We start from the raw sequence: 69639 nt of genomic DNA on the forward strand, positions 1-69639 counted from the left end.
TAAGGAGAAGGCCACAAAACGACGGAAAATAGGCAACGCTCTACCGTGGACCGATACGTAGGTGTTTGGCGAAACGATCCGATTCGCAGGATGAGCTCGACGATCCCGCTGAACAACCGGCGATGACGGACGAAGTGATAGGCTCGAGAGAGGGAAAACCTCCGCTTCCGTTGTCGCCGTCGATTGACACGCTGTTTCATCGAGAGCGGAAAATACGCTCTTGGAGAAGAGTGCGATTTTTTCTCTGGGAATCCGTCGGACCTCCTTCTTCCTCGGCACGGGAACACCTGCTGCCAGAGGAGGTGTGCCGATGACATTTGCCGCGAATGGGGAAAAGGTCTCTCCGACTATCCGCCCAAGTTTGAGCGAGTCTTCTTGTTGAGGATCTCGTCGGCGGCGCACTTGTCGCCGATTGCCTCCACTGCCGTTCAATTTCGTTGATCATTCGAAAGTCCTGGTCGAAGCAATTCGAACCGCTTGTGAACGATAACCTTGACCAGACACCTCTGACAAGCCAGCGGAGGTAATTGTTCGATGCTTTGAGAAGAAGGAGAGACAATGGGGAATTATCTTCGGTCCGCGGAGCTTCACGTCAATGAGATTTTTGGCAGCGATGGAGGAAGACCATAAGTCTTGAAGACGACCAGGAGTACCCCATCCCATAACGACGCTCCAAGCTAAGGCTGATGGTTTTCGAGTGGCCTTGGGGTTTTCTGAATCCGTTATTCTGCTTTCATTCCTCACTTTTCTCCTTTGCTTCGGACGGGATCCCGTTGATCTTGTGGCGTTTTTTTGGGAGTTTCTGTTTCAAGCACAGATCGAGTTGCTGTGACTTTGGGCTGGACTAGACGTCCGCTCCGGCCATGGTTTCGGTGAAGCCACTGCTTTTAGCAAGGCGAGAATATTCCGTGCGGGTTTTCTGTGGGGAACAATAAACCGAAATTTCCCGAAATCTCGAGACCCATTCGATGGGCAAACTCTCACCATGCTTTCGGGGGTGCGAGGTCCGGCATTTCCTGCACACGTGAGGAATTGTTCTGAGCAATTTCCTGGTGGCGATAACTACTACAGAAGCGCTCCGCGAAACATCGTCGGCGGCCTTCAATGGGAACAAGCAATCAATGGCGAATTTCCACATTATCGGAAACATCTCTGAGCAAAAGTGAGCAGACAATATAAGCTGACCGTCAGAAAATTTGTAACACCAGAAACACGTTATGCGGCCCGCATGACTCCATAATAGGAATTCTCACAGACGAGTAGAACAATTCCGAGTAGGCGAACAGCTTCGAAACGCTAATTATTCCGTGACGAACGAGGCTGAATGTACTAGCACTCGACTGTCGTCTAGGATTGTGCAATCGTCTCCTGGCATTTTTGACGGTCCATAAAGTTTACGATAGCTACCGAGTTCTCCAAAATATCGGATGATCGCGGTAGATCTCATCGCGGGTATCGAGGTAGAGCCTCGGAGGAGTTTTGCGCGGAAAAACTCGGGAAATCGAGCAGTTTTTCAGAACGAGAACACGATACGCGAAAGGATCAATGTCGCGGATGCCGAGATTCCCATGAAGGGAGAACAATGAAGGAGAAGAAAAAAATCAAGACGACAGAGAATGTGAACAACCGATCGAGACACGGCGGGAAAGATTCGTGATAGGAAGAATTCGATGGAGCGATGAGCAGAGATAAGTTCAAGGCACGTCGACTGCGATGGAACGGTTCACTGTTCCAAGTGAAAGACTATAAACTGGAAATATGAAGGTATTAAACAAGATGGCACTGTCATTAAGCTCGAGAATGGCAGATACGCGAGAGTAGGTAGTAATTTTTCAATGGGTCGGCAAGAATCGAGCTATGCAGAATGCTTAGCTCGCTTGATGGTGTCTGTTCTGCCCTGGTTCCGCTAATTACCATTCGGTCGGCGTGGATGAATTGTTATCTTGCTCGAGCCCCAAGGCGGCAACCTCATCCACAAAGGATTCGAATTCTATGGCTGAAGTCGGCTCGAGGAAAGCAACTCCGTTAAAATAATAAAAGAGGCAAAACTGATGCAGCGGAGCCCATGCGAGCTCTAAGAAGCGAAGATGCCTCTGATGAGTTTTTCTTGTTCCAAATCCTTCCCCTTGTACGTCACGACTCCAACGGAACGGTCGAGACAACTTCCGAGTCTCTCCCGACCGGAGCTCTGAAGTCGAGCGGACCGCGGTCGTTTTGAGGGACGAATGTCGTCGACTGCCCGAGTTTCTAGACTGATTTCTGCTCACTCTGTACAGATTTTTCCGTGTGATTACACCGTCATCTTTTTTTATGGTCGTCATTGCTTGACGGAACGAGCCGTTTATTCTTACCGGTGTCACTCGTCACGGGCTGGACTCGCCTGGTCTTCATCTTTCTCCCGGACGCGCTGACCATCTGATCGATTCTCGTGAATCCGGGAGCCGTTGGTCCTCGGAAGCTTGGCACGAGGCGATTCGAAATCCAAATACGGCTGCTCTAATTATCGGTTTGAAGATCAAAATCACAAGGAAACTTCTGAACAGCGGCATCTGTTCCTAAATTGAACAGAGTGGTCAGCCGGAATCAGAGATTTTTCCAGGGAGTGTTCTCGGGTGATCGTTGCCAACGGCTCCTCCCACAGAACGAGAAATCCCACACTCCCACGAATGACCGACTTGTCACTAAATAGTGTGGGCTGACCTGAACTCTTGGGTGACCGAAGAATAAATCCGCTCCCAGAATACTCGCCACGCTCATTCAGCAACCCTTGCTACATAACGACGGCAATTCCAACGACGGCGCCGCTACCCGACCCTCTACATGGAGCTACTTCTGCTTTGCCTTGCCATTTCCGCGGACGGGGAAAACTTCGCTGCATAATCCAGACTCTGATAATGGCCGGTCGCAAACGAGCTGCTGAGCGACTCGCTCAGTCGACGAATACACAGAGCGTCGCTTGTCAAGTCGAGCTTCCTTTCTTTTGAACCGCAAACACCTCCGGCGAGCCCGAGCCCGCTTGGTCCCCTCGAAGGCGACACTCTCTGCCCAGTCGCGGATTCCGCGTGACCGCATGGAACCCGGAAGGAGCGAAAGTAAAGTGAATCGATCCTAAAGGCGAAAAGCGTCTATTCGAAGAAACTCCTTTGTGTCTTAGCGCTTTAGCGATCCCTGCTTAGCCCAGGGCAAGCGAGATATCTGGAGCCGAGAAAGCAGAGCCTAGCAATGAAGGCACTAATAATTGATTACGCTCTCTCCCGCGGTGCAGACACGGTCAGGGACTCCGTGCTGAGGACGGCGGATCGAGGGAGGAGAACAAAGAACAAACAAAACCGCAATCACGCTGATTGGTGCTGGAAACACATTCGTCGAGAATGAAAGTTGTTCCATTCACAACGTCTTATTTCATAAGCTTCGCAATTTACCAATACGAGGACTATAATTTCCCGTCGCCACGAAACATGACACAGAACCGAGTCGGCCAAGACAAGGGCCTACACCTCGATTTTGTTTCAAGCTCGACGTGGGGTTGAGCTTGCATTCCGCTATTACGACGAAACCCGGCACTGCGTATGTCGCAACAGCGGTTATTCGAAGGTATGCTTATCCGCGTGAGATCATCATCGGCCTGTGTGCCAACCTTCCGCGTGGACAAATCGTTGTGACGAGAATGCGGGCGAGTCGCTTGAATACCAAAGCAAAGACAGGGAGCGGATTCCATCTCGATTCATGGTCTGTTTGATCGATGACTTTACTATCGATGCCAGTCAACAGCACGACTAGTCAGGAATCATCGGACTGGCCGTTTAATTGTTTGTTGCGAGATACTCAAGACGACATGTTCAGAGTAGTAGCTATATATACGACGTATGCCGTCGCGAATATCGCATCGGGATTGTAAACTTCGGCTCAATCTCAAAGCTGCGTATGAGGCTCACGGAATATTGCTTCCGAGCTTGCTAGCGAGGATATGCTCCCCACATTTCGCTCCTTCAAACATCTTCATTTCATCTGCCCCGTGAAGGCGGTCCAATGGGGAACGGGGACAAGTGGTCTGGTCCTAATTAGACGCAAATCAGAACGTATACTCGCTTTCAACTTGGATCCAGCGAAGGAAAACCATCCCGACGCTAAAGCCGACCTTGGACCATTGCCCTTTGACAGAGCCACCGAGCGAGGCCGAGAAGCAGAAAAACATTCAATCATAGGCTCTGACTGTACGCGAAGATTTTAATCCCCGCTCAGAGACGGAATTCGAATTTCCCAGGACTCGTTCTCTCCACAAATTCGCTCAGAAACGACATTCAAAATACCGCTAAGAGAGTCGTGAAACTTCCGTTTAACACCGCGCGCGCAGACAGACCGTGCTCGCACCAGAATTTGTGTTTTCACACGCTGCCTGATAAGTGTTATCAGATTTGAGTAAAGGGGTCCCCTTCAGCACTATCGTCTATGATACTCGACCAGGACGGATCCTCCCAGCATGAGGTGGTCGATCCTGGAGAGGGAAGTGTAAATGGTATCCGGGAGCGAGCGATCGCTGTGTTGCTTCCCAGACACAAAAGGCGCAACTGATCCGGTCAGAAAATCGCCGGAGCGCTGACATGAGGTATGCGCCCCCCTGGAACGGACGAACGGATCGAAAACCACCGAGGAGTTTTCCCGGAAGTCCAGGACGGATTCGCTGATCACGGTCAGATATCATCAAAGGTCAAACACGGGGCGCGTGCCACTGAATGCGGTTAAGGATGATCGATCTGTCTTCATTGACATGGAATTTTCTCCGTGAAGGCTGCAGGGGTGTCCACAGTCTCCTCGTCCCGATAAGAGAATCCATGATGAGCGTCAAGGAGGAGCAAACACCTGCTCACGTAGCTGTGGTTCTCGTCCGTTCATTAGCACCTTTCTTCGAAATCGTTCTGACCCTCGCTAATATTCATGTGCAGGGGGGAGGGGATAAATTCCCCATTGGAACCGAACAGGACCTCAAATGAATCAGCGAAACATTCCAAACCTGCAGCCGTGGTTTCTTCCGTGAGATCGGAGGACTTCAGGCACTGGAAACGATCGGATTTGAGCCTAGCGGGTCCGGCGCGCCGAACAAAGACTCACGTGAGCCCCGATGGGCTTCCATGGGGCTTTGAACTTTATCGACAAGATTTTTCAAAAAGAAGATGAACGATACCCGCTTGACGAAGTCGTCAACGACAACAATGCCTAGGGAATATAACCCAAGATTTGTGGAACCTCTCGCGGAAATATCGGCCGGTGTCTGCCCAAGGGAAAAGTGACCCGTGGCTTTTTATCGAAAGCTTCTTCATTTCTCATCTTCTCGATATAGAGTGAAAACGAAGTGAAACGTGTTTACGTTGACAACAATAAGTTCATCGCTGAGACGGTCGACGCGGAAGGAGCAGATCCGTTTGCGGCGACAGTGGAAGCGACGATTTGATTTTTCTTGGCCGCTTCGGAGCACTTCAATTCGTCTCTTCTCTATGAGTAGTAGCGGCATCCCTGCGGTTATTTCTCCATCGCACTCTTGAAAAAAGTAGAAAAGTAAAAAGAAGACTCCTCTAAACTATCATGCCGAATAGAAGGGAAGTAGAGCTCCTTGCGGAGAAGGGTGTTCATGTCATCGCGGACTTTTAGTCGGAGGAAAGAGGAAACGAAGAAGCGAAACCCAGGAAATTGATGAGGAGAAATTCCTTTCTTGGAAAATTTCCGGGAAGAAACGGGGGAATCTTGAGGGGGAATGGCGAACGCTTTGTGATACGAACACGGACGTGTGTGCATCTTACGCACCGCAATGAATTCAATTCCCAGACCTGAATCGGACAAAGATACTTGGGAGCTTCTCGAGGGCTGACGCTCGTGCTCATCACGGACCAGGGACGAGATTGTATTCATGAAACGAATGAATAAGATTTCAATATCATGTTTTCACACGGGGAGTATCACAATCACTTGGACAGTTGACCACGGTCCTCAAGAGCGAATTGGACTGCTTGACAAAACATAGACTTCACTAACTCGACCGAAAAAGCGTTCAGTGGCTCGCGTTACGAGTGGTTTGCAAAACTCGGTCGGTTCTATTCAGGAATCTGTTTTGACGTCACCCGAGCTTATCATCATCGTCCTCAGCATCATTGTCATCAGAATACCGGTCGCTTCAATTCGCTCAATGGCGTCAGCGCCAAACTATTTTCGCAAGCGGCCGGTGGTCGAGAGAATTGTCGACTCACCTCACCGACTTACTAAATCAATGAGTAGTGCACGGAAGGACGCACCAGCTCTTTCCGCCACCAACAAAGCCACCGGAACCGCTGCGGTTCCCCTTTCGTTACACTTGTTAGTACCGCCATGAAGAAGCGATTGAACAGTCATAATTGCCGTAAACGCTTAGCGCTTGCCGAGCGAAAACGGGCGCGCTCTTCCTAACGATTAGAGCGGAGCTCCTAGCGTCTTCATGGTCTTTGTTTTCGCGAGGCGAAGGAAAATAAAGAGGGCCCGGATCCGGGATTGAATGAGCGAGCGGGTCCTTCGCCTATCCGAGTTTTCCGAACGCGATTCCTTCAATTTCCACGGAAGCGAACGTGAGTCCGGCCTATTCAATGTGAGGCCTCACTCGCTGAAAGATGGACTCCTCAACCGATCCACTGGTCCTTGGGCTTTTTATCTCCGAGGATCTCCCTTAGTGTCCGGAGCGACGTCGACGACTGTGTCATCATCGACATCTTGCTGTTGTGATCTTGTCTTCTGCTCGTCGGTCTCTCAAGTCTTATCTCAAGTCTTCTTGTTCGCAAGTCGTCGTCGTCGCTACCGCCGTCTTCAACGTCGCCACCACCGCCGCCGACATTCTTGTCCAAGTCCGGCACTCGCATCAGCCGCCGTTCGTGATGGGGCAAGCTGTCTGCTCGGACGAACTATCAAAAGGACGAGGGACGGGCAAGCGGGCTTCGGCCGTTATGACGGATCAAGAACGATTCGCCAACAAAGCAGCCATTCTCCATCAGACCAGCTGATGCAGTCGCCGAATCAGTCGCAGCGACCACCGATGCGACGGCCATGCCGGCGGCCTTTCCAGATTCATCCGTCGCGTCAGAAATTGTGAGCTTCTGCGCGAGCGGATCAGAGCAGAAGGTTGTTAGATAGTTAGCAGGCATGCAGCGGATGAATGCTCAACTCGGACCATTGTCAGCCGACGGACAAATCGTGCCACCGAACTAACTACTCGGCGCTCAACCAGCTCACACATCGCAGTGAGGAGGGAAACGCGAGCGGCAATTAGTCGTCGGAAGCGTCCAAAAGACCTCCGAGGTCAAGTGCAAACAGCCCGGTGTGATGGCTCAGCCTGTCTGTTCTTAGCCGACTAAATTTAGCAGAAGAGCCCACCGGACTGGGCAACTCCGCGTCCTAATCAATATGTATGGCATTTCGAATGCCGACGGGTTGGCGTGTCGACGAATAGGCTGTCGAGAGGGTGCATCCACTTCAGCCTCGTGCAAACACACTCGTACATGCGGTCATTCATATGTATGCGCATATGCTGTCGTGTATCCTGCGGCGGCCGTCCATCGAGGGGGGATGCGTTCATACGTCTTATAATTAGACATATCTTCGGAGTTTGTTACCTGCAGGACCTAATTTCCGGACGGCATGTTTTCCGGAGAATCCGAGGCACCCGAGAAGCTCTATGGTTCCCTTCTACCCAGGCCCAGGGACCGGGCATCTGAAATAACGAGATTCGTTCGGTGTTACCGTAGGAACACGAAACCGGCCAGCCCTCCCCAGCAGAAGTTCTCCTCTTAGTTCCGCGCATCACGTCCGGTTCCACAGAAAGAAACTAGCGTGTTACAACCCTTATGAAAGACCGCTCACACGAAACGATGCACGTGGAGGAACAGGCGGAGAAAACGAGAACGTAACGTTGGAGAGACGCGTGTTCTCGGGCCTCATCTATCGTGTTCACAGTGTGCAGTTCACTGGAGCCAGTCTCGTTATCGAGGGAAGTTTATCAGACTATGCCGTTGCAACATTCTGGATCGACCGCTCGCTTAGGAGATGCGGGGGATCTGACTAAAGCTTAAGCTGGAGCCGGAGGCGAGCAGCGTCATGGACGCGGCGTAGAGAACGACTTCAAGAGTTTTATCTATGTGGGTTCTGCAGCGGGGACTGTCGACGGGAGTGCATCAAAATGCGGAGAACAGTTTCCCTTTCAATCCTTCGATCAGCCCCGCCGCGACACGTGCCGGAAACGGCAGAAACGAACCCTTCCGAAAATTGTTGTTTCAAGTTCTGCGGGTCGACTCGTTTTGCTTCCCGAAATAAGATGAGTAGGATTCGTTCCGGATAGAAAGCGCGATATTCGAAATCCCCAAAAGCGAAGGCAGGGGAGTTTGAAGTCCATTCGGTGGGGGAAAAATCCACCGCGAATCATCCGGACAGGGAGTCGTACCATTCAGACGAGGGAGGAGCCGAGGCGTGGAATCAAACATTCGCAACATTTCGTGGTTTTCGTGGAGTATTCCCGGGACATTCATTGAAGGTCGACTTTGCGACGCAATCCAGAAAATCAACTCAGATCAAGATTCGAAGCGATCGACTCGGTCAATCCTGGCATTACCCTCGAGGAACGAGAAAAATCGACTTGCCTCGCCTCCATCGTAATAGGAGCAAACGTATCTAGACCTTCGTTTTGATGACTCCCTCGGGTACCATGCGTCTGGCCGCCTTGCTCCACAAAGTAAACATAATCTCTTTAATACACACAACGACGGGCGCGAAAGGATAAGATAAGAATGCCAACACTCTGAAAACGAAAGTGTGTCTTGTCGGCGGATGAGTTTGACGAGCCCGACGCAAGTGCGTGTTTCGCCTCCAAGCGCGAATTGAGGCTTATTGAGCCGATCGATGGTGTTGACCGGCTTTCGCTTGATTTGGAGCGAGTTCAAGTGACGAAATCGCTGTCAAGTACACACGAAATTCTCAGTCTTCGAATAAACGGCGATCGGTTATCGCGAGAGGCAGGCAGCGTCTTATCCCGGATTATTATCGCTCAACTCGTCGAAAACCGATGGGACCCTTGGAGACTGGCGAGTGTCAACTGTGCGTGCAGCGGCCGAAAAACCTTTGATGGACTTCCGGTCCGATTTGTGAGATGAACGTTCCCCACGAAGCGTAGAATATCCTCCTAAGAGAAGGGGTAGCGATTCGGCTTCATTCGGTCACGAAGCCGTTGGAGGAATATTACACTTCTGAGCTGGGCCGTCCGCGACGCCGACCCCATACCCCGGAAAACTGGGCCTGTTGACAATAACGAGCAGATTCTGTCGGTGGCAGTGTCTAGCTTCAGAAGGTAATCTGTGCCGCTCGGGTAGACTGCCTCGAGCTCGTTCTCCACGTATTGGAGGCCACTTCCGTCCGGGAACTCTTCCCTCTGTTCTTTTGAATCCAGCGGAGCATATCGACCGGGCGGCCGCTGTTCCTTTCTCTCTGTCATCTCTTGCTTTTTTTTCCACACGTCAATGCTCATCCCTAGGAATTCCGCCTTGAATTCGGCACCTGGCTGCTTGGATGCGAGGCACGTTCCGAAGGGGTTTTGATGCCGGTTTTGATGCTTGCGCTAGCCTAGAAGTGGAACTGTTCCCATGCAGGATTCAAACGTGGATTTGTTTACTCACGGAGCACCGGGAACTTTCGGGCGAGGTCTTTCCCCCACCTGCTCTTCTGTGACCTTGGTAGAACGGGACAGATTCGATGTTTCGATGGGTTTCCCGAATCTCTCCCCTTCTTCCAACAGAACTCGAAAACGTGCGACATGGGAAGTGTCGGTGCGTCAGACCGGCCATAAACATTTTCGCTTTCTGATTAGGTTTACAAGCCACGGATGCGGTTACGAGCTCGCAGGTCTGCGGCCCTTTCTCGCTGCCTCAGGCCTCACGTCCTCTGTGTCGAATCGATCTTCGAAACGCGAAAGTTTCTCGTCGGGAGAGTCCGTCCGCCCGTCTGGATCGCTTGGGACCGTCGGAATCCCTGGTGTATGTACTTCCGCTCCGGTCGGGGAACACAGCATTTCAATCAGAAAACGCAAAAAGGAGATCATTTCGTCGAAACTGTTTCGTTTTACATACTCGTTTCCCCGAGAAGATGATCTGACGTGCAGTAGGGAGCGATTCCGGAGCTCGGGCTCCGCAGGAACAGAGTCGAGATTTTTTTCCAATAGGGAGAACGTTCAGAGCGAACAAAGTGTCGGAGGGTTATCCACTTCGAAAATTACACGTCCCGATTGACGAGCCCAACGCGTGATATCTCACAGCCTTTGTCAGGGATTGTCGACGAGACTCAGGGAACCCGTCAGTTTCCTATCACGGGACATCAAAAATTCCCTGGAAGGAGCAAAACATCGTCGCGTGCTACAATCTACGCCTAACGAGATCGAAGCCCCCACGGGCGCTACGATGGCGGTGGCGGAAACTCCCTCGGAAAGAACACACTCGATTTTCCGGCCGTCGGTGTCAAATGTTCTCCGTCCCAGCTGCGAATGGCGAGCTTGTTTGGCCAGCCATTGTTTCGCAGCCGGGAGCAAGGCACACCCCAGAGGCTTTACGCTGTTTGGACTCTCAAACTTTTCGGTTGACCAAGAACTCCCTCGGACCGGGTCGTCGGACCCCGATTCGACTTTTCTCCGAGTCCCGATGATGACTGTAGTTCCTCTGGAGCTCGGCAGCTGCCACAATGGCGCCCGTGGAGCCGCGTGGATCGAGCTGATAATCGTAAGAGCACAAAACCGTACCCTGGATAGTCCTTTAATCGGAAGCTGTCCTGCGTCGCGGCAAGCATCTTAGTGTTAGTCCGGGCCGGTCTCGACCGGAGCTCGCTCAGCTCGTCCCTGACTTCGCGCGTACGGATATAGTAGTTGAAGTCCATGGCGTGACTCCACCCATCATAGCCACTGACCGATCTGCGGGTATTCCAACAAGCGTCCCTCAAACTAAACGATCTTGACCAAAGCTTCCGGCGTGCGCCAATCGGCGGTTCCGTCAAGCAAGGTGCGCTCGGATAATTCCGATCGTCAAGGTCGAAGCATCAGCATGGGACGTCTCCTAGAGTATCCTATCGGTCTGCGCTCTACGCTCTACGGGAATGAGCGTCAAAAACGCGTGTTTCGCGCTACAGCCCGTGAATGGCTCTACGAATTACTATGGAATCAAGTCAATGAGCGCATGATGGGCAGCGGTTCCGACTCTGAACTCTAGAGGTCGATTCATTACAACTCATGTTTTCCCTCAGAGGCAGTCGGAGCGCCCTGGTCGCTGAACGGGCGCCGGTTCTCCCACGTGTCGATTTCCCAAAGTCACGTCGAATACCGCGGGAATAAGCGCTCGCAGGCAGCCAGGCCAGCAGGTGAATTGGCCTGGGTACATACTAGAATCGCCAATGTGGTTCGATTTTGACGAGCTTGAAATCACGAGCTTGAATCTGATCGAGAGCGGGCGATGATTTCCGCGCAGCTCCGGGAATCCAGTCGGTGGGAGACACTGCAGCGGAATTTTCTTACGGGATGAGTTTCCCCGAGCCTTCGATCCTGATGCCTTGAATCCCGCTTTTGGAGAACGGGCTGACGGAATGCGTTGTGCTGATTTGCTTTCGCTATCGGACAGTCGCAGTACGGAGACCCGAGAAGCTTTCGAACAACTCCTTGAAAGAACAGGGCGGTAACGCATCGGAATCGGCTCGATCGGTCATTGATTATTATCTTATCTTGCTTGAACCCGTGTCGTCCTAGGCTTGCCTCAGAAGTCGCCCACGGTGGGACGCAGACGCGGGTGCTGTCGCCGACCGCAGAGATGCCGCAAATAACATGTCGTCCGAACAGGAGAGAATTTTTATGTTTCCTTTCTCGAATTGGCCGCTGTTTAGAAGCTTTGGCTCGCCGAGTGCAAAGCACGTACTTCTTATATTTCGCCACCTCTCGTGCTGGGGACCTAGTTCCGACGAGCTTCGGCAGTCCGCCGACGGTCGAGGCGTTTCCCTCCTCCCTCCTGTTCTCCTTTTCCTCTTCTGCTGCTGCCGCCGCCACTTGCAGCAGCGCTTTCCCTTTCGAGGCCGTCGCCGTAGCAACGAGCGGGCCCAGTCTTCCGTAATCAGGTCAATGTCACAGGATGCCCGTATCGAGCCATGTTCTCGATCTTCCGTCCTTGGTCCGCAGCGGAAGAAGAGAGCGTCGCTCCGAAGTGCCGTTTTATCGTTCGACCCCGCGGAATCTGCCGGGAAAATGTATCTGTTCCATACGTTCTCCGTTCACTCTGATTCACGGGCTCATTCACCCAGCTACTTACGCAGATCCGACTCCACCCAAACCGGGCAAAATAAAGACCCAAATCGTTCACGTGCCCAGATGGCTTCATATATAATTTTAGTTTGTTGTTTATTTTCGGGCCAGTTCGTCGGCTTCACTCTCTGCAGGAGCTTCGGCGCATGTGGATGCCTCCCATCGTGCATCGCCCCGCTGCTGCCCCGCTCCTTCCCCGCAGGGACTCGCTGGATGCTGAGGATGGTGGGAGCACGCCAAGGTCGTTCACTGTCTGCTTATTTGGCTGTTTCCCGGAGATTCCTGGAGAGGAAGCTGATTCACCTATCTTTCGACAGTGGAAATACTGCTCTCATTCGAGGAACGAGTCGGATTCCTGCTCACGATTAATTAATTAAATGAAGTCGGATTCTCTCATGCCGAAACTGCCCACGCTCGGAGTGAAGCGAGTTCCCTCGATCCGAGTCTCGGTTATACGCGAAGCACCGGCCCTAGGTCCCGCCGATCAGCGGTGAGACAATCACGAACTACGTACGCTCGGGGGCAGCTGCAGAAGAAAGAAACCGGAGGGAACATATTCGGGCACCGGCTCAGCGTCGCGGGACCCGAGCCACTGTCCGGGAGCTTGCCGATACTTTGGCAAGACTCCAGGAGCTCAGAATCGATTGGACGAGCCCCAAGGGCTTATGACGCCAGCTTGTCACGCTAAGATCCTATCAGGCGATTGTGGTGAACGTCGAACACCACTTGCCGTGTAATCTCATCCCGATCCTGAGCCTAAGTTGTAAACGTGGCGGGAGGCTCCATCGATTCCTCCTCCTGCTCCATGTACTTCTTTCGCACGAGCGAAGAGGAAATGGAAAGGGAAACGATCGAGGAACGCAATTACGGTTCAATTCTTTCGAGAATTATCCGATTCCGGAACTTGAAGAGGGGAAGGGGAGGGGAAGGGGGAAAAGCCAAGGTTCCCATTCGACATGGGACAGACTGTGCCTCGACCTTCACTTCAACCAAAGGTTTCTTCCCTGTCGTCTCCACATCGGATTTCTGGCGATCCTCGCGCCAGGTGTCGGGTCGATGTTGTCGCTCGCGCAGAATACTCATCACTACGATGAGAACTTACCGTCTACGACATGCAAGTGACCTTAATGACTTGTATCGGGCTCAATCGCGACTATTTCCAACGATGGGCAGTGATCCCTTTGATGACAGGTCCGCCGATCGGGCGAGTTGATTCATTCCGTCATCATTAGAACGTTTTTGGCCTCGAGTCCCCAGAGATTACCACCATCCGGACTTTTCGTCCCCAGCCTCGCATTTCCGCATTGGAGCGTGCGAATGCCACTGTTCGGGAATCGTCTGGTGGAAATAAGAATGGAATAGCCTCACGCCTCTCGATAAAGCTTCACCAGGTTCGCCGACGTCCTCCTGACTGGAGAGATGGACATAAGAGGGGGGGCAGGACTGCTCGAAATATTGCAGAGAGTCGCCATTTTTTCCTCGGGGATAGAAATCTCCCGTGTCGACTCGGGCGTCGACTCTACACAGTACGTCGCGTTCGCTGATCAGCTATAGCTCTCTCATGATTGGAATCTAATCCACCGTTCTTTTCTTCCGTTGCAGGAGCGAGGGCTCAAGGGGAATCCGTGTTTGTACGGGTAAACCACAACGCATCATTGGTCTGCCCGCGCATACCGGAAGGCATATCTCCTCAGAATCCTCTGGTCTGGTGGAAAGACGACGTCCTCGTCCAGACCGCCGACCCGCAGGGAAGCCAGAGTTCAGTGGGTCAGCGAGTATGGATGAGAAACAGTCAACTGTATATCAGCCGTGCCCTGACCGACGACTCCGGTGAATATTCCTGCGGAATACAGGGCCAGAGGAAGCCCGCCGGGACCGTGAAGCTCTTCGTGCAAGACGTGCCCGACCCGCCTGGTGAGTACGACAAAATTTCTGGCGTTTCCATCGAGAATCGCTTAGATAGTCGCGGTGTTCCTACATCGGAAGGCCGAGGGAGCTCGGCGAAGAGCGAACGACCCCTACGGTCATCCGCGACGCTTCGGACTGGACTCGAAGCGTAGAAAACCCAGGCGTGTAACATGCTCAGAAGAGCGGGACTAGCCTCACAATGACTTTTTCCGGTTTGTACGGATAACGCAGAAGAAGCTTAACTGGTTTCCTGCGACCGAGATTCGCTGATAGCGGGAGATTGCAGAATAACGTCGCTCTCAAGCTGCGTGTCCTTCCTGGATTATCTTGTATGGGGCTGAGAGCTACACCGAGGCTCCGATCGTTGAGGAGAATGGAAGGAAGAGGACGATAGAGCGGAGAGGAAACGCGGGGCCGCAAGCGCGAGGAACAGCGCAGATTCCGTGTGACTCGAAAGCACAAATTGCAGCGACGTCGGTGCTTGTTTCGACGAAATTACTTCAGGCTCGAGCAGCACGGATTTCCAACGCAGAACGGACTCGAGCATCTCTGATAGGCGCCCTTTTCCGAAGCGGGAGAAGAGAGGAATAATTGAATAGGGAATGGACGGCACTCCTCGAAGAAGAAGAAGGAGAGTGAGCGGTGGAAATCCTTCGAGCGTCATCCATCGGCGGGTGAGAGGATTTTCCGGGGCGACTCCGATAGAATGCCGATGAGGGAGATACCTACTTTGATTCAGAGAGGAAGAATGGCACATGACGCGCAACTCAAAACGGAAGAGCTGGGGATCCGTTCTGTTAGGGATCCAAGCAGTGAAAGTCTAGTTGAGGCTTCACATCGACAGCCATTCCTGCTCCATTCGGGGAACGGGCCGCCAGTGACCGTCTTCACAGGACCAGAGCGGAGCCACCGAATGAATAGAAATTGCCTGTGCCTTGAGAATCGAGTTGCCTTGAGCAAAGCAGAAGCTCATTGTGTGAGGAAAATCAGACACTGAATAGATTGGTCAACATCGCTGCCAGGGAGGAGTCGGACTCGCGGATCTCGCAGCGAGATGGAGATAAGGAGGATCCTTAAAAAAATAAAAAGTGGCCACACCCGTCGGAACTCAGCTCCGAATTTCAGAGGCTTGAATGTCTCTCGGGAGCCCTCCGAAACGTAGGAGACAGGGCCAGATACCGATGCGAATCGTTCGGATCGGGCGCGAATACTACCTACAAAAAAATCGCCACTCCGAGCTCCCGGCCGTTCTTGCGGTCCACGCAAAATATCACCTAAAATGTTTCCAAGTCCGATAAATAATGCACCCTCCGCGTGCCATTGTTGCTGACCCGAAACTAACGGGCTGAAACTTTCCACGGCTCGGGAAGACGAGTCCAAGGTCGCTGAGCCGGCAGACGTGGAACGTGATAGGTTCGCCGTAAGCACAGAAGCTCAGCATCTTGAAATGAAATGCCGGAATGTCAGTCCTAGCTAAGCAGCCAGCGGATTCCAGGGGGAGGTGCGTTCGGGGACTCAGCAGGACAAAAAAAGAGCAGGGAAAAATATGCAAAAACGAGAGTCAAGACGAAGATGAGAGCACATTTTCCGAAACACTGTGTGGGAAAACCTACGGTTCTTCTCCATCTGACTCCGCTTCCAGATGCTCATTGGGAAATATCGTTCCGGATGTCTGCAGTCGGACATTTTCGACGGCCGTGTCGGGGATGTTTGAGCAGCAACTTTCCGAAGTTGATTGTGTAAAAACGTGGCTGAAGTTTGCGTCTGCGCCGAAGAATATCGAAAACTACTCGCTCGGCTCCGCGGAAGATCGAACGAGAAAAAGACCGCAGAGCTCGCGGCCGTGAGGTCGTGCTGTTGGAATAGCTTTGTCGAGTTTACGAGTACGCGGGAGCTCCGGAAGAGTCGCTCGCAGACTCTTCCGAATATCTGCTCCCAAAAAAACGGCGGAACGAATCGTTTGAGTGCGCAAAGCAAACGCAGGAGCGCTTCGTTTGGTTGTGTCTAACGGATTCGTTCCTCCGATATCCGGCGGGAAAAGCGGAGTCGCTCGTCAGTCAGGCAGCTGGCCAGTCAGGAAAAACCAGACATAGTGGGCTATACAATGTGAATAATGAATGATCTTGTTCTCCATTTCCCCGTGAGTGAGGGTGACGTGCACGAGCAGGACTGACTCCTGAATTCGAACTTGGAGTTCTGTCTTCCTAGAGGAAGCCTATTCGAAATCTCAAGATGAAGAAAAAACAGTGGCTGGCCGCAAGCGGAATCGAATGAGAGAGCCTATCCGAAGCTTGGTTTGAGTTCGCATGACACCGAATTGGAGCCTCTTCAATAGCGAGCTCGGTGGTTATGCTCGACGATTTTCATTTTCTCCCTCAGGCGAGGCCTTGTGAACTGATTCGAATTTTCCGCAAGCTGGCGAAGACTAGAAAAAGCCCAATCGCACAACTCTAACGGGAATCGATGTATTACATATGTTGTTGTGGAATTCGATAGATGAGCGATATTCCCTTCTATGCAAATGAATCGGAACTCGAGCGTAACAAGGTCAGCCTGAACACTAGACGCCGAACAAAAGCTCGCAGAGCACCATCATCAGCCCTGCCGCGGAGCCGCGAGGGAGCTCGCGGCCCGGTGTGAAGCCATGGTCATGAATCCGGTTCGATTCGAGTTTGCCGAAAATCCATGAATTTCATCGACGGGTAATAGCGTCAGAATCGAGTCGTTGCTCAGAATCCGCTTTCTCTGCGGATCAGATGGACTACGGCGGCGAGCGTTTCGATCGACGGCCGACAAACTTCGGATCGTTATCGCGGGCAGCCTATTCATCGCAAGTTTGCTCCGATGATTGCGGCAGACTTCGAATGGTGCGATTGAAAAATATTCATCGAGACAGCGAGGCAATTGTTTTTAGCTCAAGGCTGTCAAAGAATTGGATTTCTGATTCTTTCCGACACTATTTATTTATCCAAATTGAGGGACGAACAACGGCGAGAGCCATTAGTATCGTATATTATTCTGCTCCGCCGTCCACCATCACGCAATAGAACTACTTATTGGAGCTGTACACTTATCGAGCGAAGAAAGCGGATAGCGATAGAGAACCGAGAACCCCGGGCGTTTCCGGCGGGAGCCAAATGCGCGCCAGACAAATTGACAGTTGTTGCTACGGAACAATTGAAATTCATTCATTGTTGTCATAAGTGCGTCTGTGCACTCGGCGAATGACTCGTTGATTTCGGTTGACGGATTCCCTGCTCTTTTTCTCCCCCATGATTTCAATCTCTCTGCCGACGAACGTGAATTCGCATCGGGTCTTTGAATTACCGAGCCGTTATCGCTCTCTGGTCGTGTGATCGCGCTGATAAGGTTTCCTGTTAGCAGAGAATAAATTTTTTGATGCTCGTACAACAGAGCTCCGCCATAGTAGTCCTTGGTTTCGGTACGCAAGCCATCAGAGAGGCTGGGCTGCGGACAACCACGTTCGCAACGATGTACGCCGCCCCCTGAATCACCGAGCATGATGGAAGTTGATGAGACATCGCCGCTCGGGGTTAAAAATTTACCTCTCGAAGTCGCCATTATCCCTGGCTGTCCGGACCCACACTCGAGTCGGGCCACTGAGCACCGTCGGGAGACAGCGATTGGAAGACTGAACAGAAGCGTAATTCTCTTCAACCAAGCGAGATTCAAGAGAGCTTCCCGTGGGCCCCACATCCCCTTCCTGTATCCCGTATATTGCCCCACCCCCTAAACGAAACAATTCCCTCCATGCGGAATTCCGATTGAGTCCCGTTAGCTCCCCTGATCCTCACCTCCAGGTTCGCGGAGCGAAAAAGTCGGTCAGTCGCGTGCTCGGGCTCGCACCAAGCTCGGTGTCCCGGATAAATCTGTAAGCGATTCATCCCTGTCTGCCTGCGTTTCTACGGTACGACGACCTTCCAGAGGTCGCACCGAACCGAGTGATGTGGAGAACGGGGAATCTGAGCCAAATTTTTTTCCACCCGAATCTCACCCTCCATACCTGACGGGATCTTCAAGACGGCGGAATGTGATTACCTTCCGATGCCCTTCCGCTGCGCAATACTTTCGGAGACGGAGTCGAGATATGACAGTGTAAATATTGGTCACGGAAACCGCTACTCTGATCGTAGCAGTATTGGGCGGTTTCGAGTGTTCTCGAAGTTCGAAGTGGAACCCTGAGACGGTTCAACTCAGAGCGATTCCTCCGATGTCGTCCATCCTCGAACCGTTTGAAATCTCTTCCCCCATATCGACCGGACCTCCGGTTGCTTTCTCGACATCCGTTCTTCCCATTGAAGGGTGTCACGGCTATCCAAGCTCCTCCGCCGATCGTGACCAGATATCCAGAGGCGACGGCTCGGACCTCGACGTCAGAAGCCCCTGTGATCCCAAGTCAGTGAGACGACTGTTCCCGCAGCGTCCGAGCAGCCAGACAGTGCGTGCAGCGTCCGCGGAACTTATCCGCAATGTGAGATATTGATGGACAACCAATAAAAATTGTTATGAACCTCTTTATGAGCCGCTCGGATTTTCGACGATTGATTCGAGATTGATTCCATGCGATCTGGCAAAGACAAAGCGATCCCCCACAGCGATACGCATCCATAAAACCGTGATGTCTCACGGTTCCAGCGTTTTATATTATTCCCGGATGGAATCGTTTGAGGAAAACACCCCCCTGTTTCGCATCGCGAGCCGAACTCTAGCCGACCCAGGAATTTACGCCCGGGATATCGCGTCGAGAGCCGAAGGTCTCGCCAGCCGAGAGGAGCGAGTGTCATTCCGGCTCACAGGGAGTGAGACATTTTCGAAACTCTGTTCGAATGCTCTCGCGTTCTCGCATGACTACGTCCCGCATTCGAACGTCGCAGTCAACTCTCTATGAAGCTCGAGACTGCTCTAATTGCGATGAGAATTCAGTGCTATGTATGGCTGATCGATTCGACGCCCGAGTCAGATTAGCGCGTGGGACGTGGTCCCGAGAGTGCGTGACTCGGCGAGCGATCCAACCTGCATCAACAAATACCCCCAGCCCACATTGTGTGTACAATCAAAGTCGCCGTCCCGCTGTTCCGATGGCGCTATTCTGACGCTCGGCAACAGCGGTATATTTGCCGTGTAGGGAAAACTATGAGTGACGATTTTATTTCACTGTAACGGAAAATCAATCCGAGTTGAGCTCCCTCGGAAGGTTCGGAATACCTCTGTAGCTCAATGATATGCTTCAATTACAGGAACGCCCCTGGTTGGGTTTTTCTCTTCCCGTACGGTGGACCTGTCCTGGACCACTTCCCGAAACACACACCACTCTCCGATTCTACATTACATCATTGAAATTCGCGTTGGCGAACACGGAGAGTGGGACTCGCGGAATCGCGTCATGACCAAGGACAACGTGACCAGGCATCAGCTGATCGGTCTCCAACCGTTCACAGTGTATTCCTTCCGGGTTTTGGCCGTCAACACCATCGGAGCTTCCAAGCCGTCCAAGCAGAGCTTTTTCATGATCACCCTTCGTGAAAGTGAGTATGCTGCTTTATAACCAAGCCCTCATTCCCGTTCCCAGCATGCCTAAATGTTCTCTCCACCGCTCGGAGTATCCCCGAAAATCAATACTCGGTCGAGTCAGCACGATTCCGTATCGAATATTTTCTGGTCTACGAAGAGCGTCGCATCTTCGTAGTTCCGTGGCAGCGACGCAGTTTTTCCGCTTTTTCCATCTTACTCCGTCTTCGGCCGTCTGGCGCGCATGTCTCGAGAAAGGCAGGCTCCTAGAGCGGCTCAGGTGCGATCTTCTCCACTGATCTCTACCGTCTGTCGGATCTAGCAGACCTCTTTTGAGAGAGCGTGACTCGTCGCTACACGTGCAAGTCACCTGCTCCTTGCAAACGTGTTTCCCTCGTTCCCCCTCGTGGCTGGAGGATTAGAATGGTCGATTCATGACACAGACGCACAATCTGACAATTGGCCAGCCGCAACTGTAATGGATGCTTCAAGACGGCAAGGCCGACTCACTTGAAGCCCCTCTTCGCAGTTCTGTATTTATATATCATTCTCATTCAGCCGAGGTATTTCGGAACGACTCGGATTCTTATTGAGTTCTCATTTCAGTTGAAGCTATGAATGTTAGTCCTTGGGGTTTATGATTCTTCATTTGTTGAGAAAAAGAGCATGGCATTTGTTCTCCATTTCCGCATGATATCTTTTCAATGGGGCTTCCAAAAAATTCCCAGGGCATTACCGCCCTGGTCGAAGGATTCTGCCTTCTTTCTTGACTCGTGAGGCTCGTCGCAGAATATGGGAAGCCAGATGGGATTTGCGAATGTTCGAAATATTGGAACATCTGGATCCAGAACAATTTTGTCTCGGATAGGGTGCAGACATACCCTTTCGGGAGGTAACTGCCTTTGTGTTCCCTATACTCTTCGTGAACGTTGAGCGGGCGACGAGTCGAGGTGAAAGAGTCCTCTGAAGTCTCCATGGAGGGCCGCCGGCACGAATAAAAACGTGTGAATGCTTACCGCTCCCCTCCGTGCCCGTACTTATCTTCGAGCGGAGTACCTAAACGACTAACAGCCTTGGACCTCCAGAGTACCGAGTCCTGCGGGCCCGCTCTCCCGAGCTCGTTTCCCGGGAAGGTTTTTCTCTCGGAATTCATGCTCGCCCAATTCTTGGAGGGCCATGCCTATGGGTCGTCTCGCGTCGATCCCACTCACTTGTGAAATTCGACAATCAGAACACTCTCCCCTGTCTCGGAACCCTTCCACCGTATCCTTCTAATGGAGTATTTTCCCCGCAGTTCCTGAAGGCAAGCCGCACATTGTCTACGCGCAAAACACGTCGTCTACGTCGATCAGAATCCAATGGACTCCTCCGCCGAAGAACACCATTCACGGCGAATTCGAAGGATACCGCATAACATACAAGCAGCGAGAGCGAGCAGAAACTGACGAACCGCGGGAAGTCATCATCCGGAACAGTCAGACTACGGTAAGTTTCGGACAGCGTTATCCAGCCCACCTCAAAGAACCGCCAGATTCGAGCGAGAGTCCGAGGTTCCCAGGAATTTTCCCCCGGCGACTGACCTCACCGGAGCGTGCAATCAGAACGAGTCTCAAGTCTAGCACAGTGTACTCCACGGCCTATTTTAGCCCTGTCTTGCTAGGCTACCGCCGTCATCCAACACCTCTGACGACGATGTCTAATCAAGCAAAGTGCTTATCTCCGGTGGACTTGAGCCCATCTCCTAGTCCCAGCTTTTGATCAATGATAGTTGAGCGCTCAGACTTATTGCGAGCCTCTCAGAATATCGATTTGGACCGTCGCGTCGTCGAATCGAGCGAGCTGGAATTCGCACTGGGACAATATGGGACAATTGCTGACATCTGTCGCTATCGTACTGGGGTGCGAGTCTAATCAGATAGGTAGGAACTCTTCACATCTTTCTTATCTTATCGTGAAATTTTCCGTCCGCAAGTATATTGCCGTCGGCGTCGGACGAATCGCCAAGTATCGGAACACCTCTGAGGAAACTGTAAAAGGTCTCTTCAAGGAGAGGGAGAATATGACTTTTGATTGGAAACGATCAAATATTCACGGTCCCGGATTCGATCTGAAGACCTGCCGTGAAGTACGAAGTTTGTCAAAGGGCACCGCGGTATGGTGAACTCCACGGTTTTCGAGTCAGGGGACTCCGCAAGAGGGTTGCGGACAATCCCAGGGAATGGAGCTCGTCGAACTTATGCGTCACCATATGTGGCGAACCCTATACTTTCGGATTTTAACCATCGACCGGATCCCTCGGATAGGGCGAAGGCTGCGGCAGCTCTGCTCTGGTGGAGGCCTTTAGAAACCAATCAGGGAGATGACGTCCGGCAGTAAGATCCTTCTAGTGTCCGGTAAATCGAGGACCGGGAGGAGCCAGGACTCATGAAGCGCAATTTCCGTGAAATTGCACGTGCTCTGCCTTCAAGCAACGTCATAGCAACGCATAGCAACGTCAGCATTGTATGGATTCTCTGGCGGCTCCCGATATCATGGGCGGAAGCAGAGGTGATAGTGCGAGGAAAGCAGAATGTCTTTCCTTCGAATGATGCTCGCAAAAAGGACACGGCAGCGGAACAGACTCGCATCACCTGGGAATTCTCTGCTCGGAGCGGCATCCGGGCGTCTCGCCGTTAAAGAAAGTCGACCGTCCTCCCAGACCACAGACGAGCTGCCTCATGAATGAGCGGAGAGGTAGACGAGTTAGCTTTGAATTGACAATGACACTGTGACCTCGACATTCATAGATGAGCGGTCTATGTTAACGTTGCAAGCAGTTTCTGCAATCAACCGAGTAGCCGAAGGGGCAGATCAATCGTATTCAAATTAACTTCGATTGTGAAAGATCGTTCCATGCGGCACGGCTTTCATAGCTACTCAGTGCGCTCGCTCCCTCGTCCCACGTCAGAGTAGAAGAAGCTGCAGGAATCCTGCCTATCACGTTGAGCGAAGTCATCCTATTTCGATGTCTCTCTGTAAGTTTGTGCGAGCCTCACTATCGATTGGTTCATCGATCCCGCATTCGCTGACCCACTCGGAACCTGTGTTCGTGAGACCGCGGCGGGGCTGAACAAGCGGGTCTCCCCTCATTGGGGCACTAACCCGCCCCCTCCCCCCCTGGAACGAGTTTCCGTGCATTCTCAGCCCGACAGACGCCCGATTCATTTTGGGGTCTCTGAAAAAGGGTAGAGACCCTTGACCGAGAAGTAAAACGTTGCGGGATGCGGATATCCACGACCAAAATCCATCCCACTTCCCTCCATCATCCGTAAGAGGTCGAATCAGAAATTTTCTGCTTCGGAAACCCCTCTGGGAATGGGTTTACACAGCAAGAAATCCAGCTGTTCCCCAACACTCTCGAAACTAAACAAACGGCGGGAATCATACTCTCACACGAGGTAGACAGCGATCACAAATGCCCTAGCCGACGTCAGTCACGAGACATCATCTAGATACCTACGCATCACTAGCGAGGATACTAGGGAGCGTGAGCGTCGGATTCCGGACCATCGCGTAGCCGCCCACCCTGCGGACCCTGTCGCCAATGGGACTTTCAGCAGGCGGTGACGAGCAGGGCTCGCGAACGATCCATAGTTGACCACCGTTCCACGCATGGATTGAAAGCTGATTGGCAGAAGGAGGCTGGGAGTTGCAGAGGCAACTGTGCCGATGAGGGGATCGGCTATTGCGTCGCAAAGTAACTAGAAGACGACTCGAACACCGCAAAATTAGAGCTCTCGGATGGAACCTCAGATACTCGAGAGGAGGTTTTCGGTCTCTCCCCCGGAACTCCAGGAAGAGCTCCCGTCCCCTGCCACGATGCCCTGGGGGGAAAAAAGGCATCGTGGGCGCTCCGGGAAAACTTTCCGAGTCCGGATCCAAGTAGAGTGAAGCCTCAGATTCTACAGTGTGGAAGTCACTTCGAGGAAACCTTCCTCAGTCGGGAACGAAACATCCGGGAAGCGGAGGAAAGGGATCCAGACAAGCCGCGCGGAGAGACCATATCGAATCTGAGGGATCAGGACGCGATATGGGCATCAGTGCCGGCGACAAGGGCTCCCTCGCTACGAATTCGTGGCGTCAGGGCCGATATCGAGCTGACCGGCCTGACGATGACCACACCTTCGAAAAGTTTCAACTGACAATGAGAGAGAGGGTCCCGCTCGATCAACGATCGCTCGGAGTAGAACGGTTTGACTCTTCTTGAAACAGAGAGTCAGAGGGGAGGGAAAGCCAGCCGCGTGCTGTAACAACAATAATAACAGAAACGGAATAACTCGGAGAAGAGGAAGTGCCAGGCGCCACCGACGAAAACAGAGCAGTAGAGAGAGAAGCTCCCGTCAGACTTACGTCAGACGGAGCCGTTCGATATCGGTGACCAGAACGACGGAAGGATTCGGGAAGAGAGAGAAACAGCAGAAGCAGAAGCTGTCAGCCGAAGACAGGCAGGTGGGTGCATGGGGGAGAATGAAAAAGTCGTCTGCTAGCGGTACCATTTTTCGTCGAGTTCTCGTTGATGTTGTCGGTGCGCCGTGTGGCGCTGCTGAGAGCTGAGCAGCCGGTTTACCGTCGCCGCCGTGGTACTGGTATTGGTGCTGCTTCGTCTTTGTTGCGGCGGCTCGCTCCCCGCTCTTCGCGTGTCCGCTGCAGCAGCGACAAGGAGTGTAGATTCGCCGTTGCCATCAACCAGTGGCCGGTCGGTCGACCAGTCACTCGCTGCATCTGTTACCGTCGCCGTAGGCTCCCCCGGCAGCAGCAGCAGCATCAACACTCGACGGTCAGACATGCAGACGAGGGCCTCGTCTCCGATATGAGACCGAAAACTCACTGAGTCGCAGGTGCATCTCAGACGGATTTAGTGTTCGAGGAGCTCAAAGCTCAGTGTTACAACTGTTGACGTTAATGTTGATGCTGCTCTCGTTGCTCTCCTCTCGCCAGTTGGTGCCTGCCTGGAGTTCTGGTATCGACTGTGTTCCCGTGAATATTGACTCCTAGATGCGTTCTATCCCTCGCTTCGGATTTTCGCCGATCGTGCGGAAAATTGTGCTCGTGAATTCCGAAGGATAAAAGTTGAAGAGAAATATTTCACGGTCTCGTGGAATTGCCAGTTGGATTGACGAGGGAACTCTGTACTCCAGCTCGGCACTGCTGGGTGACCGTATCGACGATAGTACCATGTACAGTACGACGGCGGTATTGAGTGAGAAACGCTGCGACTGAGAGGTTAGTTCATCTCTACTCCAGAGGGAAATATCATTGGGAGGCGATTAATTCGATGACCGCATCTGAGAAAATGTTCTCGAGATCACCCCACAGCTGAGCTTGACTATTTCTTGACGGAAACACCGTGATGTGGCTCCGAAAGCGGAATTTTTTGGATATGTCGTCTACGAAGGTCTCGGAAAGCAACCGTTGGATCCGGTACGATTTGGGAGGAGGGATGATCTGGAAGACCCAGTTTCCAGCGGGGGGACATGATCGCGATATCCGCTTTCGAGAGCACCGAAACAAATTCCGCATTCGAGGGACCTCTTGTCCCCAATGGAGTCCATGTAGAGAGAGAACTATGTTCCTAAGGACTCTGATTGAGGAGTACCTCATCTGATGACTCCCTTGTGGGGGGATCTCTCACGAATTCGGAATCCCTTCTGCTTACGATGGTCACAGATTCAAATGCTTTCACTGAATCGGTCTCATCAAGACATCAGACCAGCACGTAATGTTCAGAGATGTCTGACGAGAGTGAGTCTCCCGGATGTATCACGTACTACTCAACATCCACCCCAGTTGCCGATGAATAGTGCGTTCAGACTGACTGGGAGACCCTGAGTCATCGATTTCTTCTCTGGATAGATTGGGGATGAGCTCTGACGTGAATTCTGCTAGGATTCCCCGTGAGCGATCATCTGTATGCCCTTCCTCGGAAAGGGATTGAGTCTGGAAAATGATACATCCGGAATCCGGAATGTACACATACGATTACCCGTCTCGCATGTTTGCTGTTCATTCGATGAGTTCGACAGGACCAAGGCGTGTTGAGGTTGTAAATCGTTTTCGAGTACGGAACAGTCGTGGGACAAAGCAGGATATTTTTGATCGACTAACGCAGCGAACTATGCTAGTCGACTTGCTACGCACATAGCCGTACACGGCTCCGATGAAGGGCCACAAAAGTTCAAACAGAGTCAGCGGATCCACTCGCCATTCCGCTTCTCATCCGCATGGAAGGGAAACCACTAGAAATTATTTCACGCCACACGGAACGATCTTGAGAAGCGATTCCTGATGCTCCGCAACAAATCCACTTCGAGAGTCCCAGATCGGGGGTTCATGAATTGCTTGCTAAAGCCTCCGATGTCTGAATTCATTTCCATCGTCCTTGGTCTTGGCATGCGCTTCCCGCCTGCGCTCTAGGGTCTGAGTGCAGCCGGGTATACTCTCGCTCGCCTGAGAACTCCCGGTCGGAGAATCATGTCCTCCTAAAGGTGATTATATAACATTCCGTGGCGCTCCCCTCGACATCGGAAAATGCTATGTCCATTCATGGATCGCTTATCCAAGCTCGTATTGCGCCGCAGCGACGTAGCCTGGGACTACAGGACAGATCGTACTGGTCAGTCAACGGGAGCGTACCCATACTACTATTGTTCGAGAAGGTCCAAAACGTCCGTTGACGGCGTCGGAAACGGCCGATTCTTTCAGCCGCTCCATGGTCAACGCAGGTGCTCTATTAAATGCAGCCCGTGTCGCTGAACGAGCCGGCGCGCGAACGAACCGTCTCTTCTACTCGATCCCTTTGCAGTCAGTCAGTCGGTCGGTCGCACGAACAAACACGCACGCCTAAGACAAAGCGTAGCTCGTTGATATCGGGGCGATGCTTAGCCCTTGCGAGGCCTTCGATCATTATTCCGCTGTGATCTCACGCATGAATAATTGATACATGGAAAATAATATTAGAGTCCTCCTCGATGTTCTCCAAGGTGTAATCCCAATCTCATTATTTGAGCAATCCAGAATCAAGCTGGTTCTTGGCGTGCTCCGGGGACGAGCCTCTATCATTTTACAGAGCTCCACGCTTTTCGCGATCAGGGAGAACGCTTAGGAAATTCGAGAGGCTCATTTCTTCCCTCATGTGATATCACGGAATTATGCTCTCGCCAAGCGAGGATTTTTTATGATAGAGGAGCAGTCTGACTTTGCGGTCTGCTCGGTCGTTCGATCGTGCGTGAATTTTATTGAGAACTCTCGTGTAATGGAAACCTTAATGGTTCTCGGGAGCCCGACGGAACATTTCACCGGCTAGACGCTGTTGTCATTTTTCCTGGAAGTCGGGAACATTTCCTAATTCTGAGCCGCTGAAGCTTATAGGAGGGAATGGTTCATCCCATTCAGGGTCTCGACACGTCGGCGTGACGAATTTGATTTCATTTCCCTCGATGCATTCGGGTCACGGACCTGGCTCCGGATATGTTCGGTTCGACAGTAACCGTGCGATGGTCGAACTCGAGTTTAGCTCATTCAACTATCGACAGCCCAAGCGAAGATTCCGGTTTTCTAATTTGGAAATTCTTCCCCTTTCAGCACTACACCATCAGGAACCTCGAGGTGTACACTCAGTACCTCGTCTCGCTGCAAGTTTTCAACCCAGCAGGTCGTGGACCTCCGGTTGTGGTTCCCGTGATGACAGACGAAGGCATTCCCTCAGCGCCGCAAAATCTCACAGCGGATAAGGTCACCCAGTCTAGTGTTCTGCTACATTGGGCCGAACCAGCCCAACCTAACGGTTCGTTGCGCATCGCTCGAGATCAATATTGAGTCGTAGACCATAGTGGTTTTCGCCCGAAAGCATGCGTTGCGATCATTCAACTTCTGTGAGGCTTCAGGGAGCGTTACGCGGGAGAATTACTCTACGAAGATGAGGAATATCAATCGAAATCTTATCCCCCATTATCCGGAGCTGGTTGAATCCGACATGGCCCATTCCGATCCTTGACTCGCAGGAGGCGGATTTGGCAAGAGCTCCGAGAATTCGTTTCCCCGATGTTTTCGCCCCGTAATGTCGAAAACGTCACGACATTCCCATGCCTCATTCTCGTGTGGGGAAAAAAAGAGTGATAGCTCCTGTAGACCCTCGGTTGCGAGGATTAATCATGCGCCAGATCTCGGATCCATTCGTCTTCCTTATCGCTTATCCCGAACGGCCTTATCTTGATTTTATTGGCCGTCTTTGTTTGTCAATCTTGAGAGTCTCTCGACGTCCGGGGTTCTCATCGAGGAGATATCGCTTGCGGAAACAAATCCGTCGAGCGGATATACCGGTTGTATTTCGGAACCCTAAATGTTCAGCCGGCAGCCAGAGTCGAACCCCCGTGAAGGGGGACCCTTCCCGCACACCGATTGCTCCCAAGGCGTGTCCTTCGGCGAAAATCTTCACAGACCACATATTCTAGAGTAGAAACGCCCAGCAGTGCCGTGGACTGTACTTCCACGACTGAGGTTTTGACGGGTCCCCCTCTTCGATTTCCAGGAGTGATTCGTGGTTACCTGATCCACTTTTCGCAAGCTAGTTCCAGAAATGAGACACAGGTTAAAAAAGTTATTGGGTCTCGTCCGCTTAACGAATACATCCTCTCAGATCTCAGTGAGTATCTATGTATTTCATTCGGTCCCGTGAATTGACGAACTCCGAAACTATAGCGCGAGGAATGAAAATCGCGTCTGTCTTCCGGGATTCCGCGGCATGCAACTTGACGCATCGATCATTCTTTTGCGATCGTTCCCGGCTTGAAGTTTTTTCAGCCTTACTTCTAGATTAGAAATAGAATGTTTCCTAATCGGAGTGACTGATCACCTCGGAACACAAGCCGGAACGATCGAGAAGAAACTAGAGTGTCGTCAATTCTGCAATTCCAACCTGATGAAGAGAGATCGGTTCCCCGCGGAGAACTCACCCTACCTCAATCTTGATTTTCTCGAAAGGAGATTCGATCAAAGAATGGTATTTGCGAGTTACACGCGTCAGGATGGGCGAATAAGCTGAAACCGATCAGAAAGAGGGGCAAATAATTTCCTTCCCCATATCTCCGTCTCTGAGCATTCCTTGAACTCGATCTCATTCAAAACATCAGTCTTTTTGAAACCCGATCCTTCCAAGGAGCTACTGCTCCATTTTTGAAGACCTCTCTACAGAGACAGCTCGGGCCAAAGGAAAATAGTTCCGAATCATGTCGTCGGTTTCGCCTCACGTTCGATCACTCGGAGTAGAGTGATATCTATGCGCGGAAGAAAGTTCCAAAGCTCCCAGTCATCCCTTGTAGCGGTCCTCATCCTCCACGTGTCCGCGGCGAAACTTCTGTGAAGCGGTGACTGATTCGGAGAGGGGCTCGTTCGCGGCGACCTGAAACGTCGAAGTAGATAATGATCGACGTTGTCGCGTTATCTGTGGCGCTATGGTTCACCGAAAATGAGCCTCACCCAATCCTGTGCTTTCGGGTGACGGACGTCGGTTTCGGATGTTCATCCGTTCGGCGAGCTCCAAACACAGTTTGAAATCGGAAACCCGCTATCTAGTGCCTAAGCCGCGCGTCCGTATCGATATCGGGTCGCCGAAATGAGCTAAAAATTGATTCGTCTTACAGAACCGTTTTCGTTATACCACATTTGGGTGAAGGCGTATACGCAGCGGCACACCGGGGATAATTCGAACGCTGTCGAGGTGAAGACGGATGTCGCCGGGCCTTCGGCACCTCCGATCTTCAACCTGACCTGCCACAACAGTGACAGTCTCTATATCGCCTGGGGACGGCCGTCGCGGTACTACTCTCATGTCGATATGTACTATGTGCACTACCGATCAGAATATGCTTGGAGTTTCGAAGAGATCGCTATGGACGCTAGTCAGGATCCATCGCAAGAGCATCACATGCTTATCCCTAACCTAACCGCAAACACTCTGTACGAAGTCAAAGTGCAGGGTGCTACGCGATCCGTGCTTTATCACTCCAAGGTGAGCCCATTCCTGAAAGGAGATGCTCTGGGTCAGTCTCATAAAAACTCCCTGTCGCATATCGACCGGTCGGTCAGCCCGAATCTACCCGATCCCCCTGAGGAAACTCGATGGCACGTCCTCTAACTCGATTTCGTCCTTTCATTTCATCTCGTTGCAGTTGTATAAAGGCGAGTTCTCTGAATCCAGGAGAGTGATTCTGTCTGGGACAGGTGGTAGATGCCAGTCGTGGCTGGGAGGACAATACCCTTACTCTGGAGGAGTTGGGGCCGCGTTGATTGCCGGAATCGTGTGCCTCTCGTTCGCACTTCTCCTAGCCTTGGTGTCGTTCTTCTTTTGGAAAAAACACTTCCAGGCTGCTTACTACTATCTCGACGATCCAGTTCCCGGAGACAGAGCCTCGTCGACCCTCGTCCTCCTTTCGGATACATTTGAGGATGGCGACTTTAAGCCCATCGACGTCTGTCAATGGACCAAGCACGTAGCGGATCTGCATGCTGACGGCGATATCGGTTTCAGTAGGGAATACGATTCCCTGCAACAAACGTTCGAGGCCGAGCTCACGTCAGACTTTTCGCAGCTCGACGAGAATAAGCCCAAAAACAGATACGTCAACATTGTCGCCTATGACCAAACTCGGGTCACGCTCAAGCCGCTAACCGAGAAACAGAAGAGGTCGGTATCGGGACGCTGCGTTGTGCCTCCTTCGAACTCGCTCTGAATTTTCAGCGAGCCTCCCCTCAGACCACCGTCGTCATCAATATCTCACCAGCATGCCGTCCCGATAGTTGCAGGTATCCGGATTACATTAACGCAAACTACATCGACGGATATCAAAAACCCAGAGCCTATATCGGCACTCAAGGTCCCATGCCATCGACATTCGACGATTACTGGCGAATGGTGTGGGAGCAGCGTGTCCACGTTATTGTGATGATCACTAATCTGATCGAAAGGTCTAGGGTGAGTGTTTCTTCATTGATTTCTTTCTCTGCCCGTAAGAATTCCTTGAGTTCTCCTACTTGAACTCTTCTGGTCTGCGGGAGCACTAGGTAAACGATTGTACGACGGATCGAAAAAACATTAATCATGTGTGCGTGAATCGAGGAAGAGGGGGTGTCTGAGATTTGTGGGGAGTAGCATCTTTCATTCACGGTGATGGGCTTTCTTGCACCGAGTCGCGGGCTGAAACTGACGACTATCTCTCTCTGATGGTCTGCTTCAGAACTGCACCCTATCCGCGAAACAGGATGAGTTTGAGGGAAGTGTAAGTACTCTGGATCCTGGTGTTCACTCAGTGTAGACGCTTCGAGCGTTCAATTGTAGGCTTGCTGGGATTTGTCCTACTAAAAGAAAATCGAGTACACGTCCACTTTGGTTTTTGCAACAGCCCAACCATGAGAAACAAAAAAAAAGAGGCTCAGACGTCGAGAACTTGAACTGCTGCAAATTTAGCAACTGACCGCTTGTGAGAGTGCACCCCCAGAGTTGTGTTATCATCGTTCTTGTCCATTCCTTGGCTTTTTTCCGCGGTAGAACGCCACGAGCACGGTCGAATCCCGCTTTAAAACTGAAAGTTCCTTTCGACGACGTTGCAGCGCAAGTGCGATCAATACTGGCCGAGCGAAGGATCGTGCTCATACGGCCAAATCCAAGTGAAATTCGTGTCAGAAGACGTCATGTCCACGTACACCGTGCGTCAGTTCATCGTACGTCATCTCAAGCAGAAAAAAGTCGGCGAACGAACAATCGTTCAATACCACTACACCAATTGGCCAGACCACGGTGAGTGACAGACATAGAAGTCGAAGATTGAGATCTCTGAACAGAAATAGATTTGAGCGCGAGAGACAATCGACCGAGTTCGAAGACCGAAATTCGAAGGATCACGGTCGAGGTCTCGAGCACTTGAGAATGATTTCCCCTGTTCTGACGCTTTCTCTCGTTCCTCCGAACAGGTGTACCTGATCATCCGCTGCCGGTGTTGTCTTTCGTCGTGCGATCCTCGGCCGCGAATCCTCCGGGAGCAGGCCCCATTATAGTGCACTGCTCCGCAGGTGTCGGTCGTACGGGAACGTACATCGTCATCGACGCCATGCTGCGAATGATGCGTCAGAAAAAATGCATCAACGTTTACGGTTTCCTGAAGCATATCCGTAGACAGCGCAACTATCTCGTGCAAACCGAGGAACAGTACGTGTTCATCCACGACGCGTTGCTGGAAGCCATCGAGAGCGGAGCTCCAACCGAAGTGCCGGCCGGCCAGCTGCCGCGCTTCACGCAGACCCTGGCTCAACCTTCGGCCAACGGAGGATTGTCTCTGCTCGAACGTCAATTCAAACTGGTCACTGTTTTCAAAGCGAAAGACTTCAACGTTGTGTCTGCGCTGAAGAACTGCAATAAGCCGAAGAACCGCTCGCTGAACCTCCTGCCAATCGAGCACTTCCGAGTGCACATCACTGCCAAACCGGGCCAGGAGGGCAGTGATTACATCAATGCGACTTTCGTCCAGGGATTCCGACGTCTGCGAGAGTACGTCCTCACTCAACATCCGTTGGCCGACACGATCGCCGACTTCTGGCAAATGGTCTGGGACCACAACATGAAAGTGATGGTGCTGCTCTGCTGCGATCAGGACGGGAAGGAGTTCCCATCCTTTTTCCCCGCCCAAGTTGGAGCCAGCGAATCCTACGAGCAGTTCACCATCAAGCGACAGACCAACGATCGAATCATTCTGTCGCACGGCCAGGACGCCGATCACACTCAGGAGATCATGCTGCTCCATGGTAAATACGTGTGTTCGATCGTCGATCCATTATCCGATCGTGTTCTCTCGAAGATGGATTCCGATTTCGGGTCGATGAGTTCTCTTGTCCCCGCGATGGCGGCGGCGCCGGTCGATAATTTATTCTCCGAGTCGCCCGCCCCCTCCCTACCCCCGTATTCCAAGGCGCGATGGTATCAATTAAAAAATACGAATTTTCAGCTCCAACATGGCTATCGGGATGCAAGGCGCTGTTTGAGCTCTTTACATTGATCAAACAGGCCCTAGCGGCCCAAGGCGGCAGCGAGTCTCCGATTCTCGTGGTGGACCGGATCGGTGGAACCGAAGGAGCCACTTTCTGCGTACTTTCCTCACTATACCAACAGATCAATTCGCCCCTGGAACGCGCTGCAGATGTTTATCTGTACACCAAGCTGCTCCATCTGAGGCGGCCGGGCGTATGGAGATCCATACAAGACCTGCACAGTCTCTACCAGTGAGTATTCCTATTGCGGACAGTCTCGAGAAGAATTCCGCGATAATCTGAATTCGAAAAGTCGATATTGGTTCCGATCGCTGAATACGGAAATGGGTGGATTCAATATTCCCGAGAAATGTCGAGGTTATGGTCGACTCGAGCGGTCGATTCGAGTCCCACCATGGCGTGGATCGTCGCGGGCAGACCTGCGTTGATTCTTGGGAGGCGTAGCTCGCGAATTCTGACTCGGGGAGACAAAAAAAAAGATGCGATCGAAAGAATAGGCAGCGTCTACGACTCGGAGCTAACGAGGCCACTTGTAGGTGTATGTACCACGGAGTCGTACTGCACCAGGGTGCCGCGAATAGTGCCCTCGCCAGATCAGTATCGTCACAATAATCTACTAAACGAGCGAAACGAAACTCTCAAATCGAACCCGCTGGCTTTAGGCCATCGTGGCAGAACGCTGCGAACTTCTAACACAGCAACTCCTTCCAATCCAAGTAACTACCAAGCGTAGAGCATACGTGAGCTACGATTATAAGTGTAATCATTCACATGTCTCACCATGATCGGTGTATATTATGCAACACAAGCCCGAGCTTACTGGAAGCTGGGACGTGCCGCATAAAGCTCGAATCGTGCTATGCCCGCTTGCTTTTCCAACCGAAGCCCCCTTCACCCCTTTTCTCCCGGAGCGATAATAAGAGTCCCATCGTGTATAGTCGTGGTCTTCGTTGTCGTCGTTCCAGTGCTTCACGCTTAGATTAGATGTCATTCAGTTTTCCCGTCACAGTCTTTGCTCGCTGACGGGAGTCGTGACGTGCGGAGGAGATTCGTGGAACCTCAATGAGTGAGAGAGTGATGGACTTCGAGCGAGGATGGCAAAGCCAAAATAAATAGAACTCCGATTAGGCGTGCGATTAGTGCAGGGACGATTTTTTTTGCGTTCGAATTTCCCGTTCTGTTCATGGCGCCTGCGAATGGAATCCATGAGTGGTTCACTGGACCGTTCCAAACCTGCCACGTATCGTGCGTAGAGCCAGCGCTACCTGCTCACCTCTGATCGTTCCAAGAAACTCAATCTAATACGCTCCTCGTGCATTTCAGAGCATTGGAAAGTCTCGAAGCGACGCTCATACCGAATACTCCTCCCCCACCCTATAACGGACACGCAACGATACCCAATGCGAACGGTCAGGACGCCAAGCTAGCGCAAGAATGCAACGATTGCAAGCCGGAATAAGGAGCTGACGCCATCGGGGATACGTCTGTAGGAAAAAAAATCCCATTATTGTGATCGTCTCAGTTGGTGAGCGCCGGCAGGTCGCCCATGGCCTCGAGCCCGGCGACCGTAGGCTCACCTTAGATTCAATGGTTACGCTGCCAGAAAGCCTGTAGAGAGCTATCCCTCCGTGTCAGAAGCCCGATCTACAACAACTGCCGGATCCAAGCAACACGGATCTGAAGTGAGACTTCGACATCGACAGAGTTCCCCGCTAACCAGTGCATCGATTGAGGCTTCGAGAAACTCCTTCCGTCGCCTTCCCCCCGCCCCTCTCCCGCGATCCTCTCCACACCGCCGAGGGGCTCATTGTACACACCGTTTAGCCTTCGTGCATTTAGGAGTCAATGCCAATCTTCCTACTAATTGATGAACCTGAATAGGATCTCAGCTCGACAAACACAGAAAAGAAAGCTTAGAATCGAACAAAGTGGCACGAAGCCCATCGAAACTCCATAGTTTTTTTCTATTAGCCGTAGCTCGTCTCTGGAACCTGTACAATACACCGACGATTACACGCTGCTAGAGCCGAGGATGCGATAGACAGAAAGGCCTCGGAGAACAGTCAAGATCGAGAATTTAATTGATGAATTAATATATATATATACATGCATATACATTATGTATGCGACGAGGTGACTGAGGAATAGAATGTCGATATCTGTATAAAGCTTTACTAGATACCGTAAACCATTGTAAATTGACTCGGTGGGACGTCATTCGTCTCTGTTAGAGAGATCTGACCCTTAGGATTCAATCTGACAAACGTGCGCCTGACCAATGCAATCTTGCTGTGTGTCCATTCTGGACTAAGTTTTTTCATCCGATCTCTCCCACCTCTGATCGTGGAAGACAACACCCAGTCACTAATTCTCCCCCGAGATAACTCCTCCCCGAGGATCGATTGAGGAGTTATCTCGAGTTATCTTTCATTCCAAGATGACGGAACCAAAATTAATGAGCGACGGTATTAGCGCCGGATTTTTCTCCGAACTTGAACGAGCCGAAACGCGTTCAGCTTCTGCGCGGCTTCCCTCGTCGAACCCTCGCCTTTCGTAAAAGGTTCGTTCATGGTGCGCCGGAATTCCGTCTTGCCCCCTTGCGATCATCACTTTCTCGAGTTCTGTAAACGATACGTAGACCCCTTCCTTTGGAATCATGTGGGTCCGCTGGCGCGGGACGCACATGTTACTTTCACTCCCTTCGGATCAGTATTCTTCGCATTCTTATTTTATATCGTTCCATAAGGAGCGAGCTTCTGCACATCCGGCAATGGCCCGTTCAATTATTATTGCCTTTCTCCTTCCTTTCGCCACCACTCTAATCCGCCCCGTGTGAAAACGGCGTCAATCTAACCTGATTAGGGTTGCCTTGGTGCCAAAGTTTTGTTGATGGTTTCTCATTCAGAGAACGTGAAGCGAACAAGCGACGGAGCGCGTGATCTTCCCAGAAGCATACTCGACGAGACCGTCACGTGATCGAGAATACGGTGAAGGATAAGGTGATGATTGATGATTATCTACCGCTACCGATATCAACGAACGGAGAAATTCCGAGAAACAGCTCATACCCTGACGTCTTCGTCCGAATCGGTGGAGCCGGAGAAATCAGGTGTTTTTCCGAATCAATTAGAAAACGTTTTCTAGGCTTCGTCTCGAAGTGATTGCTCGGGTCGATTCGAACCTGAAGCCGAAACCTGTCTGATTGTTGTTGTATTTGAAGAAATATATCCTCGCGAGAGTCTTCTCCCCACGGATTCTCACCTCCCGTAATCGAATTTCCGGTCGTCGAAGTCTCCTCGGAGCGCATGAGCAGTTCCTTTGGTGCCAGCGCTCGAGTTGAACAAAAGTGCTGTATTGACCGGAATATTGAGGAGGAAACGATCGAATTTGGGGAGCTTGATGAAATCGATCCTTCCTTCGGGAAAGACGGAGGACTCAGTCTTTTGCTTTCGAGGATCCGCTTTTAGCGGGGAGAATGAGTCGAACTGATTTATGACAATGATACCCGTACGATGCCGAGAGGAGGAATTTTCATCTCTTCATCCGTGATGATCCGACACTAGAGGCGGGAAGCGTTAGAGATTCATCGCGTCCCAAGTACCTTTTCGGAAACTGAATCGCCGAGGAGGAATCATCACATTGAAGGACTTTTCTCAAACCTAGAACTTCATCTGACTGAGAAATGAGTCTGCAGTAAGGGGTTGGCGAAACCGCGAGACGCTTCAAGTTCACTGTTGACACTAATCGCGTTCTTGCGATCATCCACTCCTACTTTGAATGAATTTCGGAATGCTTGGAATCATCTAAAAGTCTGCTGAGAGCGATTGAGTGATGGGACCCTGGTTTCAGGAAAGCTGGTTTGCTGGGTGAGAGATGATTAGAGAAACTGTAATCGTGGTGAGCCCTGTCACCCTAGCTGAAACCAAACTAAAAGTAACAAAAAACATTTCTTACTTGACTTCTGCAATCACTGAGCGATGATCGGCTTGTCGTCTAGTCCGAGAGGGAGAACGAAAAATATGTCGGGGTCGAACAACGGCAAGGAAGTAAGTATCCGCGGAGGACTGAATTTCGCGGCGGAAGCCTCCGGTCTCAGATGCGAAGTACCTCAGGCATTCCAGTCGCGATTCGGGACTCTGTGTTCGCGAAAGAAGTGGCCCGCTAAGTTTCCGAAATTCGAAGAGACAGCGGTTTATATCTTTCTGGAACAATGGTTCGAAGATGCATCCAGATATGGAAGCACTCCAGAACTAATATGTAATAGTGTCTCGGGCCAAGTCTGCCGCTGATTGAGTAGGAAATTCCTGGGAAAATGGTGTTTGTAAATAGCAGATTCCGCGACCGAGATATTCGAAGATTCGATGAGACGACTGTCAATGAGAGTAAAATTGAGAGAAAATAGGCGGAAAAGAGCGAGCATGGAAAGAAGAAAAGCAACCCGATCGATTGCGTCTCCGATAGAGACCGGGTCCGACCTGAACGGATTTCCCGTCGAAGGACCGTTGTTGAGTACGAAGAAATTGTCCACTAAATTGGATGTGACTGACTTATTCGATAACTTTGTCCAATTATATCGACGATGATCGTGATCATCATGATACTCGATTGGAGGGAGATCGGAAACCATTAGAGGCTAAAGCGTCGAACGAGCTTCGGAGCAAATCGATAACTCGTTGAAGAAACATTCGACTTTTTCACCGACCTGCTGACATTCTTTTAACTGGTAAGCTAACAAACGAATGAACACGTCAAACAGATGACAGATGCGATACACAGCTGTTGTGGTTCATAGAGCCGCAAACCCGCTCAACTTAAACTGGAATAAATGAGTATTCAGAAAGAGTAATGTTATACCCAACAGCGACGAATTGTTTTCCTTCATGAAAGCATCCATGAGACCACGGCGTACTAGAGGTAATCCTCAGCCCAATGAAGCGTAGAATGAATGACGCCGTTCCCGTCTCGCCGGCAATCTTGTGAATCATTCGAAAGCGGGATGGTGAACTCACTTCGAGGAAAACTTCAATGACGATTTATATTACGCCGGGGGGAGGGAAGATCGGTAGGATCATTCGATAGCAACATCCGATCGCAAACCGGCTCGGGGGAGAGGGAAGGGAGCGGAACTCTCGGTCTTGAATTGCAACGATCGACATGGAGGGTGGAGGCCTTGTTGGACGTTGCACATATCTGACTGAGCATCTGCGGTCACCGATAAACTGATAGAGCAGCACGGCAGCTAATCAAGAAAGAACTTTGCCAAGCGTCGACCTATCTCCGGGGAATTCTTTTGATTCTTTTTCGAGAAAGACCAGAGTGAACAGACAGATCGTGGACTCTCGTTGCTGCTTCTGTACGGAACAAAGAGACGGGGAGGACAGGGAGTGAGAGTAGGATACTCCACGAGCCGCTTCCGCTGCCGCCGCAGTTTTTGATAACATATTCCTGGCCAACGGTTGTTCTATTCAGATACATTAGGTCGTTCAGACCGGTGAGATCATTCAGGGAATGCGAAAATATTTTCGAGGCTCGTGCAGGTGCTCTGCTGAATTGGAGGGTGGATAATAGCCAAGCGAAGTGCATCCGCTGATCTTCGAGGTAAGTCAAGCTAGCGCGAGCAATCGGGCCCGATCGATCGAGGGAGGGAATCCATATCGCTAGCTCACGCTGCACTCCACGGAGAGCCTCATTTTCCGTGAACGGACGCCATGTGAATGCCATCGGCTGTCGGCTCTGCTCGTAGAACGAAACCTATCCCTGAGCTCCGAGAAATTCACGAGGGTCAACTTATTCCTCCATGTTTGGTTGTCGGCTCTGGAGCATGAATTCTTTGGCGCCAAAATGAATTGCTTCCCCCCCCTGACGAGTGCATTAAGACTATAAGCCCATACGATAAGGGAGCCAGTTCTATGGTGAAAGAAGTGCCCATGACTGCACTGCACCTCTTGACGCTCCCAATTGCGAATCGAGTCCGCTCTATGAAACGATATCGAGGAGTGCCTGAGATGTATGTTTTCCCGAAGAAGCTCGCGAATTTTTCGTAGTGTACATTGTTCAAAAGATCGAGTGACCGTCCCGCTCCTGCGGCTTTCTCGTGTGACAAGCGAATTTCTGTAAGTAAAAGAACTGCAATCTGTTTTTTGATGCTCACAAAATAGTCGGCGAACGAGGGCGGCTTGCACTCGAGAGGAGATTGCTCCTCTCAGGGTACATATTCAGAGCCGCCCGCATCTAGACCGATGTAATATCGGATAGCGTTGTTTGAAAGTCATACTGATTCACCGAGAGAATGGAACCGTTCCGAAAGGGGGAGCTCTCCGTTCCGTCCTTTCGTTCTGACTGAGTGGTTCGGACGGAAAGTAGAGAAATTCATGTCGACAATACGACTGGGCTCGCAATCCACAGACTCTTTTCCGAGAAAGCGAGTAGAAGATGACACGTACGATACAGACAGACTCATATGTTGTGAAGCTCAGTTCTCAAGCGATCGGTCAAGCGGAATACCAATCGGAATAATTGCAGAGCCCCGCCGACTAGCAGCAACCCCTGCGAGATCAAGGAGCATCTACGAGAGCACGATGAGCGAGAACATGCAGGTTTACGAACTCTCTTGCGCCAGGAACAACAACCCGGTAAAATTTATCGGTGAGTGCAATATCCACACGTGATCGATATCTCTACGGATCAGGAAGCGTCGGAGATTCCTCATCTTTATTCGAGCCTCGACAGTGATATCGAAACGAATATTTCCCCCTGCAGGTGTGGGATGGATCCCCGCATCCCTCGGGGTGTGCATCGCGGCCGCTGGTCTCCTGTCCTTCGTGTGGGCGGTACTGTCTGGAGACGTCACCGTATACGTGCCGTTCATAAGGTCTGTCGCAATTGAATCTCTTCGCTCGTCTCCGGCACTCGAATCGATTCCGCAATGAATTTGAGACAGACTGCCGCGTAACGGGATGAAATCCTAACCCATGCTTCTCCTTCTCTCCTTGCTTATCAAAACAGCGAGGCCGGCGCCGATCCTCCGCAGAGCGGTTTCTTTTCATTGATGATCTCCGTATCGTGTGTCTGGTCGGGCGTCACGATCGTCATACGATACTCGATCGTGAGACAGCTTCTTCGTTTCAATCGCGGAGAACTGATTAATTCGATCTCATTAGTCGTGGGCTTCCTCTCAGTTCTGGGTCTCTCCCTGGTATCAGCCTTCCCGGTGAGCTTCGGATAAGCGGAAAACAGAAAAATGAACAACACGCATTGTGCCACCAAGGAAATTAAATCGCGAACAAACGAGCTGGAAACGATCTCATAGCCTTCGATTTCCAGCTGACTTCGGCGAACATCATCCATGATATCGGCGCGGCATCGATGTTCGTTCTTGGAGTGACATATTGCTTTCTGCAAAGTCTGCTGTCAGCGTGGATGTACCCTTGGCACAACGGAAGGGTTATCGTTTTCTATCGTTCGAGCATCACCCTGATCGCCACCGCTGCCGCGCTTATCAGTGAGTGTCAAACACATTAGGAATTCATTGCAACTTTTCACCCCTATCTTCCTTCGGATCGATGATTTTCGCGCGATTAGCATAAAATTGTCACACTGTCACAAGACGACTTTATCCCATGCGGTATTTCAGCGGCGATTTGTCAATTCAAAGCCAAACAGCTGTGGGCAGCATCAGGGATCGATAAGCCCGACGACATGCGGCTCCCTGGCGATCCGGTGAGTTCATTCGCTCTTGATTGATTCTATTCCGTCAGGATCCATCCCGCCTCCGAGGCAGCGAGGACTCCGTTTCTTGAATCAGATCGCACAGACAAGGACCTCGAGTCTCTCTCGTGGTGGAGACGTTTCGCATTGGTCTCGAGAACATATTCCTAAAGGAGGTGACAGTCTCTGTGACGGTGCGGAAGCGAACTTTGAATGACATGCGAGAACGCTGACGCTCGATTACGCCAAGCGACGTGATGCGATGGTCATCCGACTCTCTAGAAAAGTCTCATGACTTACCGATTCGCGAGAGGACCTCCAACAAAGCTGTAACCCTCCGGAACAGCTGACTCCAGCTCGTGTTTCCGTCGGCAGAACGCTTGAAGGGCGCACATATGCCCCATCGCAATGATAGTATCAGCGAACGATCTCGCATGAGTTCCGACCCTCGGGTCTCGGGAACTTGTTTCGAGGAGACCAGTCTCGAAAACCTCTGAGACTCCCCCCATTCCCGTTTCGCTCCGACGGTTTTGCGGTCTGCGACATTATCGATCGTATCACAGGACGATTCGTGGCGAGAATTCTTGAGCCCTGCGCATCGCTGAGCTCTCCATGCGCTCGACGGATTGGAATGGGAGCCGTATCGCACGGGACACTAAATGATTTCTCTGGAATCTTTCAGGCGTTCTTTTGGTTCACGGCTGCCGCGATCGCTGAATGGACCACCGTAGTGATGTTCATCGCCTACTTCTTCAGCTACATCCGAGAGTTCAACAAAGTTGTCATCGAACTCGATACGTACCCACTGGTTGACCACTTCGATGATGATATCGAAATCCATTTCCCGGCATCAGAGCATACACCCCTCTATAAATCCGTTCTGTAAAAATAGCGACTCGAGTCAAGCTCCAGACGAGTCCAGCGGTAGACCATTTCGACGTGAATTTCGAAACGCGTTCTAGCGCACCGGTTACACGGTCGGCATAAGCTACTCCTCAAGTCCGTTTTGTGAAAAGCGAATAGACAGATGATTTTGAGAGTGGTCCCATTGAAGTGTATATATTTTTTGTGATAAATAAATTCAGGGTCGTGCTCCGAAACCTTCCATTGCCATTGAACCGGGGATCCAATGCGCAACAATGGTTCTCACAGTTCTCCTCTTCATCCAATATTTGCGTAAGACAGACTGACAGCCCTGCTCCCCCCTCAGAATTGCGAGGTAATTTGTGGTAATCCGCAAGACAGACACTCGCCTCGATTTTTTTCTCAACTTCGACGTGAGCTCACTCCGGAGGTTCCGAGAAAGGCTGATCCCTTGGATAATCCGCCGTGAAAAAAATGATTTGCATTCGATAGTCTCCGCCAGGTATCACGGAACAGTTTATTTTTTGTTCCCACCGTAAAACAGCAAGAAATGCGCTTTTATTAGCTGACATTATCTGAATGATTGTGTCCAGACCTATTTGTCGCGCCACTAGGTAGCTAGCTCCTTTCGCACCGATCAGCCGCTACTTAGAATGCCAGACGCGTCCGTTCTATGAGCGACCTACTATCAGACACGTACGTCAGCGTCAATGGGTACACGCCGAGCCCCAGGCCTTAGTTCACCGCGCATTCGCGTCGCGGTCGTAACTCAACCCCCTCTTTCGTTCCTCTTTCAATCAATGCCGAAGTTTGGCATTCTGGACGAACGAGTGTTCAATATAAAAGCGCGGTGGAACCCTCGATCGACGAATATCGAATAGTGAGCTCATCATGAAGATCGTAAGAGGACGAGTCCCTACAGTGATCTATCTGAAGTCATTCTGCAATGCATTCACGACTCGATAAACATTTCGCCCTCAATAATTTATTTCAGTTAGCGATCCTAGCTGCCTTCCTGTACTCGGCCTATGCTGGCCATCTCGGCGGCGGCGAACTCGCCTTCGGAGGTGTCGTCGGTACAGCAAAAATCGCTAGGGTGTCTTACGTGAAACAGCCCGTCATCTCGACCGCTTACGTCAAACAACCCGTCGTATCGTATGTGGCTCGACCTGTGAAAACGGTTTCGTTTGTTGCCAAGCCCGTTGTGTCAGTGTCTCACGCTCCTGTGATAGCGGTCAGCAGCTTCGGAAGCTCTTCTGGTGGTCACGGGAGCGGTTGGTGGTGAACTCGTGACCGGGGCGGCTGGGTGCTCCGAGTTTCTTGTGAATACTGCCTATGTACATTCCGCGCGGGGCAGGTCAGCCTCTTCGAGGTGCAATGTGGAGTTAAGAGAGAAAGAATAAATATGCGTAACCGAAGCTCTTTTGACCTCATGTACGGCAGGAAATCGACGGTGACCTTCCCTGAGGACGGGGAAACCTGAGGGAGAATCCCTGGCGTGCGAAAGAAGATTTCCTCCTCCGAGAGAACCTCTCCTCGCCTGTTGCATAAGAGCGCACCAAATCCATGTGGTAGTGCGGAAGTGTAGAATTTTCGTGATTCGGGTGGGAATTCTACGGTCCGACCATGACGGCGAGCATTCTTAAGAGCAAGCCGGCGTGCTCGTCTGAAACTTCTCGTCATATATAACGGGAACGAATGGAGTGATGAATTATTTGATACCGACAACGAAATCAACCCCCTCATTGAACAAACCTCTATGACCTTATGACGACCATTGTTTCTGCAATTTTTCTGACAATCTCCCTCGGGTTATCGGTGTACCGCGGACAGAATGCCTTGCGTGGGGCGGGATTCCTCCAAAGACTCGGTTCACTCGATCTAGCCAAGCAAGTCCTCGCCATATTCGCCATCGAGGGTTTGGTCGAAGAATTGATCGAACTGGTCTCCGGAGGAGCGCTACGTGGGGCCGGAATTTCCGAAGCTTTCTGGAAGCTGTTCCCGAGAGCAGCCGCGACAGCGTCGAGCGGAGGCGTGCAGCGATATCAGGGACCTCAGAACCAAGAAGATGCAGGAGGGACCGGAAATAGAACGCAGGAGCCGAAGCCCTCAGAAGGGGGAGGGAAACCGAAAGAGCCCATGGTGAGCTACAGGTTCTTCGGAGCCGTCGGAAGCTGTCCGCTTTCGGAGATCAGGGACCGCATCAAACTCCGGAGTCCAGTTTCGGTTCAACGACCTGCTGGGGAAGCGCAGCTCATGCACATAGAGGACTTGCTGAAGGTTTTCAGAGACTCGATGATCAAGCAAAACTCTGTTTTCGTAATTGACGAACAAGAGAAAATCATGCCGCTCTCGACGGCCATTCAGAAGTTCAATGCGGCCAGTCGCTTTTTGCAGCAAATCGCTCTCGACCCGGAGAAGAAGCCCAGAATCGAAGAGGCTTCAGATGATGACGGGATGGTGAAGATGCGCTTCAAAGATGCAGATCTCCCCCCTTTGAAGAAACCTAAAGAAGAGGCCGAGAATCTCTCTAAGCTCGCCACCCTCATGAGGAAAGGATTCAAAGTCCGGGACGGGAACGGGAAGAGAAGAATGAATCTCGAACAGCTCAATGCGCGTTACGAGAATTGCATGAACTATGTCTCGACAGGCAGACTCTGGCTCCCCCTCACGTCTGAGCGCATCGATGCCTTCATGTCGCAATATCCCCATGTCAGCCACAATAAGAAGTGGTGGCTTGCGACACCCGAGATTCTCGATTGGATCGAGTCTGGTTCGAATCAGCTCCCTGAAGAGAAGAGGGTGGAGCCGAAGAAGGAGGAGGCGCAGAAGGAGGACCCGAAGGGCGAGGAACCGAAGAAGGAGGAACCGGAGGGCGAGAAACCGAAGAAGGAGGACCCGAAGGGCGAGAAACCGAAGGAGGAGGAATCGGCGGTGGTGGAACTGAAGCTAGAGGAACCGGAGGCCAAGCAGCCAAAGAAAGACGAATCGATGATGAAAGAAGCCGTGGGGGCCCCCGTCGATGCCGGTCAACCTCACGCGAAAGCGATCCCCTTCCCCCCAACGCAAGTGAAAGATGATGCGGGACGAAGAAAAAAATCCAGATTCGGAAAGAAAAAATTGAAGAAATCAAAGAAAAAATCGATGTCAGCAGGGAACGAGTCGAAGTTGTCGCGCAAGAAGTCGGAGTCGTCGCGCAAGAAGTCGAAGTCGTCGCGCAAGAAGTCAAAGTCGTCGCGCAAGAAGTCAAGATCGTCGCGCAAGAAGTCGAAGTCGTCGCGCAAGAAGTCGAAGTCGTCGGGCAGGAAGTCAAAGTCGTCGGGCAGGAAGTCAAAGTCGACGGGCAGGAAGTTAAGGTCTTCAGGCAGGGAATCAAAGTCGTCGCGCAAGAAGTCGAAGTCATCGGGCAAGAAGTCAAGGTCGTCGGGCAGGAAGTCAAAGTCGACGGGCAGGAAGTCAAGGTCTTCTGGCAGGGAGTCAAAGTCGTCGGACAGGAAGTCGCAGAAATCAGGCAAGAGGTCGAAAAACTCAGGAAAGAAGTCGAAGTCATCCGGAAAGAGGTCGAAGTCATTAGGCAAGAAATCGAAGTCGTCAGGCAAGGGGTCGAAGTCCTCGGGGAAAAGATCGGATGCGGCTGCCAAGAAGTCGAGGAAGATAGGCAAGGAGTCCAAAACGACGGAGAAGAGATCGAAGAAGGCACAGAAGATGTCGAAAAAGGCGGACAAGCAATCGAGAAAGGCTGATGAGAGGGCGAAAAAAGCTGAGAAGAGATCGAAAAGGGCTGAGAAAAGATCGAAACGGGCTGACAAGAGATCGAAAAGAGCTGAGAAGAGATCGAGGAAGACGGACAAGTCATTGAAGAACGCAGACAGGAAGCTGAAGAAGGCAGACAAGAAGTTGAAGGAGGCAGACGAAAAGTCGAAGATCGCAGACGAAAAGTCGAAGAACGCAGACGAAAAGTCGAAGAAGGCAGGCAAGAAATCACAAAGCGGATCAAAATCGCAGAGCCAGAAGAGCCGGAAGAAATCGAGGGGATCAAGGGAATCGAAGCGTTCAAAAGCCTCGGAGCGATAGAAAGTTTCGAAATACTCCGGTCATCGGGGGGTGTTTCCGCATTCCTGTGAGCATGAGTCTCCCCGACTGATAAGAGCCGAAGAATTGGAGAGTGCACCGAGACCCTGTACGGCTCGCTCTCTCTCCCCACAAAAACGCAATCCCTTTCTTAGCCTCCGCTCGGCGAGTTTCTAGGTAGTTTCCGATCGAATTGAGAAAATCTGGGGAATGTCCGTCTGTCTCTAGAATGCTCAGCGCTGCAACAGGGCTCGTCTCCGGCACCTTTCTTTAGAGAAATTATCGAATTTTCCTGAGAGACTCTCGGCTTTCACAAAAAAATGCAGAGCGAGCGATTTTCGATACAACGCTAAAAACCCCATCAGGATAAGCGGGCTATTCGCTCAGCAGCCCCGAGTGCTGCTCGTCAGGCAAAGATCACTCCCATCATCTCGAGCGGAGGCTCGCTCTCGCCGCGGTGGTGAGTGCAGAAAACAAAACAGAGTGTAAAGAGTCCGAAGCCCGCAGTGTCCGAAGCCTGGAATGTGCGAAGCCAGAAGTTCCGGAAAAGTATGAAACTTGCGTGCAGGAAGTGTCAGTGAGTCGTGACCGGACATTCCTAAGTCGCTCTGCTAATGACTCAGTCAATGCAAGATTTCGGTGTTCCTGAATCTTCGCTCTCCGGAGCCGACTGAGTGATCCTGACTATATGAGACGGTCCGGAATAGCATTCTTCTCAAGGATTGAACACTGAAGACCAGGAACGAAAATGTAAGATCCCGCGAAACGATTTTTCCATCCATGTTCGCCTAATTCGATCACGAGCGCTTCTCGGTGTGATGAATGTTTGCTGAAAGTGTCGACTCGATTCGAACCTAACTCATAGTTCCGTTGAATCCCATGGATCAATAAAACCATGACACAGTTCTCCCCTGGAGATTTCCCTAATGAGACTCCGTAGACTTAACTCTGAAGTGAAACCCGATTTTCTCTTTGCAGGACTGGGCTCCTGGATCTGCCCGACGAAGTCCTGGAAATCATTGCGGGCTTGATGGACGCACCGACGCTCGCTGCCTTCAGCAGAGCTAATTATCGTTTCCTATACATCGCAGCGCGGTGCACCGAACGGCTGAGAGTTCCTTACGTCAATCGATACTTGAAAGAGCTGCTCAGGAACAGAGTAACGACCGTCCGCTCCTTGGATTTCTCGAGTTGCATGTCCCCCCCAGTGAGAATCCTTTCCGTGATCGCGAGATGTCCACATCTGAAGGAACTCCATGTCGTGAACTGCGATATCAGTCTCGTTCAGCTGAGAGACCTCCTGAAGCATCTCAAAGAGCTCGAAACGCTGAGCTTCAGTTGTATCGACCCATCTAAGTACGCCTCGGTTTCCCGTCACACGCTCATGGATCTTTGTCATCCACGCCACTCAAAACTCTACCCGACCGTGACATCGCTCCGCCATGTGTACATAGAGACGTGGCCCGGTTCCATGCCCATGATGCTCATCTTCCAGTTCCTGGACAGATGCTCGAACCTGGAGAGTTTGCATTTGAATTTCATCGGACTCCGGTCCACCGTGACCAGTGTGGCAGACAGAGAAGTCAGACCACTTCCCTCGGCGTCGCGGAACTTCGGTCGTTTGAAGAAAATCGTGGTTTCCTGCCATCAGTGCCATGGACTCCTCCTACCCTCACTCCTCCAAGGTTTATTCGTGTCGCATCTAGACTTAGAGCAACTGAATCCGTGGAGACGAATGGATTTAGCGTGCTACATCTACGAGAACGCGAACTTCAATTCGTCTAATCCAGTTATTGCGAATCCCGACGAGCCACCGAATCTTCTCAGGGACGCGTATCATGTTCGTTTCGAATGTGCGGCCGAGAGCCACATGAATTTCCCATGGGGTACGCCACGCGGCCTGAAAATCGATTGCAAATCGCCGGAAGCGGCGCAGCGAGCGGCGAATTTCTTCCAGAGCCCGGTTGCGTGGTCGGGCGATCTGGTCGAGCTCGACCTCACCGAATGTCACGGAGAACTACCTCGGGGAGATTGGTCGAATTTGATCAATTCGGCGCCTAACCTGACCGCCCTCGCACTGCCTCATTGCTTCTTCCCGCTGCATCAAGGATTGGAACCGCTGGAATCCGCTCATTCGAACTCGGTCCATAAGCCGAAGCGGCAACGATCAGGATGGAACCTCCTGGCGTACCTGAAGACACTCAAGCTCAAGCAGCTCGTCGTAAGTGGTGAATGCGCCCACAATTGCGGCTACACCCGACTGCCATTGACCTCGCAGACGCTGAGCGATGTGTGCGACTTCAAGCACCTTGAGGAGCTGACCGTGCGAAACATTGATGCGTCTCCATCGATTTTCGCATCTTTGGCGAATGCGAATGTTCGCGTCGTGCGACTCTGCTTGAAGGGGATGCCCACAGTAGCCGGTCTCAAAGGGTTCATTCGGAAATGCGTGAAGCTGAAGTACTTCAAGATCGAAACGCCATCGCTGCAGTTGAGTTCTCATCTACTCTGGGACGCCCTTGCTCAAGGCGAATCGCTCGAAGAAATCTGCCTCTCTTCTTCGTCGCAAGATAAAGTCGACATATCTGTGATCATGAAATACCTGCCAGTGATAATTCAGAGAATACGTGTGCTGCACGTCCATGCCTGCCGCGCCAACAATCGTATGGTGCTGAACAAGGCAATCAACGAATACGTGAAAGAGTACGCGCTAACTCATCATCGTGAGATTCGATTTGAATCAGTCATGACCCTTTCGATGAGTGACCCAAAGAACCAGACATTCCCCACCTTTCTACCTGGTCGAAACCTCTGCTGCGTTTCGAATTACATCGCCAAAATAAAACCCGTCGGTTGGGGCTTCCCATAACTTACTACATCTAGAATATCCCCCTCATCCGACGCATAGAATTCCAAGCTCTCAATTCGCGTTATCTGGTTCCGTGGAAGTCAAAATCCTCGACTCTTGACCATTTAATCACTGTACAAAGGACTTCCCGGCCGCGGTTCGGGAATTTTCTAATCCATGTTTCAAATGATCGAGTCGAGCTCCTGGTCGGTTCGAATCGGAGACTTTTTCTCCATTCAGTTGGGGGGAGTCCCCTGGAGATGGGGGATCTCTCTATGTGACGCGTGAATAAAAGTTTGTAGATTTTGAACGAGGTGAAATCTCTGATGGAAATAAGTAATGCGGAGACGTCATTAGTCTGCGAATCAACGGGAAGAAAAAATGATAAGTCTTGAGGACGCTTCGAGCATGGCATGCGTACCTCAGCGTCGGATAGCTCTCCAGATAGCAACTACTCGCAATGAAATTCATTGAATTAATGTATGGAGACGTGAATGATTCGGTCCGTATAACTTATAATAAATGATGAATCATGAATACATTCCCGTCAGTGCGCAATAGGATGGCTTTCATCGCAGCCCTTATTGAAGACATATATGACGCGTCTCGTTCATGGCTCGTTGCTCGTGAACGGGCTCCATGAATGTTTTCTCGGTGTTTTCTGTCTGGTTCCGGAGTTTTCAGGAAGCAACTAAGGGGGAGTCCCCATTCCGATGATCGATGTATAGCGCAGCGACGTCTATGACCGAATTGATGAAGATAACAAACTGACACTCGGTCTCGAGTTCAATCATCGTCTTTTAGGTCCAGCAGAAGCTTCTCGTCTAGATTAGCCACGTATCTTATGATAGGTATTGTGTACTTCGTCTCTTTAGGACCATCTTTATGTGTTTCGAGTCTCTCTTGATCAAGAGCGAGTCTGCGATACAACAAGCGGACCATGTCGTCGATCTGATCTTGATCAGATCCCCCTTGGCGGCCGATGGGCTCGAACCGTTCCGGAACAGATCGATCATCGTCTTCTGGCCACCATATGTCCATGATTTTCTCAATTTCTCTCCACGACTTGCCCTCAGATCTCAGCTTCCGGATCTCGCTGAGGTATTTCTGCAGGAGTTCCTCATCCAACAAGGATTCTGTGTCGACATCAGCTGATTGAGACATACCGACCAAAGAGAGCGCGAAGCAAGCCATGAAAATCCACGATAATGATGTCATGGCGGTCGAGCTTCACCGGCGGAATCCTCCTGGAATTCTCGCTCAGAATGAGCTTCGTTCTCGCTGTGTGATATCGGCGAAAAACCTGTGTAATGATGGAGGTTCCTCTTCGGCGATTGTGGCGAGACGAGTGATTTGTAGTTCCGAACCGATACATGGAGTTTGAGACATTCGATCTATATAACAGTTTGATCACTCGTGTTCACGGTTGCTTGAAGTTGTCATGGCCACTCAACCCTTGGCCAAGCTGCAAGACTCTAGCGGGTTCCCATGCTCCGTGAAATACAGGAGCCTCGATATGATCGTCGAGAGCCCTCCGACTCCGAGGCTGACCTCAAAACCCACGTCAAGGTCAGCGGTCTTGCTCCTACCGAAACTGTTCGGAGTCACCCGATATGTTCCCCAACTATGCTCCTCCTATTCTTCGAATTTCGCAGGCAGTGTATAAATCCGGCGACAGGGTCCCAAGGCAGACCATGCAAGACGAGGAATTTGGAATCTCTTGTCTCCAGCTCCCTTGAAATTTCGCCGCTGCTCGCCCTATCGTCCTACGAGAGTTCGCATGGCAGCCTCCCAGCCACCGCACCGCAGCCGAGAACCTACGGCATCGATAGTTTCTCAGGTCGATCTTCGCCCCCCACTGTGTCCACAATGTTCTCATGTCATTCCACGTTGTCCGCCTTGGCTCGTGAGGAATTTATTTCCGAATCCTCTCCCGGCGGCTCCGCCGCTCTTCGCCAGACACGCGAGCAATCTAATGAGGCACAGGACATCACACACAGGATCGAACTTAGTCTGCATCAGGAAGAGCAAACCCTTCTTCAACGCGGAGCCCTCCCTTATCGTTCACAATCATCACAACTTCACCAACCTCGGTACGACCCTCGGCTCCCTCAGGAAATTCGACGGCGTTCGCTGAAGACTTCCGAATCCTCTGATCCTTTTCCGAAGCGGTGATAATCGCGAATCTGAATTCACTCTTAGATCAACTTGAGGAGGATCGAGGAGGAATTACCTCGGATCGAATCATCCTCCACGGTGAGAGCCTCGACAATTTATCCCGCTCGGGGCACGACGCCGTTTCGCGGGAATGATTCCACATTCCGCGCTGGCTATCGGGTGCAAGGCGATAGGTATATTCCTTTTTGAAATGTCCTATCGATGCTCAGAACGACCGCGGGAATATATAGAATCTGGGAGGTATAACCAAGAGTTCAAGCGAAGCTTCGCCAGGTGAGACATAGGACCGTTTCCGTCAAAAAGAATGAGACCACGTTCATCGAATTCTTCGCCGTTGACCCGCAAAGAGAACGAGCACCTCATTCGGAGAGATAATGTAATGTCCCGCCGTCACATTTTCGCCGAATATTCCAAACAGATATCGGCAGACTCCCCAGTACTTTTCCTGCATGCCACCCACGATACCACCCTAGCCGTGGAAGACGCCTTGGAACTGTTCTCGCTGTGCAAGAGATGCTATGGAACCCCTCTGCTTGGATGGGCGCGGATCTACAGGAAAATGAAGCTCGTTCATGAAGAAAAGCTCCGTTCGTGCGTGATGTTATCTCCCAGCCCCTAGCCTTTGGGTGTTTCCCAACCGTGATTTCCATCAGAGAAACTGGCCTTCTCGAAGGCTGTTCCAAAGTAGGACCTCCAATCTCCCAAGGTCCCGAATCCTATCCCGATCCGTCGGATTCGCCCAAGGGATGCGGGGTTCATCTCAAGTCAGCCGTACTGACCGCTGAGGAGACCGCAATGACAATGACAGCGAGAAGACATGAGCTCCATTGAATTTTCATTCCTAGAAGCGGAAACTACTCCAATGATTGACTCATCCCAATGCTCCCGGCCGATGCTGCGTCTGGACGAGCGTATCGTTTGAGCCGGAGAGTAATGATACTGACTGTGGGGCAAGACAGAAAAATGGCTCAAGTCCTTACGGATCACAAGGTTTTGTTTTTCATTTACGATACTCTGCAAGATAAGCCGCAGTTTCCCACAAGAATTCTCCATATCTTTAAGTTTAGTTGTCTTAATGTTTCATGCGAAATAGGTACGAGTACTTCCTATCGGAAGCGGTAGGTGTTTTGTCACAAAGAATTTGAAAGCGGGCGGTAGAGCGTCCATCTGTTCCCGTGGGACACATCTCGCTGCAAGACATTCGAGCCTGGAAAGCTTCGAGCCGAAATTTTGTCGCGAAACATCCGTCGCGCCGAGACTGCAACAGGCGTATGCCTTGAGTTTGTTCGTGAAGGAGTCACTCCATCGATGCGTCATGAGTCTGTTGAGCACTGTCGGCCTGGGCTCGGCGTTTTGCGAGTTCGGGCGTACCTCATCCAAGATCCATCGCGGTGTTCCTTTCATCTCCAAGGATTTCTCGATCCTCCGGAATAGAGTGTAATGGGAATCCAAAGTGACCATGGGCGACGCTCCCATATCTAGAAGCTTCACTAAGATCTTCTCTTCGATCTTGCACGTGTAGTTGCCGAAATGTTTACTTAAGGTATATATGGCTTCCGCGATGATGCTGAGAAAGAGACTCGCCGCCGTGGCGGGCACATCCTTCGGTTCGTTCAGGAGTGTGATGAAGACGCATGGCAGCAAGCGATACACACAGCCCGGTCCTGCTTCCTTGCAGAGCAGCAGCATCCCCTCCCAGGGCGGTATCTTTCTCGAAACGGCCGATTCGACTGTTCGCACCAGGGTCAAATTAATGTGCTCCCTCAAAAAGCTCGCCGGGTCCACGAAAGAGAGACGCGAGCGCAAGTAGGCCATTTCCGTCAAGGATCGGCAACTTGCGAAAATCCATACGTTTCGAGGACTGAGCTCTCCGTATTCGGAACTCGACGGACCGTAGCGCTCACAGATTTGCATGATCATGATAAATTGAACGATGAGCTCAACGAAATCTCGTCTAAGGGCCGACTTTTCCATGTACTCGATCTCTGGTATAGTCGAGAACAGATTCTCGTTCGAGATACGTTTCGCGTGTTCGACCACCAGGGGGAACTCCTCCATATCGAGGGCTTCTCGGAAGTACTTGAGCCTTCCTCTTTCGAGGACCAAGCCCTCTCGGAACGAACTAATTTGGTTTCTAAGCACACCGATGACCGACGAAATAGTCTTCAGAACTCGATGAGGCATCCCCCTCGACTCGGCCCCTTTCGTTCTGAAAAAAGAGTAAGCATATGTTGAGAGAGGCTCACGGTTCGATGAGAACCTGGGAGATTGTTCGTGTAACTCCATTTGAATCCTTCAAGGATCCGCCGGAGGGAAGTAGATCTTGCACCTGGTAGGCATGACTGCGGCGTGGAAATCTCGGTGTAATCAGTCTCGACCTCTTTGGGATGCTTCACCAGTACTGCCTCTCTGCCTGACGAGCTTGGGCGGAGATCTGGATCAGTCTCTTCGGGGCAAGTGAGTCTGTGGGTAGCCGCTAATTATCATGAGACATCGGTAATTTTTCTGGCGAAGCGACCGATATCCCTGAGAGCTCCTGGCTCACTCACCTTGTAGAAAATGAGCTTGGGAGACTTTCACTGCACTGCACACCGAGGTTCTGAGAGCGCTGTTTTACTTATTTCCTGGAGATCGCCGGTCTGGAGGGGAGCTCGTATTGGGTACAGGTCTGCCCATCGGATGAAACGGCTCGTCTTCGTGCGAATATTTTGGAACCCTTCGACGTCACAATCAGATCGCTTCATGCATATGCGCGAGTCACGGAACGAGATGCCGCAGCATGCTCAGAATGGAGACTTATGTATATTCGCGACGATATCACACCCCGTGCATCCCGGTAGAGACTCTGCGCCGGTCAGTACCTCCTCCAAATGGAAGCCTTCGGAAATCTTCTCCCTGCGGAAATTCGCCGAGTGTTCGCCGATCTTGTGCGAGACCTTGTGCTAACGGAATCTCTCTTGCGTCTCATCCCCGGCATGTCACGAGTGTGACTCTATCATTTTCTCCTTTCGCCCTTCGGTGGCTTTTTCCATCTTCCATTCCTATCGCCGGAGCTATGTGGATCCTCGATTCCGACGAGCCCCGAGTCCATCTGATCATGTCTCCTCGTTCCGAACGTTTACAATATTTTGCTCCCGAAGTCACTTCGTTAGCCATGGTCTGGTATCTATCTACTCCAGAGAGCTCGTTGAGTCGGGATCATCCAACGATAGAAAGTTAGGGTCGCAGAAATCAGCCGAGATTTCAGCGCTTTGCGCCTTCTCGCAAGAGGATTTCCGACGGATGGAATTCCGGTCCTGATCTACCATAAACTATGCTGGCTAAGAGAGGGTGATTCGCGAAGGTTTTTTCCGGTCCTCTAAGAACTCTACATCCGTCACAACGAATGGACGGTCGAAATTCACTAGCTTCCCATATCTTCCGGACAAAGATTGAGTCCCCTATCGCAATTTGAGGAACCTTCCCACAAAGGCTCCTCTCGGTTGAGAGCAGGGAGGAAGCAAAATCCTGGATGATTTCCGTTTACCGCGTTGTCAATCGGACATTGAGAGTAAGCGGGTGGAATGTCAACACGCTGCCCATACGTGCGCTCATGCTCTTTGCTCAGGCCGCGAAAGACCTCGTGATCTTCGTAGCTTTTGCTGTCGACCTCGCGCAACTGTGAAAGGCCGCATGGATGCAGCTGCCGGACAGAAGGAGATGGTCTCACGGGACTCGACTTGCTGCCGAGCTTCTTGCATGGTTTGACGGAATTTCTTGACGATTCGAAGACGAAAGCGACTCCGCTGGAGAGAGAACCATGCGACAAGCAAGCCGATCGAGGGAGGAGATCCGGAGCCGGCTTCAGGAGAGAGGAGTATCGATTTTATAATTGTTCAGAAATCCATGCCCGAGAAAACTCGAATTCATGCCTCATTGCCGGCTCCCCAGATCGGAGTATCCTCGCAAGGTTCATGAATCGCCCCTTCTCATAATCTCTACTACTCGATCACCCCGCTGAGCTTCATTCTCAGACGGGGTTGATTATGAGAGATTATTATTGACGAGCCGGGAGGGCGCTCCGCGCCCTCGCGGCTCAATTGCCCGCACGCCGGATGCGATTCTATCCAAGGCCCGAGCGAGTTTGTCGAGTGATTACGACGGAAAGCGTGATACCGATTCGCAATGAATGAGTACGACACCAAAGAGCATGAACACATGAATTAGCATGAGAAAAATGATGCGATGCTTTCGCAGGCCTGAACGAATTTGTCGTGAGTAATCGGCAGTTATTGTTCTGAGGAATATCTGATATGGAGATTCCCTTTGTCCGATGTATGCCTATCTGATATCTGAATGATAGCACGACGCATGAGCATTCACAACTGTGCTTACAGTTTGGAATCTCTATTCACGGGTCGATTCGCGGGCGAATTGAAGCAACGCCTCCGACTTATCTTGGGCATGGCGAATTCAATGAGGAGACCTCTGAGCCTCGTGACGAAACTCCACAGATCACAAAAAAACACTGCTTAGGTCTCTCGTACTTGTCACTGAATCTCTCGAAGAATGTAGGCAAACCGCGCGTGAGTCCCAAAGTTCTTTTTGTCGAAGATGTTCACGACAGAAAACTCTGATTGGAGTTCAAAAAGATATATGGATGCAGAGTCGGACTCTCCCATCGCTCCCATGGAGCAGGAGAAATGATTGCACAGTAATGAAACAGGTGAAATATATGGGCATCGCTTATCAGATACGCTGAAGAATTATAGAAGAAATTTTGGAAAGCATTATGTTCGATCTCGTAGCTCTCGATTCTCCTCTGATGATCGAGTGGAGAACCCCGATATTTGGTTCAATGCCGGACCGATATTACTGCTTTATTCTATAGGGGGAGAAATTATCATTATCAAATTAGATCATGCTGAAATTAGTAGGCTGCTGCGACGTCTCTCGAATCGCGCGCCTTGCCGGAACGGTCGTGGCATCATGTGTAGAGGAGTGGTGGAGAGGATTTCGTTTCCAGCGAACACTGGAGAAAAACTTGATAATTTTCCGGAATAACTCGAGAACGATGCGATTGATCGAGTGGAAAAGTACTTCTTACGCTAGCGGGAATGATTCGGCATCGAGTCAAAGTAACTTGAAGTCTTTTGACAGACAAATAACCCCGATATTTGGTACAATGACGGACCGACATTACTGCTTTATTCTATAGGGGGATGGTCGAGGTCCTTCAGGTCAATGAGCTGGGTCTGCGGCGAGGGTGGAGACGACCAAGCAGAGCTCGAGGTTCGATCGAAAAGAGCTCATCGAGAGAATATCAGAAAATGAGCATTCTTCGGCGTGCACTTCTCCACAGACCGATATTCCCCGAGAGAATGGGATGAAAATCGGCAGCGAGGAATCTCTCGGGTGCCTCTCGGATCTCGGGATCGGAATCGGAAGGTGTCAAAAGAGAGCTGATTCGGCAGATATGCGTATCTATGAATATCTGCGGCATTCGGCTATGGGTGATTCACCGACCCGAGCCAGGTGATTCCAGAACGACGGGCGAGACGACTCCCCGTTCGCTGCTCTCTCCGATTGTATTCTCAAAGGACAGATGTGTCTTGCTACGCCTAGAATGGATGGACAACGATGTCCGCATCATATTACGAAATGGCGAAGAGCATGCAAAATCTTGGATTTGTTCTGCTGTCCACCGTGTCTACCTTGTATGATCAACAAGATAGCGTTTCATCCACCGGAGCCAGCGTACTACAAATCCGTTCCGATCGAGCCTAGGGCATCTCACGCTCTCCCAGAGGGCCGGAGCAGGCAAATGCGAATGGTCCTCGAAGATTCTACGCACACCGAGGTTCCAGAAACACACTTGTACGTCGATATGAAAATCGGTCTGTGCAGGACACGACGCATTGCTGTCACGTACTGGAATCTCCCGCAACCATCCGAACTCATCATACTGCACAGTCACGTGAACGCAGCAGATCTCGGGGGTATTTACGATTACATGGTCTACCTTCGGACCAGACTACGGTGTGAAATAGTTTCGTACGACTACTGCGGTTACGGCTCCAGCAGTGGGTCCGCCTCGGAATCCAATATGCTCAAAGCTTGCGCTGAAGTCTTGCGGTATATAACGGAAACGTTGAAGAGGCCGATCAGCCGAGTCGTCCTCTACGGCCAGAGCATCGGTTCCGTCCCAACAGCCTATTTGGCGTCGATTCACAAGGTGGCTGGGGTCATTTTCCATTCGGGCTTGTACTCAGGTGTACGTCTGATATGCCGAGAAAGACAGGAGAAATGTTTGTCCAGCTGTGTTGACCCTTTTCGAAACGTCGACCATATCACAAAGATCAAATCCCCCGTGCTATTCATCCACGGTTCGGAAGACCTCGTCATCCCCATGTCACACGCCGTCGACCTGTCGCGGTTGTGTGAGACCGCTGTAGAGCCGCTCTGGATCCACGGTGGAGGTCATACGGGACTGGAATTGAAACCGAGTTTCATAGGGAAGCTGCGAGCTTTCCTTGAGTTCGTCGAGAGACAAGGAACTACGCGTGGTCCGCATTCGCGCGGAGGGAAACCGCTCGGATCCGTCCGGCTACTGCGATCGGCAGACAAAGCTGTCGATGTTTTGTAATCGTACTCGTTTTTCCTTTGCGTTGCGAATAAAGACACATACCGTAAATATTCCAATACGAACCCGGGCTCCCATAATTCCGAACCCTTTCGCAGAAGGGCTCCTATTGGGGAGAGGCTCCTATCACAGGGGAGCTCCTCATGATCCCACGCGTGGTTTTGCAATGACGGTGATTGGGGAGAAGAGACTCCAGAGAGCTTCTCGGAAATCTGATCCGATTCCCCTTGAGGGGCTTCTGTCCGAGACGGGCTACTATTGAGGACGGGCTTCTATTCGACTCGAGAGCCCCGCCGAGGGGCTATTATTATTGGAGACGGGCTACTATTGGAGAGGGGCTTGTACTCGAATATTTGCGGTACATCAATTATTGAGGGGTGCCAGCGTATCCAGCTCTGCTCCGAACAGTAGGCAGTAAACAGTCTCACTCTTTCGAGATCATGCTTGTGTACCTCGACGAGACGCGCTCGTAAATTCTTGGACAAAAACGTATTCGGATCACCTAACATCCCAGGAACCAATCATTGCGGAGCGGGAGCGTGAGGGAAGCTCGGGCTGGGTTTTGTCCAGAGTTTTTCCCTCGCCTCCCGGGCTTTGTTATGGAGGGAATCTTTCACTGGCAATCAGTGGAGACAATCCGAACAGATCTGGGTTTGATTGAAGCTGGAACTTCTCTTGTACTCTCGAGTCTTGCTGCCCAAACCCACCTGTTGATCGCAATCCGACTCCCCAGCTTACAGGTGAGATCGATCATGGTCTCCTTTGTCAGCACCAGGATATTGCTCCGATGGAATCTCGTCACGAGGAACCTCGCGGGTTCGGCGAACTCTCTTCGTTCGTGGAGAAAATCCGCTATAGCGAAAGATGTTCAGCATTATCTTCATGGCGGGCAAGCCAACGGACGGGAAAGAAAAGTGTTCGTTTTCTCAAAAATTCGCTGTTACGGATTTCGTTAAAACGATATTGTACTGCATAACGAGTCATCGGGCTTCACCGTATGTTAAATGCTGGCGGTTCCATATCGTTACTTCGGGAGAGCTCTCTATCATATGAGTACTGTGATACGCCGGCGCTGGAGAAGAAAAGTTCCGCCCGAGTGATACTGCTGTACGCAATGGGATAAGCTCCGACCTTGAGATAATCCTCTCCTGGCTCCTTGCTCTTTCTCTTATTTTCATCGCGGTTCGCTGTACGCGATTTTTTTCATGTTTCGCGACTTCTTGATACGGTGCGTTTCTTGTAGACTCGGGTGATCAGATGTTCTCAAGGATCGATTCTCGGCATTCGTGACAGCCCCCATCAAGCTCGTGTGAAACCTTTGGAACGACTGGACTCCAGGAAGACGTAAGTTCAGCGCGGACACGGTCTCGACCCTATACGCGTGGAGAGAATTCGACGAGACTTGCACAATCCATCAATCAATCTCGAGGAGTCGGTTCTGGGATTCGTGGGATGCCTCGGTGTCAGGGGATCTGGATGGGCCGAAATGTGTTGTTCAGAGGGCGGCTCATTCTCGCCGGAATTCTGAAAACTGACTCACTGAAACCCCCATTCATAAACTGAAGAATTCGGAGTCACCCCGTGCTTAGCGTGATCGAGTTCATTCATAATCCCTGTCCGACTCGATGGACTGACGCGGAGAGAAAGGGATTCGGTCTGAGATCCTCAGGGCTCGCTTTGTCAGGGTGCCAACGAAAATCATGTGGAAACGTTCATGACTTTCCTCGAAGACCGAGCGTATGTTTTGCCTTTGGCTTAATCGCAGCTTACGATCATCCGATTCATGCCTGATGGTTCGAATGAGCCAGTTCAAGCCCGAATCACCGCAATTCCCCCCAGCGCTTGATGGCTCCTTCCAGAATTTGTGGCCGAGGCATCGAGACCAGGTCTTTTAGGCAATGATTTTCGGGACCGTCCCATCGTTGCCATGATCATCAGTGAATTTTAGGCGGCCAATACCATTCATTACCTCTTGCATTCATCATGCACCGAGCTCTTCAAAGCGAGCTACACCGTATGTATCAGGGGACCACAGCGATATCTGACCATGATATGAATTTTTAATGCAATCGCTCCGAGCGGCATTCTGGCATGCGTCTCCCAGAAATTCTCCCGCTCAAACTCAAAGACTCGAACTCAACACAGAAGATATGACGACTAATGTCATACGTATGAAACAATCGACGGAAATTCGCCAGCTACTATCGCATTTTCTCGAGGGTTTTTTGTTTGGTTTTCCTTGAGGGCGTCATCGGGCGAAGAATTGGATTCGCCGATATTGGTTTTGTTTCGGCGATCACGCCTTCGCTACCTGTACTCCCTTGGCGGACATCACTTCACTGATTCTGAAAGTTTTCTATTCCGAGTTTGAACATCTATTGGAGAGCAACTCGACGAAAATCGAGCTGGCAGGTATGGATAGATCACGCTTGATTATTCCGACGGAAAGACGCCCTTCTTCTCGGGAGAGTCAGACTTCAGCATACTCAACGTCTCTGCCTGAGAAACATGACGAGCTTGTGTGCATACTATAGTTGACACTCAATGAGAATAGTATTAACGGAGTACGATGATCCATGATGAATTGTTCATCGAGAGCTCGATTGAGGAGCTCGGTGCGTCTCGCAGAGCCGTTCGCTAAGCGAAAGGTTCCTTTCCCGGCTTAGGGCTCGATTCGCGACTCCACGATACGGTCTCCCAGCTGCCCTCCACGTTCCGAGTTCGTCATCCTCATTGGGGGCAGAACGGTCGCCGGATGGATGAAGAATGCTCGGATCCCGCAGCTCGGGAGAAAAGTGTGCCTATAGATATGAAGAAATTCACTCGTAAACCGAAATGGGTCCTTGATTCTACGCACTTTCTCAAGAAGTCTACTTGCCTACTTACCTACACATCAAGCCCGAGACTCTCCATGGGGGAAACTATTCGCAAGCTCGGATTCAGGCGGGAAACAGGGACGATATTCATCCTTTTCGTTACAAGTGCTTCCGAGTTGGCCACAGGAGGTCCAGGATCTTCTCGAACACATCTGCATCGTGTTTTAGCCTTCGGAAACTTCCCGCGAGGGAGCAGCTGCCGGGTGCACGAGTAATCTTCTGCAAATTACGGAGACGTTTCTATTTTTCTCAACTCCCCTTCCATAACCTGAATATTGCATTGAGATGACTGAGTCACATCAGGACGATGGGGCACGATCTCTTCTCCGATTAGTTCCCGCTCAAGCATACTCCCGAGTGGACGCATGCGTCATATACGCATTTTTGGAAGAAAGGAGCGATTGAGGTAGAAACCATGTCATCGTGTACCTTCGGAGGTGAAGTTTATCCTCCTGTATCTCCCGGAAGAGGGTTTGTCCACTTGTTACCCGTCCTTGAGCATCGAATCAGCGTCTGTATCACGACTTCGTCGGTAGACGTAGCGTGATTCTCGTCGATCCGAACTTTACGGTCGGAAAAACTTCGGCTTCGAGACTCCACCTGCAGCGACAGCGATTGGATCCATTGCAGATACGGCGTCTGAGGAACACTTAAGAGAAGGATATCCTGACCCCTGAGCAAGATGACAAAGGTTTCGCTGCTGAGGGGACGCCACGGACAGCAATTCCTGAGATACTTTCAGACTTTCCACCTTCTCATGTCTGGAATCACCATGGTTAGTGCTTTGTGCCGTTATCGAGTGAACGAGAGCAATGGATCTGATTGCAGAAAGCCAGTAGCTGAAGTCTCCTCAGGGCAGCATGAGATAAGCAGCCGTCGAACGATGAAAATGTACAGGGAAATTATTTTAAGTAGGCAAAAGGGAATATTCATCTGCTACCTTGGCTTCTTTCTCAGGGTCTGGTACTCGTTCTCGTCGGACCAACGCTGCTCGATCTCGCGGATATTTTGCAAGTCTCCGTCCGTCAGATAACCTTCGTGTCGTTCGGATGCGATTTAGGAGCTTTCATCGGCTCCGCTCTAGGTGAGTGTTTTTCCGAATTTCGGATTCCTTGGCTACCCCAGAACGATTCGGGCGCCGCTCGGATAGCCCCCCTCCCCGATTCCCCCACCGCTTTTCGCGAATCGGAATAAATAATTCACATTGGAAGCTTATTCATAGAATCTACTCAATTTATCAGAAAACGTTTCAAAATTAATTACCTCCGCATCGTTTGAGGGCTCGTTGAGAAATTCCCTGATTGGAAACGCCTCGTACCGACGGGCCATTCAAAGTTCCGCTATCTAGGGCTGGTGATGGAATTTTTTCATGACGTGATCTTGTCGCGGCTCAGAAAATCCGGCGTCAACAGCTTACGTCGTTCTCGGTCAGAATGGAAGAATCGTAAGCGACGAAAAGAGACTTCTGCGAAGATCTCTTCCGAGAATCTGAGCTCGGTTCTCAAAAACATGTCGGTACGCTCCGAGCCCGGCAATCGGAAAACCCATGATAGCATCGAATCAGGAGCGCTTTTGCCATTTCTATACCCTAAGTGACATGATCTTCACCCTTCAGCCCTGGTGATCTATAAATATGTCAGTGCGCAGAAGGTCTTGATATCCTCCGTCCTGCTGATCGGTATATCGAACATACTGATCCCGAATGCAGGATCGCCGACAACGATGGCTGCGTTGACATTCTGTGTCGGGATGAGCGTGGGAGTCGTGGAAATTGGTGAGTTCCGTGCTCCTTCTAGAGTTTCCGAGCTGAGGCATAGATAGATTGAGCCACCATCCCCCCTCCCACCGTCGACGTCATCGATTCCAGAGCTTTCCGAATAATCTATTCCTCGTGCTGCAAATCCTTATCCTGGTCAATGCGAAGATGACGTCATGCTTCCGATCCTGATTGGGGAATTCGACCATTCGGGAACGGGCTTGGGATATGGAGAACATTGAGTCTAAAGATTCGTTTCCTCAGGAGCCTATATTTGGATAATCGGATTGTGGCCGGACAACGTTGCTCCAATCACTCAGATGCTCCACCTTGCTTACGGCATAGGAGCGTTTATGTCACCTTTGATCGCGGAGCCTTATCTCCGGCATCACGAGTGAGTAGAGAAGCGATTCTGTTTTCGAAAACAAATGTTCGTAAGGATGATCACGACAGCGGTGTGATTATAAAAATACACGGTTGACTCCTCAAACACGCACTTGTATACCCTTGGTCCGGCTGAGAAATAAAAGAGGAAGCCGATGCCCCATTTGATAGCGCTCAAACGCGACAGAGGGAAGAGTAGAGATGAGACGACGGCCAGTGCGCGGAAGCTTCACGAAAACGGTGTACAGAGATGATTGTCCTCAGAACTCGGCAGCCGGCCGAACGCTTACGAGATGATGTCGAAAGCAGACCCGCTTCCATAGGGAGCCATGCGATTGGGTGACGGTAATTGTCGAAATCGTCGCCCTCAGCTCGAGGTTTCACGATGTTGGTGCCAAAAGCCGTTCTGTGCGAGAACGAGATCGACATTCAGAGGGATACTTCCGATATCAGAACATGTGATCCACGACTTATGCACACAGACGTTCACTGATGCATACGAGGTAATTCGATCGAGAGTTGTTGCGGTCGTCTCGTCGTGAATGATTTGAACGCTAATCTAATGACAGTGTCGGAAAAGAGAGTTACTCCGACCATAATCGTTTGCACGGGATTCCCGATGGCGATTTGAAAGCCTTCCAGTAGATAGATTGACCGCAAAGAATTATCCGAGCTGTTTGTCCGTCGCGTCAGTGGAAAACACGCGATCGCTCCGCCGAGGGACCGACCATGTCGCGCTCCTGCCATGGGAGATCCGGTCAGATTGAGAGAGGAATCGTCTCCTGTCAGCGTCCTTTAGGCTTCTCGGTCATTCTACAATAAGCGTGAGAAAACGCGAGCTTCCTTGGCAAAGCCTACGTGCTCCTCCGGATTCGAGGCGAGCTACTTCATTACCGGAGTAAAAATTTCGTACACGTGTATACAACATATATTTACAATATCCCATCTGCCGTAAACTTCTCGGCTTAGAAGCGGATACATTTTTCACTGCGTTGGGTGTGGGTCATCGGAACGAATGACGCAATGGAAGACGACAGACGAGAAAGAAGGAATACGACGAAGCTCCGCGGGAGTTTGCAGCTTGAGAAACAGCGACGAATATCCGGGCTAGAAAGCGCGCTCTTCACCAGCCGTCGTGTCGGTCAGTCCGGATTGGGAACAGCTAATTGCGCGATCTCAGAGGACGGATCTTCCGAATCGCGGAGAAGGCTCATTTGAAACTGAAAACTCTTTGAAACGAGTGGATAATTACTAATAATTACTCCCCCGGTGAAGTCGAGCCGGCAACGTAGTCATACGAGGGAAGTCAGTAGGATAAACCCCTTGTTTCTTCTTGAATGAGCATGCCAAGGATTCGGGGTATTCTGGAAAAACTTGTGGCTGTTGAATGACTCCCTTGACGAATGAGGAATCTCTTTTGCAGGGAAGATCCCGATTCACTCGTATTCAACTCGACAGAAGCAAATAAGACGGAGTTTCTCAACGATTTTTTGGATGGCGAATTCGACAACTCCAGCTACGTTGACTATCCTCCAAGCTTGGCTACGGAATCCCGAGTGTACATCCCCTACGCCTTGATCGGTGAGCATGAATTGCCGGCGTCGAACGGAAGCGCTGGAGTCGTTACCGCAGACATTCCCCTAACAATGGATCGATTATTATCACTGGATGGAGTGGTGGTTTCCAACGGGAACGTAAGCGATTATTATCCCGCTTACGTCGGCGGAAAATTTCCGGAGCACAAATGAGATCCGAAGACCCGCGCTCGGAAAGTTGATCGACTTACTCGTTCTCCTCGCTGCCATTCACTGGGATCCCGTGTCGATTGACATGACAGTTGATAATTCAATAGAAGTCTGAAACACCGACGTGGACCACCGCGACGATATTTGCGCCCACGCATGCTTCGACTTGACCTTATGGCGGCGGCGCCATTCACGCGGAGCATCTCCTAAGCGAGAATCGGCCGGCAATGTTTTCGATTGCCACATGAGTCAGCCCTCCAGAAGAAAAAAGACGCAGGAAATTTTCCCGCCTGGGAAAATTAGGGGGAGATTAGCGGGCCGACTCGAGCTGGCCGCATGATTTCTGTCAACCCGATTCCCCGATCCACCCAAAGCTGAACGTGATTTTCTACCGCGCAGGTGCCTTCGCTCTCTTCAATGCTGGCTCCATCCTCGTTTCGTACTGTTTGGACTCGAGAGATATCAAACCCGAAGAACCCGCCGAGGAAGAACGAGCGGCACGGAAACCAACTTCGAAAGCCTTCCAGTGGTCCCTAGTGTCACTGGTCGGCTTCTATATCATGGTCCTGGTGGTCCTCGAAGTCACCGTGGGCAAATTCCTCGCAACATACGTCGTTCAGCATTTCGGGCTCGACCGTTCGATCGGAGCTTATCTCGTCTCGTTGTTCTACATTGGATTCACATCGGGGAGGGTGGTTGCCGTGCCATTATCTCTGAAGTTCACTCCGATGCAAATGATGAACGCCGCGCAAGCGTTATTGATGGCGTCGGCGGTCTGCCTAACAGTTTTGGACACAAACGTTAATGTTTTGTGGATCTGCTTCTTTACTTTGGGGCTTTCCATGGCGCCAATGTTCGGCTGCTGCACGGCGTGGCTCTCCGCGCACGTGACCCTTTCGCACGATTTCATGTCAGTCATAATGACTATCGCGACTTTCGGAGCCATAGGTCCTCCCCTTTTTGTCGGAAGTTTCATCGAAAGCCATCCCTACGTACTAACATATTTCATCCTGCTCGCTGCCGTCTGTGTGCTCGTGACCGCCTGGTCGATGGGCTTCGTAGCCCTCATCTATCACAAAAGAACCTATAGACGATGTCCTGTAGACACGAATGAGGAATTGCACAAATTGAGTGAAGCTTGATCTTCTCTGACAGAATGCTCGTCGCACCGATAATTATCGAGAAGCTTGTTGCTTAGCAGAGACTTCAGTCCCCCTTCCCCGAGGCAGAAGCTACCCTCCAGAGGGTTGCAGCCAGGATGCGAGTACTTGAAATGCGGCTTCGTCCAAGGGATGGCTTCGGCAACCCGTCCCGATTCTTCCTACCGTCGGCTCGTCTACATGAAACCATGAACCTTCGCCATCACTGCTATCCATAATGTAACTTGTGTCTAAAGCTAAGCAGCTCCGGTCTCAGTTCCTTGATCTTATCCATTCCGAGCTCGTTCTCCGCATTTCCCGTCGGGGAAGCGGGAATGTCTCGGGAAATTCGAATGATTGCTCCGATTTTCGTGCCAGCCTGAGTATTCTCTCTGGCGAGGGAGAAAATTAGCGAAGAAAGGGAGAACAACGTTCCTCGTTTGACCTCAATAAATATATTTACTCTCCCTCTTTTACTCGTTCATGATCAATATATTCCACCTAGTTTCATTGCTCGATATCGTATCGTACACCCGTAATGCTTGCTGACATCAAGTCGCGACGATCGACGTCTTTCATAAAGCATTCAGCTAAATCAAAATTTATCTTTACAACGAAATGCCCTCATAGACTATCGCCGTAGGGGGAACTTCATCACCCCGATCCCTTAACCTTAAGTTTGTACACGCCTTGGTCTCATGACATGCACAGCCTCGAGAGGGTTTCTCCTCTGGATTGTCGCAGGTGGGGCTCAAAGCTAGCGATCCGTGATCTCGTCACCGATGTCGAATCAATTGGATACGATCTGATGAAAACCATTCAGCTCAGACTCACAATCAGTCGTACACATTGGGTTAAAACCCCTGGAACAACATTCAATGCACATCAACAAACACTCATGCGAGTTGAGAAACAATCCGGTCGACGGTCTTAATCTCAGCGGGACTCTATTGATTGTCGTGACTCCTGGACGCAAATACGTTCTCATGAAATTTCCATCGAGGCAGAAAGGTGGTCTCCAATAAGTCTTGCTGAGCGAGTCGATCCCGTATTTCCTTGGTTTCTTCGTCAGACAATTTCATATCGAATTCTTGATGGCATTCAGCAACCTCACGGAGATCAGGAAGCTTCAGAAGAATTCTAGCGTACAAGGCCTTGGATGCGTCGGGATACCGGAAGTGAAGGTATGTCTTGAGAAGCATCAGATATCTCTCTTGCACGAGGGCGATATGACCGGTATCCAGGAGACCTTTACGATCTCCACAGTGAAGAGAGATCGCCATGAGAATTGTGTAGATGATATTGTCACGCTCAGGAACCGCCTGTCGCATAGTTTTCACGAAGCGTTTGTGCTTCTCGATGAGGAGATCGTCGTCGACGAATTCCCGCACGTCCTCCAAGTAAACAAGAGCCTCGTCCACGTCCCTCGGCTGGTCGTGCGATAGAACCCAACCTTTCAATCGGTCATCGTAGGCGTAGGCGCTCCGCAGGAAAAGCATTTCCAACACCGATGATCTGAGCAATGTTTCCTTATCGGCCATAATCGGAATCGCTCGGAACGATGAAAGTTTCTGTGAGAAATATGAAAACTGCTTGATCGCCGAGAAGAAGAGGTGAAGAACGTAGCTCCGAGTCACCATTCGCCTGGATTGAAAGGCTTCCAAGGGATGAGAACAGTGTTGATACGTATTTACTAGCTCTTCAATCAAGGCCACGTCTTCGGGACTGAGATCAGAGAACGTATTTAAAGGTGACGTTGATTCTATCGTGGTCGTTGTGCTTGGCTCGCTCGTTGAGGTTGTCGTGGAGGAAGTCGCGCATTGTTCTTTAGGTGCCGGGGTCGCGATCGTCGACGTTATCGAGCTGACAGTCGTCGTCGGTGTCTCCAGCGTCCGGAAGCCAGGAGTTGACTTTGCAACGAGCAATCTTTGCTTTCGTTCCAAGCGTGACTTGAGAAGCTGGGTCCTCTCTTCCTCGGTCATAACCCAACCTTTCTCCATTCCGATATCGTTGCATTTTCGGAATCGGCAGAATTGACAACATTTCCTGCCGGACGAAATTAGGGTCACATATGAAATGGGGTACGAATAGGATGACCGACATGATATAACACGATGATTTTCGAGGAGTCTCACCTAGATGTTATAGTGATTTCACAGCGACCTTCGTAAGGGCACTGGAAGTTTTTGTACGCTTCATTTTGTACCGACCGTCGGAAAAACGCCTTGCAGCTATCACATGAGATCCCGCCGAAATGATAGGACTTCGCCCTGTCCCCGCAGACGCCGCATACCTTGGCAGGCTTCTGCAGTGGAGGCAAATTCCAAAAATCAGTGAATAGGATCGGTGTTCCAGGCGAGCGAGGGGTAATAGACTGATAGGATAGATATCATGGACTGGGAAATTAGGAAATTTTTCATACGGAGCTGCCAGAAAAAAAGGTGCGAAAGCATCGGAGATTATCGCAGAGATATGAGATATACCTTTCCAGGGGAGCTGTGATGGGACTGGTGGGGTTGTTGAGGTGGTTGATGGGGATGATGCTGGTGATTGTAGTGGAGGGAAGAAGTCGGAGAAAGTCGCGATGGAATCGACGTGAACGGAGGCGGAGGCGTTCGAGAGCCGTGGCTTGAGGGGAACGCTCCGAAGCTGAAGCTAGACCCCTGCTGACCACGACCTCCGATCAACTGAGTGTCGAATTCGGACAACGACGTCGAACTTTGACTCCGATGAAGTGAACCGCCGAGCAAAGATGCGCCCTCGACTCCCAATGGACTGGACGGAAGATCCCCAATTTTCAATGCGGTTACTGCCAGAGGGGAGAACCCTGCGAAAGGAAGAAAATGACTTGACTTTTCGAGTGAGGGGATCATGCGAGAAACGCTGCTACCAGCGAGAAGACTACAGAGAAAAACTAGCTTGAGCTCGGTGATGTGCTGGTGCTACATGCGTTCCTCCCAGAGACTCCGACTGAAGTCAAAAGGATGCTTCTACTTCCCCTAGGTCCTGGCAGATCAGCTTGGATCATACAGTCGAATAATCCTCAATCGGGACCAAACGCAGAAGTCAGTGCCTCGATGCGAAGGAGGACGTGTTCGATACAGTTGAATGACGCTACTCGAACAGAACAGTGCCATTCCCGTTGGCAACCGAGTGAAACGTCATTGAATGGGAAGAGAATGCCCTTCCCAGCCAGAGCGAGGACTCTCGTAATTCCCTCCAAATATTCCGACAGAAGTTTTTGCTCCGACCGCCGTCACGTTTCGGTCACGATCCTAATCGGCTTTATGAGCAGTCTCCTCGAGACGAATGCGATAGCCTCGACCAGAATCGGTTAAACCAACATGCTTATCTATACCTATGTAAGCTCGGGGGTGGATCTATAGCCTTCAATCGCTCCAATAAGTGCGATTTAGCTCATCCGAGTGCGCATGCATGCTCCCGCAGCGAGCATGCGTCGAAGCCGAAAACCCATATTCTACGCCCACCGAGCATTTTCTGAATCCACAAAGTTGGTGGAGTCGAGTGCATGAGAGTCCCGTGAGGCGCAGGAGCGGCCCTCGTCCATTGAGTTTCAGAGCCCGGCTTTCACGAGTCAGTCAGAGACGGCACGCGAGCTTGGACGAATTAGGGGCATTCGCATTCCTCCCACGGCGCCCGAAGCGAGAGGATTTGATGTCTCCCGCACAAAGAAAGGAACGATATTCATCGCTGCTCGCGTTTATCGGAATCATCGTCTTGCGATCAGAAGAAAATCGACAAATCGATTCTGAAAAAACTCCACTGATCACTAGGAGCAGCCCCTCGGCTGCTTAGCGCGTTTTCGATCAGTCGGTGAGTGAGGAATTTCTGGAGCTTATACCATGCGACATATTCGCTGGGGCACTCAATCAACGTCTCGTTCGAGCGAGTTTCAGCTCGGCTCGTCCAAGAGTCTTGATTGCGCGGCAGCAAGCAGTACTCAATCTGTCCTGCCTGAGTACGAGAGTGGAGGAATTCCTCTTATGAGATGAGGATAATCCGGGAAAAATGTCGTTTTGGAGCCAGCCTATCAAAACTAATGAGTCCTTCAATTCTCGCGCAATTCTCCATTAATTGGAGGCGACGGTGCGACTTGGGAATACATCTTCAGCCCCCATGAATGAAGAAAAGGAAGATCTACATTCTCGGCATCTCGGTATACGGCGCCCTCGAGCGCTACCCAAGCTCCTAGTCTTCCCGCGCTTCTTCCGTTAAATCCTCTCATCATATGAATTTTCGCCATCCGTCTCCCGGTCTGCCATATGGGTTCCCGACGGTTTTCAACGCGGCGTTCGGTTGCGGCGGCCGGTCGGGAATGACCGCGGGATCCATTCCGGCAGCTTCTAGAGACAGATTCTCACCTCAGGAACTTCGCCGGAATCGTAGGAGGAAGGCGTCTCTCGGCTTCGAACCTGCGAAACCTCACTCGAGATGAGGTCGACGTGGCTATGCCATGCTATGGGTCTCTGTGTATGCGAAACCTTCACGTTAAGTCCAAATCACGCAGATCAAAGATCGCTCGGCTTGAACCTATGCTGACCGTTCTTTGAGAACAAAAACCTTTTCGTCGATTTCGCCGCCCCGTGCCC

General features: G+C 51.1%; 6 protein-coding genes across 6 annotated transcripts in view; 4 read left to right on the plus strand and 2 right to left on the minus strand.

Moving 5' to 3' along the window:
- The first annotated feature begins 13950 nt into the window (after nt 1–13950).
- Ptp99A (Protein tyrosine phosphatase 99A) lies at nt 13951–33462 on the plus strand. The gene is made up of 12 exons (XM_029112842.1): nt 13951–14242; nt 19495–19782; nt 21060–21250; nt 27386–27587; nt 28332–28445; nt 29443–29810; nt 29971–30485; nt 30605–30773; nt 31409–31595; nt 31769–32596; nt 32797–33070; nt 33376–33462. Exons 1-12 carry the CDS (start codon nt 14110–14112, stop codon nt 33449–33451), a joined length of 3345 nt encoding a protein of 1114 aa, XP_028968675.1. The 5' UTR covers nt 13951–14109; the 3' UTR covers nt 33452–33462.
- A 5315-nt stretch (nt 33463–38777) lies between these two features.
- Nucleotides 38778–41636, plus strand: LOC100899011 (DNA damage-regulated autophagy modulator protein 1). The gene is made up of 7 exons (XM_003748183.2): nt 38778–38952; nt 39362–39484; nt 39599–39710; nt 39845–40049; nt 40163–40340; nt 40473–40558; nt 41229–41636. The coding sequence occupies exons 2-7, from the start codon at nt 39418–39420 to the stop codon at nt 41430–41432; spliced, it is 852 nt and encodes a 283-aa protein (XP_003748231.1). The 5' UTR covers nt 38778–38952; nt 39362–39417; the 3' UTR covers nt 41433–41636.
- A 9856-nt stretch (nt 41637–51492) lies between these two features.
- On the minus strand, nt 51493–53257 carry LOC100899155 (uncharacterized). Its single transcript, XM_003748184.2, has 3 exons — nt 53057–53257; nt 52837–52970; nt 51493–52716 (listed from the first exon to the last, which is right to left on the minus strand). Exons 2-3 carry the CDS (start codon nt 52845–52847, stop codon nt 51588–51590), a joined length of 1140 nt encoding a protein of 379 aa, XP_003748232.1. The 5' UTR covers nt 52848–52970; nt 53057–53257; the 3' UTR covers nt 51493–51587.
- Nucleotides 53258–56112: 2855 nt separating this feature from the next.
- LOC100904388 (alpha/beta hydrolase domain-containing protein 17C-like) lies at nt 56113–57132 on the plus strand. The gene has a single exon (XM_003748217.2). The coding sequence runs from the start codon at nt 56113–56115 to the stop codon at nt 57130–57132; it is 1020 nt and encodes a 339-aa protein (XP_003748265.2).
- Nucleotides 57133–58334: 1202 nt separating this feature from the next.
- On the plus strand, nt 58335–65118 carry LOC100904534 (sodium-dependent glucose transporter 1A). The gene is made up of 7 exons (XM_003748218.3): nt 58335–58473; nt 60636–60780; nt 60963–61089; nt 61621–61779; nt 62026–62155; nt 63569–63726; nt 64290–65118. The coding sequence occupies exons 2-7, from the start codon at nt 60688–60690 to the stop codon at nt 65030–65032; spliced, it is 1410 nt and encodes a 469-aa protein (XP_003748266.1). The 5' UTR covers nt 58335–58473; nt 60636–60687; the 3' UTR covers nt 65033–65118.
- Nucleotides 65119–65976: 858 nt separating this feature from the next.
- The window catches only part of LOC100904682 (vitamin D3 receptor), a 5529-nt gene continuing 1866 nt past the window's right edge, over nt 65977–69639 (minus strand). Inside the window, exons 2-3 of the mRNA XM_003748219.1 lie at nt 67165–67334; nt 65977–67075 (exon numbers count right to left, since the gene is read on the minus strand). Of these exons, the coding sequence (XP_003748267.1) occupies nt 65977–67075; nt 67165–67334 (1269 nt within the window). The remainder of the gene's footprint in view (nt 67076–67164; nt 67335–69639) is intronic.

The sequence above is a fragment of the Galendromus occidentalis genome, unplaced genomic scaffold (genome assembly GCF_000255335.2).
Source record: "Galendromus occidentalis unplaced genomic scaffold, Mocc_1.1 scf7180000077529, whole genome shotgun sequence".
Lineage (NCBI taxonomy): Eukaryota > Metazoa > Arthropoda > Arachnida > Mesostigmata > Phytoseiidae > Galendromus > Galendromus occidentalis.

Excerpts from the sequence above, each read along its gene's own strand:
- LOC100899011 (XM_003748183.2), top strand. The coding sequence starts at position 39,418 with ATGAGCGAGAACATGCAGGTTTACGAACTCTCTTGCGCCAGGAACAAC. Across the intron at positions 40,341-40,472 it reads CACCGCTGCCGCGCTTATCA|CGGCGATTTGTCAATTCAAA; the intron begins GTGAGTGTCAAA and ends GCGGTATTTCAG. Across the intron at positions 40,559-41,228 it reads TGCGGCTCCCTGGCGATCCG|GCGTTCTTTTGGTTCACGGC; the intron begins GTGAGTTCATTC and ends GGAATCTTTCAG.
- Ptp99A (XM_029112842.1), top strand. The coding sequence starts at position 14,110 with ATGAGAAACAGTCAACTGTATATCAGCCGTGCCCTGACCGACGACTCC. Across the intron at positions 19,783-21,059 it reads CATGATCACCCTTCGTGAAA|TTCCTGAAGGCAAGCCGCAC; the intron begins GTGAGTATGCTG and ends TTTTCCCCGCAG. Across the intron at positions 28,446-29,442 it reads ATACATCCTCTCAGATCTCA|AACCGTTTTCGTTATACCAC; the intron begins GTGAGTATCTAT and ends TTCGTCTTACAG.
- LOC100904388 (XM_003748217.2), top strand. The coding sequence starts at position 56,113 with ATGGATGGACAACGATGTCCGCATCATATTACGAAATGGCGAAGAGCA.
- LOC100904534 (XM_003748218.3), top strand. The coding sequence starts at position 60,688 with ATGACAAAGGTTTCGCTGCTGAGGGGACGCCACGGACAGCAATTCCTG. Across the intron at positions 60,781-60,962 it reads TCATGTCTGGAATCACCATG|GGTCTGGTACTCGTTCTCGT; the intron begins GTTAGTGCTTTG and ends CTTCTTTCTCAG. Across the intron at positions 61,090-61,620 it reads TTTCATCGGCTCCGCTCTAG|CCCTGGTGATCTATAAATAT; the intron begins GTGAGTGTTTTT and ends TTCACCCTTCAG.